This window comes from Lolium rigidum, chromosome 2 (assembly GCF_022539505.1).
Source record: "Lolium rigidum isolate FL_2022 chromosome 2, APGP_CSIRO_Lrig_0.1, whole genome shotgun sequence".
Classification (NCBI taxonomy): domain Eukaryota; kingdom Viridiplantae; phylum Streptophyta; class Magnoliopsida; order Poales; family Poaceae; genus Lolium; species Lolium rigidum.
In genome coordinates this window covers 105,530,184-105,602,272 of record NC_061509.1, presented here as the reverse complement: position 1 = coordinate 105,602,272, position 72,089 = coordinate 105,530,184, and the positions used below count along the sequence as shown (strand labels likewise).

General features: G+C 45.5%; 2 protein-coding genes and 1 long non-coding RNA gene across 7 annotated transcripts; all 3 read left to right on the top strand.

Moving 5' to 3' along the window:
• The first annotated feature begins 19,557 nt into the window (after positions 1–19,557).
• On the top strand, positions 19,558–20,052 carry LOC124690008 (basic blue protein-like). The gene is made up of 2 exons (XM_047223455.1): positions 19,558–19,744; positions 19,853–20,052. The coding sequence occupies exons 1-2, from the start codon at positions 19,558–19,560 to the stop codon at positions 20,050–20,052; spliced, it is 387 nt and encodes a 128-aa protein (XP_047079411.1).
• Positions 20,053–25,556: 5,504 nt separating this feature from the next.
• On the top strand, positions 25,557–31,274 carry LOC124692194. Of its 5 annotated transcripts, none has more exons than XR_006999385.1 (7): positions 25,557–25,720; positions 26,120–26,313; positions 26,671–26,801; positions 28,250–28,382; positions 29,833–30,547; positions 30,699–30,857; positions 31,188–31,274. It is a non-coding gene; the product is annotated as an uncharacterized LOC124692194 (long non-coding RNA). The 5 variants fall into 5 exon arrangements; XR_006999383.1 differs by lacking the exon at positions 31,188–31,274 and having other exon boundaries at positions 29,833–30,024; positions 30,107–30,547; positions 30,699–31,177; XR_006999382.1 differs by lacking the exon at positions 31,188–31,274 and having other exon boundaries at positions 30,699–31,177.
• A 1,423-nt stretch (positions 31,275–32,697) lies between these two features.
• On the top strand, positions 32,698–33,255 carry LOC124687055 (basic blue protein-like). The gene is made up of 2 exons (XM_047220908.1): positions 32,698–32,884; positions 32,976–33,255. The coding sequence occupies exons 1-2, from the start codon at positions 32,698–32,700 to the stop codon at positions 33,173–33,175; spliced, it is 387 nt and encodes a 128-aa protein (XP_047076864.1). The 3' UTR covers positions 33,176–33,255.
• The last annotated feature ends 38,834 nt before the right edge of the window (positions 33,256–72,089 follow it).

Here is a 72,089-nt window from a genome sequence, read left to right as displayed (position 1 = left end):
AAGCATTAGGAGCCCCATTGTCCTCTTCGGGCGCGAAGCTAGGTGCGATGATGTCCTCATTGTACGATCGCCTAATTTGGGTGGCGGTCCTAGAAGGCCTCCCGGTGCTGGTTGTTCGCTTCTTGAACAACTCTCCAAATTTGAACTTCTTGATCTCTTTTCTAAAATTTTCAACAAACAATATAAAACTTGATTTGGTGACATATAATTGGGGGAACTACCATAGGAACTTGCTAGAGTACTAATCATGCATCAAAACTAGTTTCTACCACTTATAACAAGCATGCAAGCTCACTAAACATGTTACCTACAGCAGCAAAATATTCAAGATATACTCAACCAAACAAAATTCTATTTGGATAATCGAAGGAGTCACATACCGGAGAGCGGATGTGCCAAATTTCGGACGTAAATCTGGGCTGAGCAAAGAGATCGAAAAATCCTGAGCTCTTGAGCAAAAACGCGAGTGAGAGAAAGTTGGTTCGAGTTTTTTCGGAGAGAGAAGATGCTGGGAGAAAGAGATGAAGAAGTGGGGCAAGGAGGGGCCCACACCACAGTGGTGCGCGCCCTCCGGCTGGCCGTGCCGGCCTGTGGTGTGGCACCTGTGGTGCCCCACAGGTCATCCTCTCGGTGCTCCCAGGTGCCTCGTCGAAAAATAGGACCAACGGTGTAATTTTCGCGAATTTTTGAAAACTTTGAAAAATGCACATTTCTGGGTATTAAGTTTATTATTACTGGCCAGGAAAATTTTTGAAAACTCTAATCAACTAAGGAACTTTGCAAATTAAAAATGCTACAGCAACTAAAACAAGTGGAGGAAGAAAGAGATGTTGTTTACCTCCTCTATGCATATAAAAGGTATTTGTTAACAAGGTTGATCAAGTCTTGCCACCAAATAAATTTTACATAGCATATGAAGAAATAAACCTCAAATCAATCATGTTACCTTGAATTGTATTGATATGGATCCAATCATAAGAGTTTGATATTCTTCTTTAGGCTCATATATAGGACAATCGATAGTTCCCACTTTGATAGTTCTCACATTAGAAATAGTATTAACTCCACACGTTTCTCAATCCTCTTGGGAAAATAGACAGTGTGTTCCTTATCATCAACATTGAAAGTAACCTTTCCTTTATTGCAATCAATAACAGCCCCTGCGGTGTTAAGAAAAGGTCTCCCAAGAATAATAGACATATTATCATCTTCAGGCATTTCCAACACAACAAAATCAGTTAATATCAAGCAGTTATTAGTAACTTGAACAGGAACATCCTCACATATCCCAACAGGAATAGCAGTAGATTTATCAGCCATTTGTAAAGATATATCAGTAGGTATCAACTTATCTAAGTAAAGTCTCTTATAAAGAGAAAAAGACATAACACTAACACCGGCTCCCAAGTCACATAGAGCAGTTTTAACATAATTATTCTTAATAGAACAAGGAATAGTAGGTATACCTGGGTCGCCCAACTTCTTTGGAACTTCACCATTAAAAGAGCAATTAGCAAGCATAGTGGAAATTTCCTCATTGGGGATTTTCCTTTTGTTAGTAACAATATCTTTCATATACTTTGAATACGGAGGCAATTTAATAGCATCAGTCAAAGGGATTTGCAAGAATAAAGGTTTCATCCAATCACAAAATTTATTATAGTGTTCTTCTTCCTTTGATTTTAGTTTCTTAGCAGGAAAAGGCATTTGCTTTTGCACCCAAGGTTCTCTTTCATTACCATGTTTCTCAACAATAAAATCTTCTTTAGTATACTTTTTATTTTTAGCATGCTTTTCAGGTTCTTTTTCAACCTCTTCTTTATCAGGAGTATCATTCTTATCATTATCTTTATCATGTTCATTACCACTTTCAGTTTCAGCATCAGAAATAGAAATACTATTAGGATCATTAGCAGGTTCAGAGGATTCTACAACATTCTTATGTTTCTTTTTCTTTTTCTTAGATGGAGCACTAGTTTCAATTCGTTGAGAATCTTGTTCAACTCTTTTGGGATGCCCTTCAGGATATAGAGGATCCTGGGTAGAGACACCACCTCTAGTTGTTACTTTATAAGCATGTTTTTCTTTAGAATTATTTCCTAGCAAGTCATTTTGCACTTTAGTGAGTTGATCAATTTGAGTTTGAACCATATGAAAATGTTTAACAAGCATCTTAACATCATTGGAGGTTCTCTCCACAATATCATGCAATTCACTAATAGCTTGAGAATTTTCCATTAGATGATTCTCTACTCTCATATTAAAATTTTCTTGCTTAACAATATAATTATCAAACTCATCTAAGCATTGCGCAGGAGGTTTTGAATACGGAATATCTTCCCTAGTAAAGCGTTGAAGGGAGTTTACCTCAATCATGGATGAAGGGGGAATTATCTCACATATATCTTCTATGGGAGGTAGATTCTTCACATCTTCAGATTTAATACCTTTCTCCTGGAGAGACTTCTTGGCTTCCCTCATATCTTCATCATTCAATTTAATTAAACCCCTCTTCTTCAATATTGGCGTTGGAGTTGGTTCAGGCGTAGTCCAATCATCATGATTCCGGCCTATTTTAGCCAATAATTCTTCAACTTCGTCTGGAGTTCTTTTCCTGAAAACACAACCAGCATAACTATCCAGGTATGCCCTAGACTCAATGGTTAGTCCACTATAAAATATATCAAGTAAATCGTGCTTTTCCAAATCATGATCGAGCGGAGCTCTAATAAGAGAGCAAAATCTCGCCCAAGCCTCGGGCAATTTCTCTCCATCTCCCCGATCAAAATTATAGATTCTCTCGCAAAGCAGCATGTTGAGCACTAGCGGGAAAGTATTTCCGGAAGAAAACATTAAGCAATTCTTTTGGACTTTTAATAGAACTAGGTGGCAAACTATTATACCAAGTTTTAGCGTCATCCTTTAATGAGAATGGAAAGATTTTAGCAACAAAGTAAGTACGCTTCTTAACATCATCAGAAAACAAACTACTCAGAGTAGATAACTCAATCATGTGTTCAACAGCACTTTCTCTTTCAGTACCACAAAAGGGTGTTTTCTCAACAATAGATATATGAGATAGATCAAGAGAAAAATCATAATCCTTATCCTTAATGTTTATAGGAGATGTGGCAAATTTAGGATCAGGAGACAGTTTATATCTAACAGTATGTTCTGCAAGCAACTTTTTAATTTTTCTTGCATCAGTAGTATCATTGCATTTTTCAATAAAATCATCATCAAGTTCCACATATTCTTCATCAAGATCATCACTAGAGTATTCAAGTTCGAGGTGAATTAACAGGTGTAGTAACATCAGGAGTTTCAGTATTTTCAATTTGTCTAGACCTAGCAATTGTAGCATCTAGAAAAGTTCCCAATGAACCACTATCATCAAGCACAGCAGAAATATTATCAATATTATGAGAGTTTTCAGATTCAGCAGAAGTACCAGCATTTGAAGCTTGTGGTGGTGAAACAAGTTTATCAATCACAGATGGTGAATCAAGAGCAGCAGAGGTACTCATAGTTGTACCTTTTCTTGTAGTGGATGGTAATATGGCGACCTTAGTATCGCGAGTTTTACCCATGATGGAGAATTTGCAGCGAACAATATCAATCCAAGTGAACTTCCAAATAAAGCTATGCTCCCCGGCAACATCGCCAGAAAATAGTCTTGATGACCCACAAGTATAGGGGATCGCAACAGTCTTCGAGGGAAGCAAAACCCAATTTATTGATTCGACACAAGGGGAGACAAAGAATACTTGAAAGCCTTAACAGCGGAGTTGTCAATTCAGCTGCACCTGGAAACAGACTTGCTCGCAAGAGTTTATCAGTAGTAACAGTTTTATAGTAGTAGCAGTAGTGAAATAACAGCAGCATTTGTACATATCATTCCATTTTAATACAAAAATTATACCGTAGGGGCTTCCCTTACGGTTTCTTGTCAAAAAAAAATAACAGCAGCAGAGTAACAAAGACAGCAGTAGTGATTTTAGTAAACAGCAGGATTAAAATACTGTAGGCACGGGGACGGATGACGGGCGTTGCATGGATGAGAGAAACTCATGTAACAATCATAGCAGTGCATTTGCAGATAATAATAAAACGGTGTCCAAGTACAAAGCAATCAATAGGCATGTGTTCCAATTATAGTCGTACGTGCTCGCAATGAGAAACTTGCACAACATCTTTTGTCCTACCAGCCGAGTGGCAGCCAGGGCCTCGGGGAAACTATCGGATATTAAGGTACTCCTTTAATAGAGTACCGAGCAAAGCATTAACACTCCGTGAACACATGTGATCCTCACATCACTACCATTCCCTCCGGTTGTCCCGATTTCGTCACTTCGGGGCCATTGGTTCCGGACGAGTGACATGTGTATACAACTTGCGAGTAAGACCATAAACAATGAATATCATGATGAAATAATAACATGTTCAGATCTGAGATCATGGCACTCGGGCCCTAGTGACAAGCATTAAGCATAACAAGTTGCAACAATATCATCAAAGTACCAATTACGGACACTAGGCACTATGCCCTAACAATCTTATGCTATTACATGACTGTCAACATCCGGATTTTTAAGTCCAGATGCCTATTATGCCATACATCGCAATCCCAGGAATATTGTTGTTGCGAGACATAATAGTTGAATATCATAGAGTCATCATTTATTACAACACATAATCGTCTTACAAAGGTAGATCACATGATCCCATAATTACAATAGTAGTTGATCTATCGATCAACGAACATCACAAATAGCGGAAGCGAAGTAGTAGTGGCTATCTAATCCACAGGCCAACGCTTGACGTCAAGAGCGGTCCTAGTTGTCGTAGACGTCCTGCTGTCCATCTTCCTCGTATCTGTTGTTCACCTTCATAGTATGGCCATTTGAATAGCCAGGGACAAAGCCATGAGTACTTTTAAAGTACTCGCAAACTAATACTAGTGTAAGCACTATTAATTCTGGTAAGGGGATACTAAGCTCTAGGTTTATTTGCATAAAGCCAAGTTTATTTCATAAACATTTAGAAAAGACTCTTCATTTGCTAAACTAACTCAAGTGGGAACATTAGTGTCATTCCCACAACTCTATTGTGATTCAATTCAAAGTCATCATTCACCTTTCAAATTCAAGTCCCAAGTCATATGTCACAGTTTTGAAAATGGTCTGATGACGGAACAGTATGGCCTTCCCAACCGTCCATAACCGTGGACACGGCTATTCGAATAGTTCTACACTCTGCAGAGGTCGTACACTTGTGCCACAATATTTGCAATAATCCGTCGGGGTTAATCGGCCCTCGATTTATCATACTCCGTATGCGGACTACCAACCATAACCTTTCACTTACATACTCTAGTATAGGCACCTCTCCCCATGAGCTTGGCCTCCCGGTGAAAACCGCAGTCAACCCGGGAACTGCACAGGGCTTGGGCCGGACATTCACCTCATTCCACGTCATATCGCATCGTTTTGTTTGTTGTGGAGGCAGCTTTTTGGCCTAACCCCGATGACGCTTGTTTAGAGGGACCCATACTAAAGCACATAAATTTCTAGTTAAGCCCTTACCCATATTGGGTATTGTGGGGGTACTTTCAAATTGGAATGGTATCGCATCCGAACCCAACCATCAGTTTTTGTAAAATTCACCAAGTCATTCACCAGTCATATTCACCTTCAAAATCTTTCAATAGAATGAATCATCATTCCAAGGTTTTCAAAGTCATTTCATTTCACATGATCCCATCTAGAGTAGTCAATTCTATTTGTTTAGCACTAGCAACTAGTCATGAGGGGTGCTAACTAGCTTGTCTTTCTCTAGGCTAACTTTGATGCTCTTGTTCTACTCTATATCTAAACCAAGTGAATCATGAATCAAAAAGGTAAACTTTGATAAACAAAATTTAGAAAAGCTTGTAAAGTAAAAACTTGGGATAGGAGCATTAAGCATAAAGTAAAAATATTGGTGCCTTGCTCTTGTAGAGCTTTGCACAAGGGAACCTTGCAAGAGTGTTAGCTTGCCTTGATTGGTGAGGTGATCAAAGTTTTCCGGCTCTTCCTCCTGGTAGAATACCTCCTCCTCTTGATAGTCTCCGGTACTAGCGTCTAAAAACGAATACGAGGATACAATCACCAAACAATACTTAAGTACTCTTAATTAGCCTTAATGGCTCACTCAAATGATCTAGCATCACTACTTAACATTTATTCACGAATTATGCTAGGGTTTCTTTATTTACTATTAGGAAAATAATTTCCTCTCATTGAAAATGTGGGTTAGGGTTTCTATTTAGTTTGGGAGAAATAATTTCCTCTCATTGAATTCTTCTTAATATTTAATCTTCTCAAATAACCAGGGATGATCCCATGTTGACCAAGGTCAACACTTCACACTTAGTATTTGAGAAAAGTGATTTAAATGAGATTCATCATCTCATGTGATTTAAATAACTAATGCAATTTAAATACTATGTTGATTTAAATTCTACAAGTGAGCAAGTATGAACCTATGCAGTAGAGGTCATCATATTACTTCATAATATATGAGACCATGATTTAAATGAGATGCTACACCTCATAGATTTAAATTCTAAAATTTGAAATAGTTTAAATGGGCTAGTATTGACTACATAGCCAATATTTTGATTCTAGCCCATGATCATGTACAGAACATATATCATATTTTTACATAGTAAATTAGAGTTTGTTGAAAGTGAATTATTGCAATTGGATTCACTTCAAAATTCATAATGGTTGATTTTTAAGATTTATTTGAATACTGAAAAGTATCTGTTTTGTTATTTTTACTATTCAAAAACTACACAAGGTATGAGTTTGAATCCAGTGGGGTTAGTTAGGAAATTCATAAGCTTTCCGGAACATTTGGATTTGCTAAATTTGAGTTTGTAGAATTTGAACTATTCAACTTTGAAGTGGGCAGCAGTATTGCATTTGAACTAAAATGGATTAACTCATATTTGAATAACTGGGCCACGCGGGAAAACAGAATGGGCTAAACAGTTTAAACGGACGGGCCGGCCCAACTAACGCTGACCACGCTGCGGGCCGCCCGACAAGCGGGGCCCAGGCGTCAGTGTGTTTAAAATACCGAAACGGTATGGGATGATGCGGTGCGTTGGATTTAAAGACGATCGGACGGCTCTGGGTCGCCACCTTCCTCGACACGGCTCGCCGGAGAGCTAACCCTACCGGCGGCAGCGAGGTAGCGAGGGGAGGCTTACCGGCGTCCAGCGGGGTTGGCGAGGCGGGCGATCGGCGTTGGAGACGACGGCGGTTCGAATGGTGGTCGAGGTTGGTCGGGGGAGGCTCGGAGTCGTCTCCTCCGTCGGGTTGCTGTCGCGGCGGACTCCGGTGCAATTCCGGCGACGGTGAGCTTAATTGGAGAAGGGAAGGACTCGAGGAGGTTCAGAGAAGAGAGGGGAGGCGGGCCGGTGTGCTCGTGATCGTCCAGGAGGGGCCTCCTTTTATAGGGGGTCGAGGTGCTGCGGTGCCCGTGGGAGGTCGTCGACGGCGTGGCGTCTCCGGGGCGCGAAGGGGCAAGCTAGGGGGCGCAGGGCGTAGGCGACGTCTAGGCGGAGCTAGCGCGCGTGAAGGGACGACAGGGGAAGGACGGGAGCGTGCTGGCGACGATCAAGTGCGGGCAGTACATGCGCGGCAGGTCGGTGATCATGGCGACGTCGATAGGGCATACGCGAGCTAGCGAGCATGTCTAGCGTGTAGCTGGGGTCGTGGTGATCATGCGTGCCAAGTGGGAGAGGGAGAGAAGGACGAGGGCGTCCGGGCGAGCGGCGTCATTGCGGCGTCCGGTGTCGTCGCTGGTGCACGCTCGCGGCGCGTCCGTGCGTGGTGATCACGATGCGTTCTCGTGCGTGTCGTGTTCCTTTTGATATTATATCATGTCCAGTATGCTCGGTGCTGAGAGGGGAGCTAGTTTGGCAAGGTTTTGTAGAGAGGAGAGGACCGAGGGTAGGGTGGCATGGTGGTGTCCTTGATCTCGGCATGGTGGAGATGTTGATCATTGCTTCGACTTTAGTAGGGCTGCAGGTTATAGGATGATTGCGAGGAAGGGTACAAGGAAGTTGATGATCACCAAGTAAAAGGGGTGGAGGCTAAGAACCAGAGGGTAATAGCATGTGTTGAAATTCTGAAACTATGCCTGCCATGTGTTTGATGAAATGGCCGCATGAAAATTCTTTTCAAATTTCGAAATTCTTTTTGGTGCAATTCAATTATATAAATAAAGTGATGGAATGGTGGTGGTGGTGTCCATTTTGGTGGTGGTTTGTGAGATTTCCAAAATGGGGGTCATCTTCACATTAATCCAAAGTCTCCACTTGGCACCTCTTTGCTGGTCAACCTGGTCAACATCGGTGATGATGGTCAACATAAAAGTTGTTCACTTTCATAAGGTCTTGGATGACATGGTCATAGTTGACCAAGTTTAGTTTAAGAATTGAGAAAAACAGAGGGGCAAAGTAGTGAAGAAATTATTTTTGGGCCATATGACCATTATCACATGTATGAAGAAATCTTGATTTCCTTGTGTTTGATTCTTGATTCATTGATGCAATTGTGTTAGTTTATCATATTGAAGTATTTTAGAAGCAAGGTAGCAAGCAATTATGGCTTTGGTGAAGGATTTGCATTTTGGCATATGGTGTATGTGAGGGAATTTTGGGGATTTTCTCACTATGTGATTTCTCTCCATTTGATTTGACTTTGGTTGACTCAAATGTGATTCTTATGGGTTTAGAAACATTTTCCAACTATTGAAACCAATTCAAATGGTCTTGTTCAAAGATTTGCAAAAATGGCCATAACACATAAGAGGTGATGTGTCAATTTTTATTAAACTTGTAAATTGTTGATCTTGCTTTACTTGGACATGGGTTAGGGTCAATTTAGTGTTATATTAGGTTGAGAGATGGTTTCACATCAATTGGTCAAGGTTTAGAGTCATAGGGCAAAAATTGATGAAATGGTTATGTGCCACATATGCCTCTATGCATATGTTGCATTTGAATTTTAATTTGACTTGGATTGGCCCAAATGGTGTGGTTGAGTGTTGAAATGTTATATAGGGGTGATCCAACCATTCACCACATATATTAGGGTCAAGATTCTTAAATTCACATATTTGCTATTTTACTCTCATATGCCTCTATGGCATTTTTAGTTTCTTTTTAATCTCTTTGGAAACCACTTGGATTTGGTTTGATAAGCCTTAGTTAAGGTGTGTGAAGGTTTTCCAAATCTCTAAGCAAAGTAGAAAAGCTTAGGGTAAGGTTTTATAAATATAGCCATAGGCACATATGCCTTTTTCTTATTTATTTTCCTTTTATTTTATTTTAGCTAGGGTGGTGAAAAGAGGGGTGAGGTTTAGGGTTTAAGATCACTTCAAATACTAATAACAAGCAATCATAGCAATAACACAAGAATTAAGCAAGATCACTATGTATCATACTCTATTTAATAAAAGTTTTTGTTGGTTCCAAAATTTGGAACTAGTGAAATTCATTTGTTTTATTTTGAAATTCTTGGGATGTTACAAACCCTTCCCCCTTAAACAAATCTCGTCCCGAGATTTTAAGAAAAGTTAGGTTCCTAAGAGAGATTGAGCATTTTATTAACAGGAAGACATACTTGGCATGTTCTGGGGTGCTTCCTGAGCTTCAGTGGCAGTCATGTGGTAGAGGTGGCCGTTGTTGTTGTTCTGGTTCCTTCTACCGGCAAAACGGCGCTGTTGCTGGGCAGGTGCAGCGGTGTTGGCGGCAATCTTGGCAAGCTTCTTGGGGCACTCATTGGAGTAGTGGCCCACAACTCCACATTCATAGCAGTTGATTGTGGACTTGTCCTTGGGGTTGACGGGAACAGTGTTGCTTCAAGTCCTCGGGCCAGTGTTGGTGTTGTTGTTGTTCCCATTGTTGCTGTTGCTGTTGCTGTTGGGGTTGTTGTTGTTGTTGTGGTTGTTGTTGTTGTTGTTGTTGTTGTTGCCTCCGGGCTTCGGGGGTCCTCCGTTGTTGTTGTTGTTGTAGGGGCGATAACTCTGAGCAGGGGGTTTGTTGTATCTTGGGGTGAATCCTCCAGAGGAGTTATTGCGGTACTTCTGGGTATGGTGGGGTCCATTCTGGTTCATCATTCTGCGCTTGCGGTTCTCATTGGCCTGATGCAGCTTTCCTTCCATCTGTATGGCTGAGTCCACGAGGGCTTCGAGGTCAGCGAACGGAATGTTCACTAACACAGTTTGCATCTCGTCATGCAGTCCGTTCAGAAATCTTTCCTTCCTCTTCTCATTGGTGTCGGTCTCATCCGGGGCGTACCTTGACAGAGTGAGAAACCTGCCGCGGTATTCCACCACGGACATCCTTCCTTGCTTGAGTTCACGGAACTCGTCTCTCATTTTCTTGATCAGTCCTTGGGGCACATGGTATTTGCTAAACTTCAGCTTGAAGTCTTCCCATGTCATCATCTGTCCCGCATTCATTGCACGGGCACTTGTCCACCAGGCTCTGGCAGGTCCTGACAGGTAGTGGGTGGCGAACAGTACTTTTTCTGCGGCTTCAACTCCCGCAACTTCAAGGTTGTTCTCCATGGTCTGGAGCCAGTCATCAGCATCGAGGGGCTCTTCAGTCTTGTTGAATACCGGAGGGTTGGTGTGCTGAAATTTCTTCAGCTTTGATCCAGGGTGATCATGATTTCCGTGGCCTTGATTGTTCTGAGCTATCTGTTGCAGTGCGGTAATGTTGGCTTGGCGTTCAGCTCTCTCGACTTCTCGGTCTGCCATCATTGTCTGCAACAGTTGCATCATGGCATCCTGGGTGGTGTTGCGGGTTGGTGGGGCCATCTGAACATTGAGGTAGATGATAAGATAAGGGGGAAATTTCTAGGGTTTGTTTTGTGAAAATTTTATAAAGTTCATAACTTGAAAACTTGAGCAGTGTTGCGGGGGTAAAAACCAACAACACTTTTTCATTCATACCAAACATCACATATTACAAAGCTAACACACCGTTGGTTTGAAGAACCATTCATCGCTCTACGATACAAGGGGATCCTGATACAACTCACACCTACTTAAGTGCTTAGGTGATACTACTCTTCAGGGTGGAATTCTGCGTCTTCACGGGTAATGTGCTTGGCGAGAGGCGAGGGCGTTGTCCAAATCCCTGCGGGTTTTGTACCTCCTGAAGTCCTGGGGTGCTTCATAGGGGTTCATCTCCGTGGGCGGTGGTATGGTCATCGGTCTTCCCATGGAGTCATGTCTTGGGTAGTAGATGAAGCGAGTGTTCTTGATCTTGTTCTCATTTTGTCCGCACAGACGGAAAAGTGCTTCTTGCATAGCTCTGACTAGTCCTTCCTTCCAAGTGTTTCCCGTTACAGAAAACCAGATGGTTTCCCATACCGGGGCTCCAAGCTTTCTTCGTAGGTCAGTAGAAACGTCCCACCGAGGTGGTTCTCCGGAGTGGTTTTTGAGGGGTATTCCGAAGAATTCGGGATACGGGTGGCCTAGGTATTCCACTAGTTGCTTCAAATCTTTTTCGAACGTTAGGTCTCCTCCGCGACCAAGCTGATAGAACTCCCATTGGTACTCCATCTGTGAGCAATGAGGATGAGTAAGTTAATGAGGTGATCAAGTGTGCAAAATTTTATGTACAATTACAAAGAAAAGTAGAGCATGGATTTATTCTTTTGAAAGGATCTTAAGATAAGGGTGAGAATAAGTTTTCAGAAATATTCACTTTCTTTGTTTTGAAATTAAGTTTTTTTTTTCGGACGTCCATTCTAACTAGGGTCTCCTAAGGTCAAACAATGGCTCTGATACCAACTTGTCAACATCCGGATTTTTAAGTCCAGATGCCTATTATGCCATACATCGCAATCCCAGGAATATTGTTGTTGCGAGACATAATAGTTGAATATCATAGAGTCATCATTTATTACAACACATAATCGTCTTACAAAGGTAGATCACATGATCCCATAATTACAATAGTAGTTGATCTATCGATCAACGAACATCACAAATAGCGGAAGCGAAGTAGTAGTGGCTATCTAATCCACAGGCCAACGCTTGACGTCAGGAGCGGTCCTAGTTGTCGTAGACGTCCTGCTGTCCATCTTCCTCGTACTGCTCTTCACCTTCATAGTCTGGCCATTTGAATAGCCAGGGACAAAGCCATGAGTACTTTTAAAGTACTCGCAAACTAATACTAGTGTAAGCACTATTAATTCTAGTAAGGGGATACTAAGCTCTAGGTTTATTTGCATAAAGCCAAGTTTATTTCATAAACATTTAGAAAAGACTCTTCATTTGCTAAACTAACTCAAGTGGGAACATTAGTGTCATTCCCACAACTCTATTGTGATTCAATTCAAAGTCATCATTCACCTTTCAAATTCAAGTCCCAAGTCATATGTCACAGTTTTGAAAATGGTCTGATGACGGAACAAGTATGGCCTTCCCAACCGTCCATAACCGTGGACACGGCTATTCGAATAGTTCTACACTCGCAGAGGTCGTACACTTGTGCCACAATATTTGCAATAATCCGTCGGGTTAATCGGCCCTGATTTATCATACTCCGTATGCGGACTACCAACCATAACCTTTCACTTACATACTCTAGTATAGGCACCTCTCCCCATGAGCTTGGCCTCCCGGTGAAAACCGCAGTCAACCCGGAACCGCACAGGGCTTGGGCCGGACATTCACCTCATTCCACGTCATATCGCATCGTTTTGTTTGTTGTGGAGGCAGCTGTTGGCCTAACCCCGATGACGCTTGTTTAGAGGGAACCCATACTAAAGCACATAAATTTCTAGTTAAGCCCTTACCCATATTGGGTATTGTGGGGGTACTTTCAAATTGGAATGGTATCGCATCCGAACCCAACCATCAGTTTTTGTAAAATTCACCAAGTCATTCACCAGTCATATTCACCTTCAAAATCTTTCAATAGAATGAATCATCATTCCAAGGTTTTCAAAGTCATTTCATTTCACATGATCCCATCTAGAGTAGTCAATTCTATTTGTTTAGCACTAGCAACTAGTCATGAGGGGTGCTAACTAGCTTGTCTTGCTCTAGGCTAACTTTGATGCTCTTGTTCTACTCTATATCTAAACCAAGTGAATCATGAATCAAAAAGGTAAACTTTGATAAACAAAATTTAGAAAAGCTTGTAAAGTAAAAACTTGGGATAGGAGCATTAAGCATAAAGTAAAAATATTGGTGCCTTGCTCTTGTAGAGCTTTGCACAAGGGAACCTTGCAAGAGTGTTAGCTTGCCTTGATTGGTGAGGTGATCAAAGTTTTCCGGCTCTTCCTCCCGGTAGAATACCTCCTCCTCTTGATAGTCTCCGGTACTAGCGTCTAAAAACGAATACGAGGATACAATCACCAAACAATACTTAAGTACTCTTAATTAGCCTTAATGGCTCACTCAAATGATCTAGCATCACTACTTAACATTTATTCACGAATTATGCTAGGGTTTCTTTATTTACTATTAGGAAAATAATTTCCTCTTATTGAAAATGTGGGTTAGGGTTTCTATTTAGTTTGGGAGAAATAATTTCCTCTCATTGAATTCTTCTTAATATTTAATCTTCTCAAATAACCAGGGATGATCCCATGTTGACCAGGGTCAACACTTCACACTTAGTATTTGAGAAAAGTGATTTAAATGAGATTCATCATCTCATGTGATTTAAATAACTAATGCAATTTAAATACTATGTTGATTTAAATTCTACAAGTGAGCAAGTATGAACCTATGCAGTAGAGGTCATCATATTACTTCATAATATATGAGACCATGATTTAAATGAGATGCTACACCTCATAGATTTAAATTCTAAAATTTGAAATAGTTTAAATGGGCTAGTATTGACTACATAGCCAATATTTTGATTCTAGCCCATGATCATGTACAGAACATATATCATATTTTTACATAGTAAATTAGAGTTTGTTGAAAGTGAATTATTGCAATTGGATTCACTTCAAAATTCATAATGGTTGATTTTTAAGATTTATTTGAATACTGAAAAGTATCTGTTTTGTTATTTTTACTATTCAAAAACTACACAAGGTATGAGTTTGAATCCAGTGGGGTTAGTTAGGGAAATTCATAAGCTTTCCAGAACATTTGGATTTGCTAAATTTGAGTTTGTAGAATTTGAACTATTCAACTTTGAAGTGGGCAGCAGTATTGCATTTGAACTAAAATGGATTAACTCATATTTGAATTACTGGGCCACGCGGGAAAACGAAATGGGCTAAACAGTTTAAACGGACTGGGCCGGCCCAACTAACGCTGACCACGCCGCGGGCCGCCTGACAAGCTGGGGCCCAGGCGTCAGTGTGTTTAAAATACCGAAACGGTATGGGATGATGCGGTGCGTTGGATTTAAAGACGATCGGACGGCTCTGGGTCGCCACCTTCCTCGACACGGCTCGCCGGGAGAGCTAACCCTACCGGCGGCAGCGAGGTAGCGAGGGAGGCTTACCGGCGTCCGGCGGGGTTGGCGAGGCGGGCGATCGGCGTTGGAGACGACGGCGGTTCGAATGGTGGTCGAGGTTGGTCTGGGGAGGCTCGGAGTCGTCTCCTCCGTCGGGTTGCTTGTCGCGGCGGACTCCGGTGCAATTCCGGCGACGGTGAGCTTAATTGGAGAAGGGAAGGACTCGAGGAGGTTCAGAGAAGAGAGGGGAGGCGGCTGGTGTGCTGTGATCGTCCAGGAGGGGCCTCCTTTTATAGGGGGTCGAGGTGCTGCGGTGCCCGTGGGAGGTCGTCGACGGCGTGGCATCTCCGGGGCGCGAAGGGGCAAGCTAGGGGGCGCAGGGCGTAGGCGACGTCTAGGCGGAGCTAGCGCGCGTGAAGGGACGACAGGGGAAGGACGGGAGCGTGCTGGCGACGATCAAGTGCGGGCAGTACATGCGCGGCAGGTCGGTGATCATGGCGACGTCGATAGGGCGTACGCGAGCTAGCGAGCATGTCTAGCGTGTAGCCGGGGTCGTGGTGATCATGCGTGCCAAGTGGGAGAGGGAGAGAAGGACGAGGGCGTCCAGGCGAGCGGCGTACTGCGGCGTCCAGTGTCGTGCTGGTGCACGCTCTGGCGCGTCCGTGCGTGGTGATCACGATGCGTTCTCGTGCGTGTCGTGTTCCTTTTGATATTATATCATGTCCAGTATGCTCAGTGCTGAGAGGGGAGCTAGTTTGGCAAGGTTTTGTAGAGAGGAGAGGACCAGGGTAGGGTGGCATGGTGGTGTCCTTGATCTCGGCATGGTGGAGATGTTGATCATTGCTTCGACTTTAGTAGGGCTGCAGGTTATAGGATGATTGCAGGAAGGGTACAAGGAAGTTGATGATCACCAAGTAAAAGGGGTGGAGGCTAAGAACCAGAGGGTAATAGCATGTGTTGAAATTCTGAAACTATGCCTGCCATGTGTTTGATGAAATGGCCGCATGAAAATTCTTTTCAAATTTCGAAATTCTTTTTGGTGCAATTCAATTATATAAATAAAGTGATGGAATGGTGGTGGTGGTGTCCATTTTGGTGGTGGTTTGTGAGATTTCCAAAATGGGGGTCATCTTCACATTAATCCAAAGTCTCCACTTGGCACCTCTTTGCTGGTCAACCTGGTCAACATCAGTGATGATGGTCAACATAAAAGTTGTTCACTTTCATAAGGTCTTGGATGACATGGTCATAGTTGACCAAGTTTAGTTTAAGAATTGAGAAAAACAGAGGGGCAAAGTAGTGAAGAAATTATTTTTGGGCCATATGACCATTATCACATGTATGAAGAAATCTTGATTTCCTTGTGTTTTATTCTTGATTCATTGATTCAATTGTGTTAGTTTATCATATTGAAGTATTTTAGAAGCAAGGGAGCAAGCAATTATGGCTTTGGTGAAGGATTTGCATTTTGGCATATGGTGTATGTGAGGGAATTTTGGGGATTTTCTCACTATGTGATTTCTCTCCATTTGATTTGACTTTGGTTGACTCAAATGTGATTCTTATGGGTTTAGAAACATTTTCCAACTATTGAAACCAATTCAAATGGTCTTGTTCAAAGATTTGCAAAAATGGCCATAACACATAAGAGGTGATGTGTCAATTTTTATTAAACTTGTAAATTGTTGATCTTGCTTTACTTGGACATGGGTTAGGGTCAATTTAGTGTTATATTAGGTTGAGAGATGGTTTCACATCAATTGGTCAAGGTTTAGAGTCATAGGGCAAAAATTGATGAAATGGCTATGTGCCACATATGCCTCTATGCATATGTTGCATTTGAATTTTAATTTGACTTGGATTGGCCCAAATGGTGTGGTTGAGTGTTGAAATGTTATATAGGGGTGATCCAACCATTCACCACATATATTAGGGTCAAGATTCTTAAATTCACATATTTGCTATTTTACTCTCATATGCCTCTATGGCATTTTTAGTTTCTTTTTAATCTCTTTGGAAACCACTTGGATTTGGTTTGATAAGCCTTAGTTAAGGTGTGTGAAGGTTTTCCAAATCTCTAAGCAAAGTAGAAAAGCTTAGGGTAAGGTTTTATAAATATAGCCATAGGCACATATGCCTTTTTCTTATTTATTTTCCTTTTATTTTATTTTAGCTAGGGTGGTGAAAAGAGGGGTGAGGTTTAGGGTTTAAGATCACTTCAAATACAATAACAAGCAATCATAGCAATAACACAAGAATTAAGCAAGATCACTATGTATCATACTCTATTTAATAAAAGTTTTTGTTGGTTCCAAAATTTGGAACTAGTGAAATTCATTTGTTTTATTTTGAAATTCTTGGGATGTTACAATGACCAATCTCATCCAATCCCTACCATCCCCTTCGGCCTACAGCGGGGGAATTACTCACACATGGATGGGGGAAACATGGCTGGTTGATGGAGAGGCGTCGGCGGTGATGGCGGCGATGATCTCCTCCAATTCCCCGTCCCGGGGGAGTGCCAGAACGGAGACTTCTGGCTCCCGAGACGGAGTTTCGCGATGTGGCGGCGTTACGGGAGGGTTTCGGCGACTTCGACTTCCCCCGTGCGTTTTTAGGTCGAGGCCGATATATAGTCCGAAGGAGGGTGTCGGAGGCCAGCCGAGGGGCCACACCATAGGGCCGCGCGGGCCCCCTAGGCCGCGCCGCCTTATGGTGTGGGGCCCTCGGGCCTCCACTTGATTTGTCCTTCGGCTCCGTCGCATTCGGGAAAATAGGGCCTTCCGTCAAAATCCCGAGGTTTTTCCTGAAAGTTGGATTTCTGCACAAAAACGAGACACCAGAACAGTTCTGCTGAAAACAACGTTAGTCCGTGTTAGTTGCATCCAAAATACACAAATTAGAGGTAAAACAATAGCAAAAGTGTTCGGGGAAGTAGATACGTTTTGGACGTATCAGTGCTACGAGGGATGTGCGGTGGTGCTACAAAGGAATCCCGACGATACTACAAGGGTTTGTGATGGCGCTACAAAGCAACCCCAATGTTTCTACAAGGGGTACGCCGTGGTGCTATGAGAGGAACCTGGAAGCTTCGTGAGGAGTGCGCTGCAATGCTGCAAAGGAAACGTCGGTGGCGCCGTTGATGGAGCTAGTGCAAGCTCTCTATGTGGTGACAACAAAGCTACCAGGGTACATGGGAGACAGACTTTCCCCTTTTTCTAGAAACCGTGTGTTGTTGTAGGATCTACCTACACGTGGAGGGAAATGGAGGTATGAACATGATCGATGAACACATCAATGGACCCGATCCCACGATTCAGTGGCGCAAGAGGCAAGGGATCAGGTTTTTCGATCACCCTTACAACTCTCAGGAATTGTTAGTCAGAAAACTACAACATAGGATTACACCCTACAAATCTTATCGAGGTATAAATATGGTATCTTAGTTATTTAGAATCTTTAGTTCTCATGCCAACCAACTCCTTTTCAGCTTCTAGTTTTGTTCGACACTTTGGCAAATGGTGAATCCATTCCTCCTAGATGGCCATTTTGGTGTATGTGTTTACCGATCCATCCTTTTTTACGTCTTCTCATGTTGAACGAATAAAGAGCATTCCCTATGACCCACTATCTGACATTAAAAGGTTATAAATTGCTTGGTTTTTCCAAGTGATTCTCCACTCCTCCACCCCGCAAGACCTAAAAAATGCTACTCCCTTCGATCCATAGTAAATCACTGAAAAGGCTCCTTTCCGGGTGACCGTGGGCACAGTCACCACACGAGGCATGTCGTTGTGGGGCCCATGACCACGCTCGATCCCTTATCCCCTCCATTTCTTCATTTTGTTCCATCTACCGAACCCGACATCCTTCTTCCCCATGAAGCCGTTTCCCCTACACCACCAACCCAACAACGCAACCTCGTCGAAGATCGATAGAAGCAGGAGAGGGAAAGATGGTCTCGCTGGAGGCAGTGATGCCATGGCTGGCCACGGCAGAGGAGGCAACGACAAGCCATGGTAGAGCCAGAGACGGAGCTGGTGCAGATCGCCGCGGCGGTGCCGACGGAGGATCGCCAGAGAAAACTTAGGGTGGTGGGAGTGCAAGGTCACCAGACCTAGGGTTTAGGGGGTGTGAGTGGTCGGTGCCGGTGCTGGAGAAGGATACGGAGGTGGTGGGGGCTTAGAGGGATGTTCTAGGGGGATGGACCGGTGGAGGAGGTGCTTTGGGCAGGGAGGGGTGGCAAGGCGGCGCGAGAGCGATGCCAGCCACGGGTGGCGGTGGCGGGGTCCGGGGGAGTTGAAGGTGGTGGTCCTTTTCATCGAGATGTTGTGGTGCTTTCCTTCCCCTTCCTCTCTGGCGGTGCGGCGACGGTGTTCCTTTCCCTTCCTCTTCGGTTGCCACATGCTCCTCTCATCCCTCTGTTCCAACAAGGAAATCATCCTCGAAAATTTAACCGTGCCCATGGGTGACCATAACCTAGCAGCCCCGTAATTCACATCGATTACCGGCGCATCAGGTTGCGCATGATCTATTTATTTAGGTATCTTGTAGCCAAATCGTATTTATTTATTGGCCTAAACATTTATTATTTATTTACTTATTTAGGTACGTATCTTGTAGCCAAACCGTGCCCATGGGTGACCATAACCTAGTACAGTACTTGTTTCCTTTGCTATTGATGATCGCTACCACACCCCCACTAAGATCATCAAATGAATGACAAGACTACCAATTAATAGAAAGCGTGCAAAACAAAAGGCGATCAACTGACATGTAGTGTGTCCTTCGGTCCTCAAATATGTATTGTTTGGAAGGAAGTAATATTTGGAAGGAAGAAGTAATGCTTATTAGTAATAAATACATAACATTTGCGAGAATCTTGCGCAATAACTAAGAAAGATCGCGCGATATCCTTGACCCTTTAGGCGCCTATTAAAGGAGGGGTTAAGCTCCTTCCTATCGCAAACCATCGCAAGATCGACCGAGCAGTCATTAGCTGATTCTTGGTGTTTTGTGAGCTTCAGTAGTGGTAAACAGACACCTGTCTGAGTGCAATGGCTGTGCGAAGAAGCATGAGCGGCAGCATCGGCGTCGTTGTTCTCCGGCTGATGCTGGCCCTGTGCTTTGCGACGACCCTCGTCTGCGGGCAGAGGGACTGGACCGTCGGCGAGGGCGGCGGTTGGACCTTCGGCGTGGCCGGCTGGGAGAACGGCAAGCCATTCTCGGCCGGCGATGCGCTCGGTGAGTAGCATGTCGATATATATGTATAACTGGTAACTATCAGGAGTACTATGGTAATTGATTGATGGTCTCATAACACGATCTTTCTGTGATCGATCGATCCTGCAGTGTTCAAGTATAATCCGGGCATGCACAACGTGGTTGAGGTGGACGAAGCTGGGTACAACTCGTGCACGGCCGGCGCCGGTGCCAGGACCTACACCTCCGGCAACGACAATATCAGGCTCTCCGGTGGCAAGACCTTTTACATCTGCAGCTTTCCTGGCCACTGCCAGGGAGGGATGAAAATCGCCGTCGCGACCCAGTAGATGGTCTATGTGCAAAAGCACTAAGAAATGTCAATAATTGTCGTGTTATAAAGAATTCATATCATTTGCTCTCCATTTCGGTTCGGTGAACTTTACGTCTAAATCAAACTGCAATTTGGATGCTTAATTTGGTCATGTGTACTGCGAATAAAGGATCTGGTTCCAACGTTCGCAGCGCGACAAAATCTGATTCAAAGTGAATTTCAGACCTAATTTCACCGGGTTTGCTATTTTCAGCCAACTGCGAAATAAATAGTTGTTTCAAACTTGACCAAGATGCATACTGTGACACCTAAGGTTGTAACAAAAAAACATTATAAATTTGAGTCATAGCTCTCATTTTCTAAAAGCAAAATTTCACATGATAAAAAATGGGTACTAATTTCTTTTTTTTTTCAAGAACACGCAACCAAATTGGTTACCTGTCATTTCATTAAGGTTTAAGAGAGTCTGTACAAGAGCTTCTTACAATCCTTTCCTGAACACCACACCCCCACTAAGATCATCAAATGAATGACAAGACTACCAGTTAATAGAAAGCGTGCAAAACAAAAGGCGGTCAACTGACATCTAGTGTGGCCTTCGGTCCTCAAATATGTATTGTGAATATTTACCAATATTTTAACTTTACAATATAATGACTCCGGCCGTGGTGCCACAGTCTTTAGTCTTCTTCTGGGTACATTTAAACATAATGCACGTGCAACCCATGTCTCTTAAATAAATATAACACATGTAATTTGAATTCTATTTACTTTAACTGGGTTGATTTCATGTTTGTTTTTGGTCCACTTAATATGTATCACTGCCTAACGGTCTAACAATGCCGAATGCAATGTACGATTGTCATCCATGACACCGACTAAAATGGATGAGGCATGATTTTTTTTTTTACAATTAGCTTCTAGATAAATACAAGTTAATTCTAGTTTTTGATAAAGGGCTAACTCATTATATGGATCAATAATGTGTTTTTCTATCTATCGTTGAACTATTCGAAGAGTTCATTTTGATGATACAATCTTTAATTTCTACAAACCACGGGATGACCTGCATGATTATAGAATTTGATTTTACAATATTAATACTACCTTTGCGTAGAAAAGAATTTCTTCAAAATTTGACTAAGCTGAGACGTCTTTTTATATGGGGTGCGCTAGTCGTGGGGCGACCGATTTTGAGCAGAAAATCGGTCCCCACGTCCACCGTCCGATGGGACTACACGTCTGGGTCAGAAAACACATGCAAGCAAGAACCGCGTCGCTCACGCGTGTAATCAACGACCTGTCGGCATCACATGCTATTGGGGACCATACGCTTCCGCATGCAAACATGATGCTCCTCTCCCTGTGAATGGCCCCAGAAAAAAACTTCTTTTGTTACCTCTTTTAAAACAAAGTCTTAGCAGCAAAACTTGCACAAGTTTACAATGGAAGAGGTGCTGCCGGGGTGGTCCTGAGAGATGACCGAGGTGATGCTATCGCCGGGTTTGCATGCCCATTATCGCATGTACATGATACTACGACGGCGGCAGAAGCTCTAGCTTTATACAAAGGACTGGTTTTCCTCCTTGACATTGGTGTTACAAGAGTAACAATTGAATCTGACTCCCTGGAGGTTATCCAAGCATGCAACGCCGAGGTGGAAATTTGGAGTCCTTATTCCGCCATCATTTATGATTGCTTCTCAAAGGCTCAAGATTTTGATTATATTGCTTTTACCCATTGTATTAGAGAGGCTAATCAGGTGGCACATGAGCTAGCTAGATATGCTTTTACGGCAAATTCTGTAATTAGATGGGATGAGTCCCCTCCTAGCTTCATTCTGCCTTTTGTTCTTAAGGATGTAACAATGTACTGATCAGGAGCAGCAGGTATCAGACGCACTCTTTTCCTTCCAGGGTACCTAAGGGGGCTGGAAGGTTTTTAATGAGGCGGCCTGCTGACTCAGTTTAATATATATGATGTTCAAAAAAAAAGTTTACAATAAAATATAAAACACTAACGTAATATTGCAGTCACCAAGTTATTAGCAACAATAATCAACATCAAATCTAACAATAATACTAGTTATTTACAACGTTAACAACAAATATAACAGAAAATAGCTATTTACAACAATTATGAACAACAATTCCAATAAAAAATGTTAGCTATTTACAACAATAGTCAACAATCATTTCAATAAATGTGATTGGTCGCATGATATTACTCCCTCCGTCCCGGTTCACAAGACCTAATCTGAAAAAATATTTGTCCCATAATACCTTCCTACTAAGGCCTGCATGCATTTAATTAGAAGTAGTAACCCCCTCTAATTACTGTTCATCTTTTCTTTCTTCTTTTTTTAGCTGACTAAAACAAGCTAGTGCATGCGGGTGGGGTGGAAAATCAAAGCAAAAAACAAAACTGGCCTATGCATGCTCGCACAGCTCGGGTGAGATTGGATTCCACGCAACGTGGTAGGTCTATTGCGATTTAGCACAAGACTGTTTAGCATTCCTATTTAATAGAGAGTATACCAATCAAATTCTGTCTTGGTCGTGATGCAAAATCATGTGAGCCCTGTAAACCGAGACAGAGGGTATTTTCCACAATTCCAAAGTGTGGTTCACCACAAAAATCAAAAACAAAATCAACAAAAATGCTGGTTGTTTACAGCAATACACAATAAAAAAATTCAGCTCCGTCAAGTAACAATTTCAACATTAATAACTGCAAATGCATTTAAAACAAAAATCTACATGGTTCACCAAAAAATTCAGTAGCAAAAACTACAAAAATCTTTGTGCAGAACACAAAAAGGACCTAGAGCAAAACCGGCAGGTCGAAGCAGTCGCCGTCAACTCGCCGGGGAAGAGTACTTGCCGAAATTGCGGCCGGCCCTTTATGTGGCGGTCGGCGACCGGAGCATCGGCGTCGTAGCTCGAGCAGATGATGGCAGCGGGGGAAAGACGAGGGAGACTTGGAGCGCCGCCGCGGCGGAGACGGCCCACGGCTTGCAGCAGCAGCTTGTAGCACAGACTGTCCCAGTTTAGACGGTCAACGCCCGACAAATTAAAGCAGCGCGAGCGCAGAGATGTGGGAGGGCGGGGGAGCGGCGCCGGAGAGCTCTTCCAGCAGCATGATCGCGTGAGGGGATAAGGGGGAAAATGGCGACATCGGCGGGGGATCAGGTGGTCAGCGGTGTTCACGCGAGAGAGAAGAAAAAAGATAAGATAAGTATAAAGAAGAACGAAAAAATTGGGAGCAACGTGGATGGCCCCATGCGGCGCTGGGTTCTTGGCTACGTCATGGACGTCTCCAGCGAAGCGACCGATCTTTCACGGTGGATTGGTGGACTGATACCAAGCGTTATAAACGGTGAGAATATGTTATATAAAACCAATTATAGAAACGGTTTTACACTAAAATGTAAAAGCAATTGGATCTTTAAAATCTGAACATTGTCCTATCAGAACCTCAAATAGCAACTCGTGCTATCCACACATACTACAGTACCTGTTTTTTTTTTGTTAAAAAACTAGGAAAAAATACCCGTGCGTTGCACTGGGTTATCGACATTGTGACAAGTTGATTTTTGTTGGCATAATTTCTTTCACCTCATACTGTACATGTTCATTCACTTGTACATTACAACATATAAGTTTTCTTTGTTGCTAACTATGATCTTCAAGAAAACTTTGTGGTTAAAGAAAAAAACATATGACCTATTTGTTGTTACCATCAAAGAGGAACCTAAGCCCTAAGTTGAGATCAAAGGAAGAATTGCATGAACTTAAAAGACTTAATGAGAACTCTTAATAGAACAAGAAGTTTAGTGCATCTCAAAAGTAGAGTACAATTTAAGCCGAGGATGTTTATTTCTTTAGTTGATGTATAAAACCAATTGCATATGCACCTAGACTGATTTTATTTTTTTGCTTTAGAAGCACCAATTTTTTGTAACATAGGCTCACAAGGTTGTATTTTTCGACAAATTTTTAGATGTTTTCATTTAACATGGATATAAGGTTGTACTTTTTTTCAGATTTTTATGAAAAGCATAACATAATTTTTAGGTTGTGTTTTTTTCAGGTGAATCTGCACCCAGGTTCAACTTCTATCAGAATAAATTGGTATACATCGATAACACACGGATGCAGGCGACAAGTAAAATTAACACCACATGGCGTTATATCCAAACAAAAGTGTGGTCTCCAAAAAAAAAAATATAGTAACACTACGCGAGCACAGACTCAACTTTAATGCTGTCATTTGCTATCTGCTTTTACCACGTGTTCTCTAGAGTCGTCTTCCCCGTTCTCCAAAATTCTTACCAATCTCACGAGTTATCATCTCCATGGATTGAAATAAGATCGCGATGTAGCTACCTGCAGTGCCCACGGTGGATTGTCGGTGGTCTTCGGGATCCCGCCGTGTCCCACGGTCCTTCTCTGTGCCGGTTGCCCGGTTCCCTGCCGACCAGCCGAGCCGCGCCGGCGCAGACGGCGAGGCGGCCGAGCCCCAACGAAGTAGTGAACCCGGCCGCCGCGGCGATAATCCCTCCATGAGAACCCACTGAATCGATCCCAAAGTCTTGTTCCAGTCCCGACCACAATGGCGGCAAGTCGAAAATCCAGAACGCAAGGTTGTTACTCTATTTCTTCCTCTCCCGTCTGCCAGCCCATGTTAGGTCTATGCCCGGAGTTGAAGGGGAGCAGTCGATCTTGCTGCTATTTGACGGAGGAAAACCGGCGTTGGCTTGACGATCTGGAGGGCGGTTAAATTATCCGTTCTATTTTTTCCAATTGCTCCTCCGTGGCGGCGGACGCCCTCACGCTCCTGGAAGAAATTTTCCGCAGTTTCGAATTTGGATTCGCCCCTCTGCCGTTGTTCTATGCGCGACCTTCTTCGCCACGAGGAACGACCGATGCGGGAACGACCGATGCGGGAACGACGGCCGTGGGGCGGGGCTGGGGCTGGGGCCGGGCGTGTATTGTTTCCTCCTAGCGGTGGCGGAGCTAGCACTACCTAGCCAGCTGAAGGCCCCTCTCACTCGGCATCCTCCCGGCCATGCACCAGGCCAGAGGACAAAGGATTGGGCGGCGGCGCGTTGCGATCGATTCGATTCGGCGTTCCGCTATTCTCGATTAGATTCAGCGTTTCGCGATTCTCGATTAGATTCAGCGTTTCGCGATGCTATGCAAAGAAAGAAACAGGTGCCATCTTATGGAGGATTCGATTCGATTCGATTTTGTATCCTTGTCGATCGGAGGAGGTCAGGAAACACGCGATGAACCAAGCGGGCCAGGCCCAGGTGGGGCGACGGAGAGAAACAGCTGACGGACCGTTTTGTTTTGACTAAGCGGTGGCAGTGCTGTAATTTAGATGAAAATCAGGGGCAATAAAAAACGGACCAACAAGAAGCTCTTTTGCTTATATTATTAGGTATAGATGACTTGTGCGAGTTGCATATTCCCACGCACCGTCCGTTCACTCTCACTCTCATCTTCTTCTCTCACACAGTACAAGCAGCGCCTCCGTCCTATCCCCATTCCCTGTTGCAGCGACGGCCGCCCTTCCCCTGCATGCCCATAGATGGAGGCGGAGGCGCAGACCTCGGTACGGCATGCTCCCGGAGTTGATAGTCGACGCCCCTCCCTACCTTGCCCGCGACTGGTATTTCGGTGTGCCCCCACCCCACTACTCGATTCCGTTCTGTCCGATGTCGCTATCCCGCGCCTTCACGCTGCCGACGTAGCCACAGTTCCACGCCTCGCGCCGCCGCCGCCACCGCCACAGTCCTACGCCTCGAGCTATTGCGCATAAGCTTGACTCTAATAACACAAATGTTTTTATCTAATCAATTGTTCCTGCTCTGTAGCCCACTATTTTGCATATTGCTATACTAATAAAGTATACTTGATTAGTATTAACTCTGCACCTTTTTATATCACCATTCTGATTAATCTTGCCCGGTCTCAACATGCTTACATATAAAATTCTGGATGCTTTAGCTAATTTGCATTCTCGTTTATGATAAAAATGCATTGTTGTCTATCTGAACAACATGTTTCATGGCCCAGACGCATCAGCTGAATAGAAATGACTGGACCAGATTCTTTTTTGCTGCTGAATAATCATGGAGGGAAGATCAAGCAGCCAATCGGGTGAGAAACTGAGGATATAAAAGAGGAGGCAGAAGAAAAACTAAAATTAAAAGAAGTACGGGGACTGGAGCAGATTTTCAAAATTGGTCAACATGAAGCAAAATCGGAGGGTAATCTTCCATTTACTCCAATATATACTGTAATTTGATGCATGATTTGCATGAATTGGTACCTACTTTGTTAGCCGGAGATTTACGAACAGAAATTTAGTTCGTAAACTGAACCTCAATGGTAGCCGCCGCACATGACTTACTTGAACAGAAATTAGTTCTACAATTTTTAGCATCGACATCTGCTGAAGTGTTTTTGAAATGTCAGATATCGGCAATGTGCAAATTGTGTTAGAAAATGAGTGTATGTGGCTCTAAGACACCCTGAGATATGCTAATCTCTGCTTCCAGAGGAGTATGACATCTTTCAGCTATGCTAATCTAGGCTTATCTCTTCTCGTGTTGGTTTCTTTTCAGAGAAATACCAACTGTGAATGGTGATTGCACTCAATATTTCATGTTGGTGAAGGATTTGAGGTGGTCCGTGAATGTTGGAACAGATTGGCCAAATGACTGAACAGAAGGAACAAGTGACCTGATATTAAAAGGTAAGCCCATCACGCCTTCTCTTATTTATCTCTTCTCTATTTTGTGAATACCTCTCTCTAGCCCTATGTCGCTTTAGTTCATTTTCTCCTGCATATATGACACAATAAAAGTAGTTAACAATCTCAGAATGCATATGACACCTTTGCTGAGCCATTCTTGGTAGAGTAACAAATTATGTCTGACCTAGCAAGGCGAAGCATCTTGCCCTCCTCTAGTACAGCACATGCATAATCAGTTGGCATATGAGTATCCAATGTGAGAATGAATCTGTTGATGTCAACTTTAATTAGCTGAAATTCATAGTCGAGATGGAGGTATGATGAGAGAAAAGCTCTGAATTGATCAACCAAGAAATCAATTCCATTCTCTATCACGAACATGTAATTTTCCAGGTTCTTCTTTACTCTTCTAGTTTTACGGCCCTGTCTAGTGAGAAAACAGACATGTTCAACTGTATGTTTAACATCACAGTTATCCGCCTCCAACCATTCAGCGAAAAAAAAGCATCTGCAAATAGAAGGATGGAATCGATAGATCAGAACAACATGTAGCAGGCCATAATATTTGGATAAACAGAAGTGGAAATCAAGCAGGTGAATAGAACAGGTCCTACCGGATGGTATGCTGGACCCTACATCCATGACGCGGTGAAGATCTAGGTGAGCGCAGCTGAGACCAAAGCTTCATATACCTAGAACATGTCACCAGCGAAATAATTCAGGGCTTCTCTCCTGGATTCGAAAGTTCAGTCCAAAATTTACACTTGAGTTGTGTAGTTTTACTTCCTGTCAATTTTCTATTCATGGAATAGTGAGACTGGAATCATCTCTGACCAAGAACCCTAGATTCAAGATGGAAAAGGATGAGAAGTAGAAGCCTATAAGAGACATACCAGGGTGACCAAAGTTGATGGCGGAAGGGAGAGCCGTGGATGGAGGGGAAGCACCGCGTCGCCGGCACCGTCTTCACCTGATATCTCGGTTTGACTCCCCTTATATTAGTGTCTTCGCTGGGCACAAGAAAGGAAAGTTCTAAAGAAAAGGGAAAAATGGAAACTACTATTGCTAGGCCGGAAACCGACCCAGCTTGCCAACTTCCCTACATCCGTAGCCACTCACCCATGCAGACACAGGCAAAATGGCCATAAGGCATTCATCGTGAAATTTGTCTAAGCATTCGTATTTAGCATTGTCACAACACTGTGGTGCACTCTGTAGATAGTAGTTGCACTGCACTATTCTTCTAAAAAAATATTTCCCTAAATTTGCTGAATAGGCATACTGTGTCTCTCTACGATAAATTCTTCTTGTAATAACTGACTTCCATTTAGAGTATTTTTCTGGAATTTATCCTTACTCCAGTAGTGATAGGTAGCCTGATGCCATGCTATTCTGCTATAACTTGTTCAGGAGATAATGCTGATGTTGCCTTGGTATGGACATTGCAGGAATAACATAGGTGTTGGTGGAAGGCACTTTAGTTGTAGGAGGCGGGGTTGCACTCTCAGTCGTACAAAATGGCTTGTAATAAAGTTCAAAAAGGTCGACGCCTCTTCTTAGATGCTAGATGGGCCTATACTGGTGAGTTTCCATATTTTAACTTTATTTTAATGTTGCTTGCCTTTCTTCACTGTTGCGCTCCATGATGAACATTGAATATTTAAACTTGATTTGTTAGTTTAGTTTGGCCTTGGGGATCAAACTGTATACATGGATGTTTGGTACCATAATGAACTTTGCTACCGAGATATAAGATGAGAGATTCAGCATAAACATGAAATTTTTCAAGTTTTCGGCTGCACCAAATGGAGCTGATAGCACACAGAACCGGCTTCTGAAGATAGCCGGAGAGCCTCACACTATTTTTAGCTTTTAGAAATGACAAATAACAATTACACATGCTTTATGTTTATCATCAGCAGCACCAAAACTGTTGAGCACCATGCACTGAGTGTTAAACAGGACAAGAACTTCCTGAACATGACATTTTTATTCATTTTTGGACAGTCGATATGTCAACACTTCCCAAATAAATCACACTGATAAACGACACTGATATACAGAGTCAAGCTCACATCAACATCATTTTTTTTAGTGCTTACAAATAGTCTGAACCTGACTAAAGCCTGAAAATATAATCGAATAATTTAGACCTACAAATGTAGCTATACAGATACAGTAGGAAAGGTGGAAGAAAAACATGGAAGCATCCAAAGCAAGACAGTCCAGTTATTACTGACAAAAGAAAACCAGTCCAAGTTGCTATAAAATAGTTGGCTGCACACCAAATGAAGCTGATAGCACACGGTGCCAACGTCTGAAGATAGCAGGAGTCACTCGCAATATTTTTAGCTTCACAAAAATGACAAATAACAATCACACATGCTTTATGTTTATCACCAGCGACACCAAAACTATTTAGCACGATGCACTATAAATGGAAAAAATGGAAAAAAAAACTTCCTGAACATGTCCTTTGTTGTGCATAAAATACAAAAACCAGTGTATAGTCACTGATGAATAGCAAATTGTCCCATGCTTTATTACAGAGTGGGGATATTGTAAGAAGGCGTTTATATCCAGCATCGACATCCGTCCTCTTTTTTTTGCGAATGACATCCGTCCTTTTTCATGCAAATTTTCCCATGATTTATTACAGAGTGGGGATATTGTAAGAAGGCGTTTATATCCAGCATCGACATCCATCCTCTTTCATGCTTATATTATATATAGTTTCGTCTGAACAAAAATATGGTTAGCATCAAAAGTAGTTATCTAGATAGAACAACATAGATGCAAATAAACTATAGATGATTACCACAATGGAGGTGATTACTATATATATAAGTACAAGTGCGAAGTATCTGACCTACGATGTAAAGATCTCCTTCCAGACGATGTTCTTCATGTAGGTATTGACAGGATGCCGCTTCTTTTTGCTTTCATTAGTTTTTTTTCTTATCATGAGCATCTGGGATCACCAGAATCTTGGGATGACAATTGACAAGAATCTTGACGTTCTTTCTAGCAGTAGATTCAGATAGCGACATATAAATGCCCGTGAAAGAACACCGGCTCAAGCAAGTAAATACCGACTCAGGCAAAAGTCAACATCAACTACTTCGGGTCAAGGGAGATGCAGGAGCTGCAAAAGATTAGGCTAGACGCATTATGATCGGATACACAAGGCCTCCTAGCGAATCTGATATGATTATGAGGCAAGGTAAATAGATCTCAAAGCATGAAACCTCAAGTATCCTATCAAATTGGTATTAGTGAACTATTAAAACATTATGATCTGACAGATTGGTATTTGTTCAAACCATGATTACTGCAAATTCTCACATGATGGGGAAGTTCTTCAGACAAAGTGCATACAGCTGGTGATCCGCATGAGAGTAAACTACATACAACTTGATACCTTTTTCAGGTGATCCGTGTTTCCCAAATGGGGAAGTTCTTCAAACAAAGTGCACCTCAAGTTTCCCTGTTGATCCGCATGATAATCAAATACATACAAATTACAAATCAGGAAAGGTACGAAACAGCAAGTTTCCTCAGCAATTTGAAAACTGCATACAACCAAGAGGTGTGGTTATGTACCTTTACTCTCCCTGATGGTTATGTACGAAACTGCATAACAATGGTTCAAGGTACCCTTTATATGCACGCACCAGAAAGCATGGCTGGGGGATTAGGATTCTACCAATATTGTTGATCCGCAATGATGGAGTTTCCTTTAAAATGTGAGACATCTCTGAAATGCTGCAGTTTTCTTTGAAATGGCTGGGCGGTTTCCTTTTCTGTAGCCCTGACATAATGGTGTGTTGATGAGTCTGTGTGTACTTTCCTTTCCTGTAGCCATGAATTATAATGCTGCATTTTGGTTGTCTATAGAGATGATTTGCCGCGGTGATTATGCGCTGGACTTTCCTGGAATGATGTTGCCGTGCTGAAATGATTATAGGGAGGTGGGAGGGCAAATTGGTCAAGTGATTATGCGGTTTCTTATTCTGTTGCATTGAAATGATGTTGCCGTGCTGAATTTGTTTTGAGGTAAGGTGGGAGGGCAAATTGGTCAAGTTGAAAATATGTGTGACGAAACCTCTGACCGGAGGTTCTTCCTTTTTAGATGGTAGAGATAGAGATAGAGATAGAGATAGAGATAGAGATAGAGATAGAGACTCAATGAAGGAAACATGATAATCTGATGATGCTGTGTAGGCGCCATTTATAGTTAGGCGCCAAATGAAGCTGTGTTCTTCTCTTCTTCTGAAGATAAGGGCTCCAGCGCCTGAATTTGAGCGAAGAGCTCGATGAACTCAGCTATTGCTTGTATGGATAATGGATAGTGTACATCTCAAGTCTGAAACCCAGCAAGTGCAGGGCTTTGACCATTCAGCCTTCTGTCCAACCAGAAGTTCATATGCTCCTTGCCTTAGCTGATAATCTCGCCTGCCCATGGAATGTGTGGGAACAAATAATGTTAATGATATTAATTCCCCAATATATGTGTTTCGTGGTTTCGCATGTCAATGCTCCTTTTGTGCGGCGTATCGTGTTGATTTGCGAGTCATAAAGTTCGATACCTAAGGGCATCTTCAACGGGACGACGCAAACAGATGTTGAGCGACCATTTGCGTCCGTCGCCGAAAAATGTGTCTGGTACCATCTCCAGCGGGGTGACGCAAAGTGACCGGGCTGTCCGCGGCGATGTAAATCTGACCTAAATATGTGCCTCGGATGCGTCTCTGCGGATGCTGCGTGGACGCGCAAAGTATCCGCCAGCGTCATGCGTCTTCTTAGCGGCGCTAGTACTGGAGCCAAGGCGTTGCTTCGGCAGTCTGCGACCGCGTAAATGGCGATGCCTTGCGTGGCGCGCGGCCGTCGCCTACCCCTACACACGAAGTAATGGCGATGCCACGCGTGCCGCAGCCATCTCCGTGCCTCCGACCTATATAAACAGGGGCGCGAGCATCTCATCCCCCACACTAAACCTAGCCACCGCACAACCTCCACCGTAGCGCCGCTGCCGCTCAGCCTCCACCGGAACCACCATGAGCAGCGCCGGCCGCGGCCAGGCTGCCGCGCCTTCACCTCCACCTCCACCTCCCACTCCACCTCCCACTCCACCTCCCCCGGCCTCGAGCTCCAACGAGGAGTTCGACGACGACGACAGCGTCGATGACCTCCTCGACCCGGTCAGGGACGCCAAGGCCTTGGCTGAAGCGGAAAAGGAAGCAGATGAGGAGCGGGTGGTCCACGCGGCGTTCGACGCCGAGATGGAACGCTGCAGGGTGGCGGCCGCCGCAGCCGCAGAGGACGACGACTCCGACATCTCATGGTCTTCCGATGACCCTGATGCATCTACCCCGGAGGAGAAGGCGGCGGAGCAGAGGGCGTTAGTCGAGCCCTTCGAGATGCTCAAGGACAACGCCGCGAACGCGAGGCTGCGACAGTGTCTGCTAGAGGACGCGGCGGTGCACCGAGCCCTAGCGGCCGCACGGCAGGCAGTGGAGAAGCAGACGACGGAGGGACGCAACTATGGGGCCGAGCCGTCAGGCAGCTAGTCTAGGCTTCTACAATTACTTTGTATAGTTTCTATGTAGTAGTTTCTATGTTTTTTAAATATGTTGCAAATCTAAAAATGGATCGCTCCGCAGGGAGCACACCCAGATGCAAACGAACGCGCGGACAAAATATATCCACGGGGCGACGCAAACTGACGCTGATCACTTTTAGGCGTTCGATATGCGTCACCTAAATCCTAACGGAAGATACCATATGTCGGAGATACACGGCCTCGCATCCACGCGCCTACAAAAGGGAGACATCTCGGTCGACGATCATGTTCTCGTGAGTGTAATCTGCCATCCGAGGAAGCAGATCAGTGTCGATGGCACGACCAATCATCGGCAGCTTGAGCTCTATCGTTCTCGTGCTGATTCTGGCATGGTCCATCGGGACAATCGCCGTCCGTGGCTACAACACAACGGAGTGGACCGTCGGCGGCGACAAGGGGTGGAGCTTCGGCGTCGCCGGCTGGGAGAACGACAAGCCAATCCAGGCCGGCGACATGCTAGGTGAGTGATACCGATCGTGCTTAAACAGGAACGGCAAAATGGATCGATCGTTTTATTAATATTTGATTGATTTGATTGTCATCTCTGGAAGTGTTCAAGTACAAACCGGGAGCACACAACGTGGTGGAGGTGGATGTGGTTGGGTACATGGAGTGCAAGGCCCCCGACGGCGCCAAGGTTCACTCCACCGGCAACGACCGCTTCGAGATGCCCGGCGGCAAGGCCTACTACATCTGCTCCATTCCTGGCCACTGCGAGAAAGGCATGAGGATAGGCATACCGCCTAGATAGATAGATTGATGAATAGTCTCCATATTAGACACCGACTACCCTATTCTCTCGCTGGCTGAGTTCCGCAAGAAATAAATTTATATACTGTATTGTGTTACATGCTACAAACTTTGTTTTTGTACGAACTCAATTTAGAGTGAGCATCTCTAAGACTGTAACTAAAGTGAAGTCTAATCCTTTCTAGCGGTGTCTTCATTTTCACTACCATTAAGTTTTATCCCGTAACACAGACCCCGTAGGTCTAGCATTTTCGATCATTTATCCGTGAAACTCAATACGACTATTCCTTTCTTGCGATGTCTTCATCTCCAGTAATCTAAGCATTTCTCTCTTAGATTCAATAAGAGTTTTCCTTTCTAGAGGTGTCTTCATCTCCACTAACTTCAATATTTCTCTGTTGAGAGTTTTCACTCGAATGACCTTGACACTCATTCAAGGTTCCTCATGCGGCATGTCTCCGGTCAAACTATATAATTTTTTTTTTCCATAAAGGGATATTAATATCAGGAGATACCATCATACCAAATACACCTAGCCACTGCAACAACACAATACCTTAATGGCAGTACGGATGCACACATCCAACAAAGAGAAAAAACTAAGAAATAAAAGTCAAATAACATCATTCTAGCCCTAGCAACAACAATACATCCACCACGAAGACAACAACTGAACTTCAGACTCTCCAAAAGCAACGCCTCCAAGATGGAAACGGTGCACAAGGGCGGCTGTCGCTTGATCAAAGATCTTATGTTTTCCCGCTCTCAAAACAATGTCTTCAGTAAGATCATTGCCAGGCACAACCAATTAAGGCATGATCTTGGATTTTCACCTTGAAAGGTAAGACTCTGAACTTCACATGTGTTGCCGCACCCACATACATAATGCAACTGCGAAGCCTGGAAACACCAAGCAAGTCCCTCAATAGAGCAGTGATAAGGGGTGGCCCGATCTTCTCAGTAAGCAACGGTGGTGATGATGATCACAGGGTGATAGCAGCGGAGAAACACGACGATGAAGTGGATGATAACTTGTATGACGAAACGAGATCTCTCTATTGGTCCCTGTCGCCAATGCAACAGCTCTCAACCCTGCAAGATATTCGCAACTCCACACACTTGCGCACGTAGCCGCCGACCACGAAGCGGTAAGTTGCAATCGTCTAATTCCCAATGGAACAGAAGATCACACAAGACTTTTTCAGGATCTACACAATATCAAGCAATATGGTGTAGGGATTCAATAGTTTTGCTAGAGCAAACAACTAAGAACTAGGGTTTATCTTAATCGAGGTCTAAAGCAGCTAGGGGGGCGTCCTGGGCACTTATATAGGTGTCCGGGACGAGTTCTGGTCGAAAAGATACAAGAATAACCGACCCAGAATAGATCTGGCCGAGACAGACAGACTCGGACGAATCCGGTCTGGAATCCGGTCAACCGGGCCAGGGACCGGGTCGGCCGGTCTGGCGTCCGGTCGACCGGGCGGCAACCGGAAACTTCGCAACTTTCCGGTTGTTGCCCGGTACGATGCATCATTTCCGGTTGGCGGCCGGTTGGCGACCGGTCAACCGGGCTGGGGACCGGGCTGGCCGGTCTGGGGCCCGGTCGGACCGGGTTCTGGACCGGCCTGGACGTCGTCTTCTCCTCTCGCGCATGCCTCCCGCTCCTCCCTCGCGCGACCATGAGATATCTTCATGTCCAGCTCCATGTCCAGCTTCACGTCCATCTTGACGTCCGTCTTCATGTCCAGCTGCTCCTCTACTCCTCGTGCGACGCTCGTCTCCTCTTGATACCTCATGATACATAAGTAATAGGATTTAGGCAGTATAAAGTTCTCATCAATCAAAGTACCGTTTAGAAACAAGTTCACATGTTGTTTAAGTAGCTTCGCACGAGCCCTTGTAATTGGTCCAATCCGAACTTCATTGGACTTGAGCTTCACAACGAGGTTCATCTTCATTTATTAATGACGGAGGTAGTGGTGTAGTAGGGATGTCCTCATCATCTCCCCCTTCAAAAGGCGTCGACCCCGACGCTCCAAGGTCTTCTCCGTCATATGGTGTCAAATCAGCAACATTGAAAGAATTACCGACACCAAACTCATCAACTCGGAAGATCTATCGAGTATGCATTATCATTGATCTTGGCAAGCACTTTGTAAGGACCAGCACCACGAGGCTTCAACTTAGACTTCCGCAGCTTCGGGAACCTATCCTTGCGAAAATGTACCCAGACCATATCACCAGGCTTGAACAACATCTCTTTGCGCTTCTTGTTCATCCTTGCAGCATTGCTCTTGCCTTTCTTCTCGATCAACTCTCTAGTCTTCACATGGATCTTATGCACAAAATCTGCCCTCTTGGATGCCTCCATATTAACTCTCTCATGTATGGGCAAAGGCAACAAGTCAAGTGGAGTAATGGGTTTAAAACCATACACCACCTCAAAAGGACACAGCTCCGTGGTAGAATGTACCGCCCTGTTGTAAGCAAACTCTACATGCGGCAAACACTCTTCCAACTCCTTCAGGTTCTTCTTGATCATGGATCTCAACAGTTGTGACAAGGTTCGATTCACCACCTCAGTTTGACCATCAGTTTAGGGATGACAAGTAGTACTGAACAGTAGCTTCTTCCCTAGCTTTCCCCAAAGTGTCTTCCAGAAGTAGCTCATGAACTTCACATCATGATCAGAAACAATAGTCTTCGGGACTCCATGTAGTCGAACAATCTCCCTGAAAAACAGGTTAGCAATATGCGACGCATCGTCGCTTTTGTGGCAGGCAATAAAGTGTGACATTTTAGAAAATCTATCCACTACCACAAATATAGAATCATGGCCTCGTTTAGTACGTGGCAAACCCAACACAAAATCCATACTAATATCTTCCCAAGGTGTAGTAGGTGCCGGTAACGGAGTATACAAACCATGAGGCTTCAGCTTGGACTTGGACTTGTTGCAAGTAATGTACCTCTTCACATACCTGTCCACATCCCGCCTCATCTTTGGCCAATAAAAATGATCAGCGAGCATGAGTAGCGTCTTCTCACGCCCAAAGTGACCCATCAAACCTCCAGCATGTGATTCCTGCAATAAGAGCAAACGCACAGACGATTCGGGAACACATAGTTTGTTAGCTCTAAACAAGAACCCATCGTGTATGTGATACTTTTCCCATGCTTTACCCATAACACACAAGCGGTACGGTTCAGCAAAATCATGATCAATCGCATATAAATCACATAACACCTCTAATCCAGGAATTTTAACATCAAGATGGGTTAATAGCATAGTCTTCCTAGATAGAGCATTAGCAACAATATTATCTTTTCCCTTCTTATGCTTAATAATATATGGAAAAGACTCAATGAACTCAACCCACTTAGCAAGACGCCTATGCAAAGTAGATTGGGCTTTCAGATATTTCAAAGCTTCATGATCGGAATGTATGATAAATTCTTTTGGCCACAAATAATGTTGCCAAACCTCAAGAACTCTAATTAAAGCATACAATTCTTTATCATATATTGGATAGTTCAACTTAGCACCAGAAAGTTTCTCATAAAAATATGCAATTGGGCGACCCTCTTGCATCAACACACCACCAATTCCAATACCACTAGCATCACATTCAATCTCAAATTGTTTATTGAAATCAGGAAGTGCAAGCAACGGTGCAGAAGTTAACAATCGTTTCAGTTCATCAAAAGCATGATCTTGGGCAACGCCCCATTCAAATGCAACACCCTTTTTAGTCAATTCATTGAAAGGTGCAGCAATAGTAGAAAAATTGGGCACAAAACGGCGATAAAACCCAGCTTGACCATGAAAACTTCTTACTTGACTCACATTCATGGGAGTAGGCCAATTTTGAATAGCTTCAATTTTAGACACATCTACTTCTACTCCATGCTTAGAGACAACATAACCCGGAAATATGACCTTATCTTTGCAAAATGTGCACTTCTCAAGATTACCATAGAGTTTACTATCACGCAACACTTGCAAAACATGTCGAATATGTATAATATGATCAGATTCATTGCGGCTGTAGATTAATATGTCATCAAAATACACAACCACAAACTTGCCAATAAAATCACGCAAAACATGGTTCATCAGTCTCATGAAAGTGCTAGCTACATTAGTTAAACCAAAAGGCATTACTAACCACTCATATAAACCAAATTTTGTTTTAAAGGCGGTTTTCCACTCATCCCCTTCTTTCATCCTAATTTGATGATAACCACTACGCAAATCAATTTTAGTGAAAACAGCGAAGCACCACTCAATTCATCGAGCATATCCTCTAAGCGGGGAATAGGATGACGATATCGAATAGTAATGTTGTTTATCGCTCTACAATCTACGCACATACGCCATGTACCATCTTTCTTAGGAACAAGAATAACAGGAACAGCATAAGGACTAAGGCTTATGCGGATATAACCTTTGTCGAGTAGCGCTTGTACTTGCTTCTGTATCTCCTTCGTCTCTTCGGGGTTCGTTCTATATGGTGCCCGATTGGGTAGCGAAGCTCCGGAATCAAGTCGATTTGGTGCTCAATACCTCGCAATGGTGGAAGTCCTGCGGGTACCTCGTCCGGAAACACGTCGCCAAATTCCTGCAAAACATTAGAAACACCAATAGAAAGAGGGGTCATGTCGTTAGAAACCAAAACCGTACCCCTGTACAAGAGCACAAGAGGCATGGCTGTAGGATCCTCACTAAATTCTCCCATGTCTTCTTTGGTGGCTAATGAGACTAAGGAATTCACTCTCTCACTTTTCGTTATATCACTCACAACATTACAATTCTCTCGCCTATCTAATGAAGCATCCTCCAAGTTGACTTCAACTTTCTGGCGAGACTCATTGACAATTTGCTGTGGTGTCATAGGCTGTAAATTAATTTTCTTGCCCTTGAACTCCAAGTGATATGTATTAGCACGGCCATTGTGTTGCACGTAACGGTCATAGAGCCAAGGCCGTCCCAATAGTAGGTGACACACCGTCATAGGAACAACATCAAAATCAATGCAATCCTTATACGGTCCAATAGCAAACTCAACACGCACCATGTGGTTTACCTTCATCTCACCATTGTCGCTCAACCACTGAATATAGTATGGATGCGGGTGCGGTAGATACTTCAACTTCAGCTTGGTACATAACTCCTTGCTTGCTAAATTGCGGCAACTCCCGCCATCAATAATGACCTTGCAAGCCTTGGCAGGACCAACTAAAGCCTTTGTTTGGAACAAATTGCAGCGCTGAGTAGATGCACTAGGCAACACATTAAGAGCACGCTGCGACACAACAATGGTGCGAGCATCAGACGGATATGCATCTTCACCATCAGTGTCATAGTCATCATCTTCCGGAGCATTAGGATCAACATCATCTCCAGTCTCGTATTCATTGTCCTCATTGATAATCATGACTTTGCGGTTAGGACAATCTCTCTTGAAGTGACCCTTGCCACCACATGTATGACAAACCATATCACGGTTACACGCAGTAGACACATTAGAACCACTCGTACTTGCAGCAGATTCGGACTTCTTTGTGTTAGACACATTGGAGACCGGCTTACTAGGCGGAGTAGAGTAAGGTGCGGAGCGCGTCGAAGGCGCCGGCGCCGAAGATGGTGCCGCGCGGGGTGTGAAACGCCCACCTCCTGTAGCTCGACCTTTGATCTTTGCTTCGTCAGCCAACTGTGATTCATCTTCTCTTGCATGATGTAACAATTGATTCATATTGGTGTAGTTGTAGTGACGAACAATGCCTTTGATATCATACTTCAAACCGTTGAGTAAACGCTGCATTGTCATCTCAAGAGACTCACGGACACGGCCACGCTGCATAAGCATCTCCATCTCCATGTAGTATTCATCCACAGTCTTCACACCTTGTCTCAATAGAGTCAGCTTATCATATATATTCCGCAAGTAATTTGTAGGCACAAAGCGAGAAGTCATTGCCTCCTTCATGGCACACCATGTGCGTATAGGCTGCTCACCATCCTCATCATCTCTGTTACGAACAAAAGCATCCCACCAACGCAAAGCGTAGCCATCAAACTCGGAAGAAGCAAGCTTGATCTTCCGGTCTTCAGTATAATGTGGATGTAAGCTCCACAACTTCTCAATCTTGAGCTCCCAAGTGAGGTATTCTTCAACATCAGCTCCTCCTTCAAACTTGGGGATAGAAAACTTGGGCTTACCCAAACCATCTTCCTCATCTTGTCCACGACCATTGCGGCCAAGTGGAACCCAACCACGAGGACGATGACCACGTGGCGCATCACGAGCATTGTGTGCGTCATCTTGAAGCTCAGGATCTTCGTCATCTTCTTGTTGTTGTTGCGCGGTCAAATTCTCAACAGCTAAGCGCAAATCAGCAAGATTACGTTGTACATCCGTCATTTGATCTTGCATGGTAGTGACGGTCACATGAGTAGCATCCAGCTTTTGGGAAATCTCATCAATCTTCCCATTAAGCACCTCGTTCTGAGCGTGGAATTCACGTCGCATCTCATTACGAAGAGCCTCATACTCCCTCCATGTGATGATATCTGCAGCACTCTTGTTTTCCTGGTTAACAATTTTATGATCACTAGCAGACATCGTTAGTATATTAGTGCACTAAATCAAAAATATATTATGGTACTCTCACAACTCACTCAAAATTGATAAGAAAAGGAAATCTTACCGTTCCAAAGTAAATTAGTGTTGCTTACCACTTGTAGTAACAACTAGTGCACGGATGTAGCGAAGCGAATATCAAGGGTATAAAAACAAATCACACGACAAAGCAGGGTATATGTAGGGCTGTAGGTAGGCTACATATTTGCACCAATAACAAGCTCTAGCGCTGACCGTAGACAACCAAAGATACTCACACAAGGCGATATAATGGGGCAATGCAACTATATGTGGGAAAGGTTGCAATGCACAAGAGAGACGCTAGCAAAGCTCAACGAAACAGGCACAAGATTGCTCAACTACGGGTGCAGAAAAGTAAACTTAGGCCTTCACTTGACTCAACTAGCACGACACTTTTCTTGTTGGATTTTCTTTTTGTAGAACACACGCAGCTATATTGCTCTTTTTGCTTATTTTCAATTTTCTCTTTTGTTTTTTTTTTGATTTTCTGACACAACTCCTAGATAACACGGCCAACAGAAAAATGCAAAGCACCGATAACCTAACGAGCAGCCTGTCGAGCGGTAAAACTAGACTCTTCTGGGGAAGTTCCTAGTCACTTTATATCGAAAGGCTGTGTCTATGGTTGGGAACAAGCACACTGTACGCTATGTGGACTCGGAGTAACAAAACTGACACACTATGATAAACTAGAGGATAGAGAAAACACAAACCCTAACAATACTAGATGGAAAGAAAAAGATACGCAAAAACAACTACGAAAAGCAACTAAAACTCGAAATTAGTGCAATCTAAGGCTATGGCAAACCCTAACCCTAATTTTTTTATGGCTTTTTCTGTAAAGGAAAAACACTCACAACTCAACTATGGGGTGGATTGTGGATGGCTTACCGAGGAAAACTGGAACTCTGATACCAAGATGATAAGGGGTGGCCCGATCTTCTCAGTAAGCAACGGTGGTGATGATGATCACGGGGTGATAGCAGCGGAGAAACACGACGATGAAGTGGATGATAACTTGTATGACGCAACGAGATCTCTCGATTGGTCCCTGTCGCCAATGCAACAGCTCTCAACCCTGCAAGATATTCGCAACTCCACACACTTGCGCACGTAGCCGCCGACCACGAAGCGGTAAGTTGCAACCGTCTAATTCCCAATGGAATAGCAGATCACACAAGACTTTTTCAGGATCTACACAATATCAAGCAATATGGTGTAGGGATTCAATAGTTTTGCTAGAGCAAACAACTAAGAACTAGGGTTTATCTTAAACGAGGTCTAAAGCAGCTAGGGGGCGTCCTGGGCACTTATATAGGTGTCCGGGACGAGTTCTGGTCGAAAAGATACAAGAATAACCGACCCAGAATAGATCTGGTCGAGACAGACTCGGACGAATCCGGTCTGGAATCCGGTCAACCGGGCCAGGGACCGGGTAGGCCGGTCTGGCGTCCGGTCGACCGGGCGGCAACCGGAAACTTCGCAACTTTCCGGTTGTTGCCCGGTATGATGCATCATTTCCGGTTGGCGGCCGGTTGGTGACCGGTCAACCGGGCTGGGGACCGGGCTGGCCGGTCTGGGGCCCGGTCGGACCGGGTTCTGGACCGGCCTGGACGTCGTCTTCTCCTCTCGCGCATGCCTCCCGCTCCTCCCTCGCGCGACCATGAGATATCTTCATGTCCAGCTCCATGTCCAGCTTCACGTCCATCTTGACGTCCGTCTTCATGTCCAGTTGCTCCTCTACTCCTCGTGCGACGCTCGTCTCCTCTTGATACCTGATGATACATAAGTAATAGGATTTAGGCAGTATAAAGTTCTCATCAATCAAAGTACCGTTTAGAAACAAGTTCACCTGTTGTTTAAGTAGCTTCGCACGAGCCCTTATAATTGGTCCAATCCGAACTTCATTGGACTTGAGCTTCACAGCAGGTTCATCTTCATTTATTAATGACGGAGGTAGTGGTGTAGTAGGGATGTCCTCATCAAGCAGAGACTTAAACCTCCATTGCCTGTTCTCCAATCCAGCCATCATGATATCCTCCGTCTTTGACTTCACTATGGATCAAAATGTCACCAGCTGGCAAGAAAGAACATAGCTTCGCGCCGCTCCCTCAATACCAAACGGTCGGAATAAAAACATGGGTGCGCGTGATCGAATACCTTATGATCCAGCAAACTCCAGACAATAGATGCATCGTTACATTCACCGACGGAGCCTTCCGAAACTCACCACTCCAGCCAAATCAAGATAAACAGGCTTGAAGAAGGTCTTCATCTTCGAACAAGAGAAACCCTAGGACCACCACATATTATTCAGGTCGGGCCCCAACGCCGCCAATCATCCGAGGCCAGCCGAGGCAATGCGGAGCCTAGGAAACGCCCGGCAGCCAGCCATCCCTCCACTGGCAACAGCCACGATCGCGGAGAGGGCAAGGAGAAGACCAACCTAGGGTTTTCACGCAATTCGGCCTGTCCCACCCCACACCTTCCCTGCCAGCATGACCCGCCACCGGAGGCCACCATCACCACCAGGAGGATGCCGCGCAAAACACAGTCAACCGCTGCTCCAGGCGCGCCGCCGCATGTGGTATAGCCACTAGGCCGTGGTGCCCAGCGACCGCACCACGCCCACACCATGGAAGATCCGTCCTGCGGCATTCCTCCACGGAAGGGGGCGAACAGACCTCGTCACCGCTGGTAGCAGCCAATCTTTGCTTGGTCGCTCCCTCTGGCGGAGGCGGGAGGAGGAAGGAGGGGAGGATGGAGGGCTGCTGGCGGCAGTAGGAATTTTAGGGTTCCCCCGTCGCCACGCGGGGCGAGAGGGGAACGGAGGGTAACGAGGGGGTCAAACTACATGTACATACATCAGTATAACAATCAAACTATAAGAATTATGTTTAGCGTCTCTCTCTTGTAGGGCACCGTGTGCAGTGTAGTAGCCCCTCGAGTAGGATACATGAGCCGTTGTGTCAGCAAACGGACCAGTCCAGTGTATGGAGTATCCACCTCCACCGCAATCTTCGACCCCATCCCCGTTTATCGACTACAAATACCCGCCATCGGCTTCCGTCTCCGTCAGGCTCATTCCGGCCGAACCATATTTCACACCATGGCTCGCCTGGCAGCCACCGCAGTGCTCCTGCTCTCCCTGCTAGCCCTCGCCAACTGCCGCGTCCTTGAGGCGGAGCCCGAAACCGTCGTCGCAATCTCCGACGAGCAGCAGGGCCAGGCCGATCCCGCCGTCCTACAGGAGACGGACGCTGCTGAGGCGATTCCGAGTGTCACTACTGCATAATAGGCCTTTAGTGACAGGCACAAAAGGCATGTTAGTGACAGGCAAAGCGCCTGTCACTAATGACTAGTCACTGGTATTAGGTTACTAGTGACTGGCAATGTGCCTGTCACTAGTGTGCATACTAATGACAGATAAAAAGAGATGCATGTCACTAGTTGCGATGGAAGGCCACGGCCATGAGGTTGTTTTAGCGACTGGCTCATTAGCCTGCCTGTCACTGGTTTGAATTTTCATAATAATAAAAAATAAATGTTTTTTGCACGAATATTCCAGATAGCACAATAAGATGTTATAAAAAATAAAATGCATTTTCCGCGACTATTTGAGATTTCACAATAAGGGATATCCAATGATACGTTCACATCACCCAATATGGCATAACATTTGCACAGAAGTTGCAATCTATCTCATCAAACTATTCACATACATGCTCCATGAACTTAATCTTATCAAGTTCTGCATCCGCTGCTATCCAAGGAAGAACTAGGGTTTAGAGGCTTGTCTCAGTGTTGATATCTTTTATTCCATGTTCACTTGATACATATGGTTTGTTCAATATGGTAGGAGCTGGTCGAGCATGGCCTCGCACTCCTCCACAAGCTGGTATAGGAGGTCAGTGTTGAAGAAAGGCTGGAGCAACACATTTTGAATGAAGGGGAGACGGATAAAGGCCCCAGTTCTCTTGTCATATTTCTTGAGAATCTTGACCAGACCTGTAATGGCAAAAGGGAACATAAGCATCATAGATAATGGAAAATAAAAGGAATTAATTAGGACTCCGTAATAGGTTAGACAGGGTATATCGATGCATGAGCGTAGCCAGAACAGTAGAAGGAATTAACTGGGGCTCCGTAATATATGCAACAATGCACCTTTTTCGATAAAATGCAGCAATGCACTTACAAACAAAGGAACCCCACAAAAGTTTTGAAGTTACCAAACAGTACACACTTTGGCCTATAAATTCAGAGATGTGCATCTAATTAAGTCTACTTTGCTAAAATGACATCAACTTGGTCATATGGTTCTGACTCGAGTTATTTACATAACACCAAAGGGGTCTTCAGTAGATATAATAATGCAAACAAATGATATGTACAGAGAAAGGTAACTACTCTAGGCTACTACAGTAGAATAATTCAATCATTTTCAAAAGATGTGCAGATATGAAGCAGCAGGTCAAGGAACATAATCAATCACCTTCCCAAACTTCTCCATGTGCTTGGCCTGCTGCGAGATGGCCACCGACAGGCTACATAGAAGCAGGTAATATGCATCATCAGTAAAAGAAATTCAAACTCTTGTAGCACAGATATAGAACCAGAAAAAAAAGCCTAACCAACAGCAGTTAAGAACAGCCGCCTCCATCGACTATTTCAGTGCTAGTCTAAACTACTTATAAAAGCAAGACTTTGGCAGAAACAATTGATCTCAGCTGTTAATTCTTGTGCATCGAACAGTCCGCATCGCTACAATGACGAGCGCCTCAGCCTAACCACAATAATTAGAGCCCTGCGACTGCCCACCGCTTCCCGACGCAATTGCACAGCCCATCCAGAATCCTCGCCGTCGCCTAGGACGACTATCCTGGTTGCTTCCCGGATCAGGAACCGCGGCTACCGAGTTGGTGGCTCGGTGGCAGGCGTCTTAATTCGAAGTGTCGCGCCACAAGCCTGGCAAGTGCCCTCTGAATGTTGAGAAGACAAAATGTATGCAGGAGATCCCGTGTGGTTGCTCGGTGAGTACAGTAGGTATTTTTCGTGGAGATGGAACAGTAGGATATTTTCTTACATGGACTAATAAGATGAGTAAATTACCAGGGAAAGTTGGAGCAATGATTGCTGTGTGCGATGTGACAAGGAGTTTCAAGGTAAAAGCCTGTTGTGGTGTACGGCAATACTCTGAAAAAAGATTAAAAAAATGTACATGACGCTTTAACTCATTTTTTGTGCGGACCATTGCAGTGGGCTACTTGAAAAATGAGCAGCAGCAAATTTTGTATACCATGATAGCGACATACCCATTTTACTGGACATGGATGAGGTATAAAACTAGTATCAACATTAACACAAACTAATTACTGCATGCTTTTTGTATATTAAATAGTAGTGTGCTTGTGTAAAAAAGTTTTATACTAAAATCTGATTAAGTTGTAGTGTGCAGACTAAAATAGTATGAATTAGCTCGCAGTACAAAACAATGAGTAGTCAGTTAATCTTAATGGTGCCCATACAGTGAATGCACTGTGTCTGAATGTGGTTACATTACAATCTGTAGTGTATAAATTAATTGCATTGCTTGCAGTATTGCATAATTTACAGGATAGAAGTAAACAAAAAATAAAGGCCTGCATTTATCCTCGGCATTTACTAACATAGAGAAGTGTTTGCTTACATGTAAATTCAAACTAGACCACAAGTTTGCATCAGTGTCACCTGTTAACTAGATAACAAGTTGAGGTGACTCGGGAGTTCCGAGGGGAGGCTTGTGAGACAACGGCTTTGGTGATGAGCAAGGTTTCGTAGCGCAAGGTCTTGTTAGTCGGCTCCGGCATGTCTGAGTGCCTTCGTGTTGGTCTTCTCTTGATGTGAAGTCAAAGCTGCCTTGAGCGGTGTACGATGATCTTCGAGGGGTGGTCCGGCGGTGAAGGTCCTATTCGGCGCAGATCTTGCGCATCTCCTCTCTAGGGCTCGTCTTCAGTATCGGAGCTGCCGGCCTCTTCTCGCGGGGCCATCTGTTTGGCATAAGCCGACTTGAGCTTCGCGTTTGTGTAGCTTCTGTGGGTAGCCCCCACGCAGTGGTGTGTGGGTGTGGGCATGGCCCGTTGTTGTAGTTTTTCGCCCGGTTTTCTCCTAAAAACTGGACACCTTGTGCTTAATGAATAGATGAGGCAAAGCTTTTGTCTCTGTTTCAAAAAAAATTCTAGTTTTATTTTTATCAGATATGACTAGTAAAATTGCCCGTGCGTTGGACCGGGTCTAAAATAAATCACACATGTTAGATTTAAAGTATACACGGATTTTAGTTGTATGATTGTTTTAGGTATGAATTTTGCGTTGTTTAAAAGAATTATAAGACGAGTCCATCTAAGTAAATGGATCCGATGATGGTTTGGAAGGACCAGCTTGGGGATGATAACAGCTCTCAGCTTTGCGACTATGTTGCCTCGGCTTGAACGATGATATCATTAGATTGCATGTAAATGACGCGCGAGGACAAAGGCATGCTACATAGCAAAGAACGCCGGTAGGACGAAGGTTGACGCCCAAACCAACCACGAGGTTGTTGGTTCGCTGTGGGGAAGGGGGCACGTGAGTCCACCCTTTGTCCGCAAACATGTCCGTTTGTTCAATTTTTCAAAAAAAAAAAATAATACCAACGAAATCCTTTAACTAAAAAAAGAGATTGGAGTGAAAAAAATTTAGCCGGCTATTCAAATTTTCATTTGAAATACTCCCTCTAGATCGGTTTAATAGGCACGCATGTAGTTTAACACATTGCTTTGGCCATTATTTTTGTCCAATAAATATGAAATATATGTCACAAAAATTATATCGTTAAAATCTTTTTTAATATAAATCTAATGATATAGATTGTCTAGACATGTAATATATAAATGAATGGTCAAACTTTATCATAAATTGGTTGTGCACATACTCCCGCGATTTATAATAAGTGTCATGATTTAAGTTATGGATTAGTAGGAGTAGTTTTTAAATCCAAATCTGATTTTGTATGTACATATGGTATACAAATATATTGAGAACCAACCTGAGGTTGGGTGGTTAGGTGGATGGTTGTACCCCTAGCCCATCAGAGTTCAAACCCCAGGTCTGACATCTGTGTGTCTCATAAAGGTGGAATATTCATTCAGTGGGAGGCGACGTTCCCGTCGACAGCGAGGCGTCTATGGTGACTTCGTCAATTTCAAGATCCAATCCGCCGGCTCAATCTTCGGAGGTGCTCATAGGGATAGGTGTGCGTGTGTGCGTTCATAGGGGTAAGTGTATGCGCGTATATGTGAGCGTCTGCGTTTGTACTGTGTTTCTCAAAAAAAAAATGTACACAAATATCTCCTATACAAATGCACCAAAAAGTACACAAATTTCTTATGGAAAGCACAAAAAGTACACACATCTTGTATACACTCACCTAGAACAACATCAGGAACTAAATATGCACATCTTCTGCCATTCATTGCCATCGCCTATCCACCGAACACAACAATCACCTCTCTGTCCAGTTCACATTAGCTAGGTCCGCCCCATCTCGCTTTCAATACGTTCTCATTAGCACTGAACTAAACTGCAGGGCTGTACTGAACTGTCCTGCGCTAGCTACCCAGAGCAGAGCTCATCGGTGTTGGCCGCGCCAACGACGAAAGCACGCGATATCACGGCCTAGATCGACAGCAAGAGACATGCGCGTGCAGGAGCAGCAGCAGCCGCTTAGTCGCCTAGAGCGCTCCTGGAGAACCATCAGCAGCGCCCGTGAGAACGTCAGCCCAGATCGGGGAGAAGGGCCGCCGCCGCCATAGTCGGCCCTGCCGATGAGCCCTGTATGCGGGTGTTGACCTGAGGTGCGCTAGCAGTTGGAAGCCGCCTCCACCGTGCCTAGATGGCTGCGCCCCGCTGCGCCACCAGTGTCCCGTGAGGAGAAGCTCCGGGGATGGGGTCGATTCTGTGCCACGGGATGGGGGCGGAGGGGCAGGAGATCGGGTCAGGGGTGGGCACGGGATGCAGGCCTGGGCTGAGCGATGCGATGCAATGGTTCCACGGTGGGGAAGAGATTGTGCGAGCCGTTTTTTTTACTTGGCGGTGGCAGTGTCTGTAATTTAGGCAAAAATTAGGGGCAACAAAAAACGGACCAACAAGAAGCCTTATTTTCTTTATTATTAGGTATAGAATGGGCTTCCAATTCTACAAGTCAAAAGTTGGTTACAATTAAATTAGAACTAAAAGGAAGCGTATGTTCTATGATCACCTAGAGATGGCTTAATTGTTTGGTAGCTTAGTTCATAGCGTCCAAACCTGATCAGCCTTGTTGATGTACAATTGGTTGTGAAAACATGCACATCAAATAAATTTCATAGAAGAAAACGTGGCCCTGTTTAGGCCCAAAATTAGCACTTTGACATAGAAAAGATAGAGACAACTTTTTTTAAAACTGTAGAAGAGGAAAGAGTTTTTGCGTTTCAGCCTGGTATTTAGGGGTGGGCATAAAAAACCGAGCACTGAACACCGAACCGAACTAACCGGAACCGAAACCGAATACACCGAAACCTAATTAACCGAAAACAATTTCGGTGCTTAAATATGAAAAACCGAATTTATATTAGCAAATTCGGTTTTGACCATCTATTAACCGAAATAACCTTAAAACCGAGATATCGTTAACTGATAGCGTAACTATCTCATACATAGCTCAACTTTCATTCGTTGTAACTAATTTCGCCCCCAAACAAGCAAACTCCAAGCAGATCAAACTTCCAAGCATCTGTTTAATTTTATTTTGCTACATCTAGCTATGTACGAGTAGTTTACTACTACTATGTCATATGGTTCCTGGAGTTAGGAGCACTGGTAGTGTATACGTCCTTGTGTATGTGGGTCTAGCTTCTAGTCACGACAACTGCCAAGCTACTGCATGCCATCATACGTGCTTGACTTTTTATTTCCCATCACAATTATGCTAAATCGGTTAAAAACCGAACACCGAACCGAATTACCGGCTAACCGAATTACAAATAAATTAGAAAACCGATATAATTTCGGTTCTCATTTCTTATTACCCGAATTATATAAAAAAACGAAAAACCGAACCGAATTTTCGGTTAAAACCGAATGCCCAGGCCTACTGGTATTAGACATTAGTATTCTGCAGGGACCTCAGTTTTTGCGTTTCCCCGTGTTGTTCTGAATTCAGTGAACATGTTTAGTACGTACTAGGCCAGAACCAACTCAGTACTAGCTAGTTGATACGAAGAATAGTTCTTTGTAGCTTCATAAGACAAGAAGTTTTATACTGATTCCAAGAAACACTTGTTAGAATTATAGATCTGCTTCAGTTTTTACAGGTATAGCAGTATAATAATTGAAGTCTCAAACAATTGCAATTCCTCACTTTGACCATACAAACAATATTTAGCATTCTACTTCAATATCAAATATGTGTTCCGAACAGAGAAAGTTTCGCAACGGCGTGAGATACCTTTAGAGGTAGTCCGGCTTGGAGGAGCAGTGGTGCAGGCGCCGGTGTCCTCGCTTCAGGCAGAGGCGTCCTCGGACGGCGGCGTCCTCGCGTCGGGTGAACGGGCGGCGGCGCGGCGTTGGGGGTGCAGGGCGGCGTCCTAGGGTGGCGGCGTTGGGGATGAAGGGGAATGGCGCGGCGTTGGGGATGCAGGGCCGCGCGTGGCTTAGGGCGTCGGTCGCGTAGGGGGAGGGCGTCCACGCGTCGGGCGGCGGCGTTGGAGTGGGCTGGCGACTGGCGGCGCGGCGGAGTTGGAGTGGGCTGGCGGCGCGGCAGCGTTGGAGGGGTTGGCGGCGCTGCGCTTCGGACGGATCGCAGGGCGGCCGGCGCGGTGTGTCGAACGGGGCGCAGGGCGACCGGAGACCGGCGCGCGGAGAAGGGCGGCTGCAGTTGCGGATTGGGAGGGCGCTCGAGGTAATGGGGTAACGGGGGTACTCGGAATTTAATTAGGTGCCAATATTCCAAATACCTACGTCGTCCAATAGATCCGGCTCTATTTTTTTTTACTGCAAATGGGGATCGTCGTCGTTCTTTTATTGGCGGCTGATTTTGGCTGGACGCGCGCGACTCCAGGACGAATACAAGGCGACGATTCGCTGCAGTAAGTTTTTGGCCGGACTGTTCGCGCTTCGCGGCAGCTGGCTCACGAGCCACGAAGTTACAACTTACACAATCGAGTGGTTTGGCTGAACTGGTACGCCTACCGTGCGGGCGCCTGTGGCCGGCTCATGTAACAAGCGCCGGCCAGCCCAGGAAGATAGCGCCCGGGAAATACTGGCCCATGTCTAGTGACAGGCTCTTTTATCAGCCCATCACTAGTTAATTTTCCGTCCCGGCCGACCTATGAAACAAGGACCAGTGACATCCCTTTTTATGCACCTGTCACTGGTATTTTCTACTAGTGACAGGCTTATAGATGCCCGTCACTGACTATAGTTACTAGTGACAGGCATAACTTTGCCTGTCACTAATCACCCGGCGGCTATAAGCTTTTCTGTACTAGTGTGTTCCGACCGTCACGGTGGCCGAGGGCGTTCTCCGGCTCCCCTCCCACCGCCGCCCCTGCAGCCACGGGTACCTCCACCGTCTCATCCGTTGGGTGCGCCATCACGGCGGCCTGTCCCACCGCCGCAGCGCGTTCGCCGGCGCTGGCGAGGCCCGTGTCGTCCCTGCCTTCTTGGCCGAGGAGCCCAGGCAGGCGGAGCTGGAGGCTGTCGCGGAGCCTGACCCCGACACTCGCCCAGACACCGACGGCGAGCAGAAGCCGGTCCATGGCGAGGAGGAGGTGGATGGAGAGGAGAACGAGTCGGTGAAGGCGTGGAAGCGGGAGATGCTGAGGAGGTCCCGCGGCCACGGCCTCCGCTTCCACCACCTTCACCACCACCAGGAGCATGACGCCGGGGAGAAGGACGACAGCGACGTCCAGGAGCAGCAGAACAAGGCAGAAGGCGTAGCAGCCATGTACGCCAATCTGTTGAGCCGCCAGTTCCACCGTTACCACCACGGCGACCACCAGGAGCAGGAGAACAAGGAAGAAGGCGCGGGGGATATTCAGCTGCAGCACGTCAAGCTGTTCAGCCGCCACTTCCACCACCACCACGGCGAAGAGGAGCAGGAGCAGAAGGACAAGGAACAAGGCGCGGAGCGCGTACCCGTCGAGCTGCTGAGCCGCCCCTTCCACCACCACAACCACGGCGACGAGGAGCAGGAGGAGGAGACGGCGAGGAAATACTTCTTCCACCACCACCACCACAAGGACAGCGACAACGAGGTTGACGAAGTCGAAGAACTGGCAAGGAAGCTGAGCAAGGCGATCATGAGGAGGAGCTTCAGCCGCGGCGGCATGCACCACCACCACCACGGCCACTCCGAGGAGGGCGGCGTGAAGAAGTGGTTCAAGGGCGTCATGAACATGAACAGGTTCTAGCTAGGCGGGATGTGCATCTCGCCCCCGCGCGGCTGGTTGACTTGTCGTTTGATTACTTTAGTCGATTTGTGCACTGCGCCGTTTGCAGTGGAGAACTCTACCATTTCGTTTCCTGTTATATTCCACATCCCACTACGTAATAACTTCGGTTTATGTACTGGTGTGCTACTTCCTTGCTTGCGAGGCTTGTGAGATTGTACGAGTAGCCATGTGATTTGCTTCCCTCCAGATTAACTTTGTGTTGTTAATTTACATGTGCATTATTAGTTTATTACTATGTTATGGATTCTTTTTAAAATCTAGCAATCTCATCTATTTTCTCACGTGTACTGGTATGCTCATCGTGACTTTTATTCTTAGTGATAATCTGAGTGAAGTTAATCTTGTTCTGTACAAGCAAGCCATTTGATTTTGGATCCTCTCGTATGTCCGTCAGTCCCTCTGTTAAATAGTATCGATGGCATCAGGTTGGACAAGAAATGCATCATCGCTAGCTCAGGTTACAAAGCTATTGCCAATGAATGTATATGAGCAGGTAGCACTAATCGCTTTGGCGCTAACTCAGACTTTCCCTTTGTTATCTCAAGACGAATTCGGAAGTGTTTCAAGTGGAGAAGGTAACAACCAAATCTGCAAATTTCTGCATAAAAAGGAAGAGGAAAATGCGTGCAACACTCGATGAATTCCGTTTTCTTCGTGCTCGCACTTCAGGTGCGCCAGCGTTTTTGTATACGCTCTCCAGTTTGCTGACACTAGTGGAAAACGGGGCAATAGGCCCGGTCCATTTGGGCCTTTAGACCCGGTTCCCGAACCGGGACCAACTAGGCGGGACTAGTGGGGTACCTTTAGTCCCGGCTCAAAGATAAACCGGGCCTAAAGGCCTCAACACGTGGTGCGACCAGGGAGCTCCCGCTGGAAGGGCTTGGTCCCGGCTCGTGGTACGAACCGGGCCTATAGCTTCCGCCGCGGCAGAGAATTGCTATTTCTCTGCCGCGGCACAGATTTGGGCTGTACTCAGCAGCTCGCCGCGGCAGAGAAACAGCCTGTTTCCCTTGCCGCGGCAGAGTTTCAGCAATGCATATCTATATCATTCAAGAAACCACAAAAAATCGTCATGAATATATATAGACATCGTCAACAGTAGACGACATAGTCAACACAAGACACGTAATGCATGCATATTTACAATACAACTTTTCCCGAACGAATATCCTCCGCCGTCACGATCTTCCGATAGTGCTCTCCACCTGGGGTAAGGACCTCGGTAATAAAGAATCCCGCGATTTCCTCTTGAATTGCTTTTATTTGATCCGCTGTTATGAGAGTGTCCCGCAGGCGTGTCATCTATATTTAAAAAAGGAGATCAATATATGAATGGAACTCAATACAATAGATGGTACTAATTAAGATTAATTGTGAAAATTTGTTATCGTACACGAGTGTGGTGTATTTGGGGATCCCCACCCTTGGGACAGGCCATGTCACGCATGAAGGTGCAGACGTAGTATCCACATAAGTTATTCCCTTGTTCCCGCCTCATACACTTTACGAAAAAATAGTTCGATCAAACTAATAATCAAGCATCGTATTGAAAGTAAATATCATATATAAAGTTTCACGGACATAGCTATATATATAGTACTACTTACAGTGGTAATCTCTAAATGTAAGCTCCGGTTTCCACCATTCACCCGGAACAGTATTGATGAACCGTTTCCAAGCCCTGCCCGGCAAAAAATAATGAGTAAATGAGTAATTGATTAGTTGATGATATCTTCGAATTAGAGCAGATGAAGATGCCAATACGAAATTGATTGAAACTACCTCTCGGAGGATGGCAGCCATGTCCGCCCATTCCGCATATTCTCGTACGTTTCGAGTCCATGACGTTTACGACTCCAAGGTGAAGATCAATGATTAGGAGAATAAAATGGAAACTGCACAAGCATAGCTCAATGATTACGAGAATAAAGTGGAAGATGCACAAGCATAATGTATGTTATATATAACACTCACTTGAAGTTGTAGGGAAAGAATATATCCTCTTTGTCTCGCTTGCTTCTCTAAAAACATTACGATGTTGTCCTCTCGTGTCCTTGGCGAAGTCTCGAACCGTAACTTCATGAACTCGTGTTTGGGTCTATGAACCCCAGCGGTAGGAGCTTGCCTCTTTTGTATTCCAGACTTCTTCATTCTCGCATAATTAAATGTATAGCGTACACAAAGAATATAATGAGGATAATTGTTAGTGCAAATGAATGAGCTACAAACTTAATTACACAAATAAATCACTTACAGTGCAGTAGCAACCGATGACAGACTTTGTCGAGGGCGTCTTGATTGAATAATCGAAATCAGCTCGCATAACTCAAGGTTTATCTCGTCTTCCCCCGAAGTAATGCTCATCTCTAAGATACACCGTGAGGTAGGTTTCACATCTTCGACAAGCTTTCAGTACCAGCCATGCAACCTTCGCATCCGAGTCCCTAGACGCGCGAGCTCGCCAGGTTTGACGAGATCTTTTCCGTATCTATACGTGTTTACCACTTGAGCCGTTGGATAGTAATCTTCGTACTCAACCGATGCTCCCCGAGCTCTAGCCGCCCGTTCGATCATCGATGCCGTCTCCGGATCATGATATGGCTCCACGATGAAGTGGGGTACGGCCCGAATGTCCCGCTGTCCAAGCCGGGCGACTTTTTTTGCTTCTTTGCTCGCTCTAGAGGACCGTCCAAGAGAGCGGTCATAATCAGCTCTCAGCTCAGGTCTCTTCATTCTCGTCTCCGAGCAAAGTGCTTCACCGTCCGCGGTCGAATAAACACCTTCTTCGGCGCAAGAAACGCCTTTTGCTCTTCGCCCGCTTCATGTGGTAACAACTCCGGAGTCTCAGTGCCCTCATTGGAGTTGATGATCTCTTCGGAGCCGTAGGAGGTGCCGCGGACAGCCTTCCTCTTTGCTTAAGTGGAGGCGGCGGAGTCTCCCGACGAGGAGGAGGAGGAGGCGGCGGAGTATTTTCACGCGGAGCAGACCGGTCATGGATAGGGGAATCATCATCGCGCACAGGAGAATCATCACGCGGAGGAGACTCGTGTGGCGGAGGAGGCGGAGGTGGCATGCTTGTTGGCTTCTCACCCGGAAACACAATGTTCTCCTTCCGCCATTGCACGGTGGTTCTACGGGCTTCTCCCAGCTCTTTGATTTCCCCATCTTCACCCGCAGGGTGCTCAAGCACCAACCCCTCATAAGCGCTCATCACTTCATCCACCATCACAACAAAGAAAGTCGTCTTGGACCGAACGGCAATGGTAAGACCTTGTAGGTAAGAGGATGCCGACCGCCGCCTTGAAGGATAGGTTGAAAACTTTAACATGCAGCTCACAAGGACGGCTCTCGCGTGAGATCATCCACGGGGGGTAGCGAGGAGGCTCGACCACCCGGTCATCATCATCATCATTATCCACCTCGCCGAGAGGAAGCCACGCCGCTTTTCCGGTGTGGTTGAGATTGCGAACTGGGCGATGGCATTGAGCAAGTGCAGATCTACAGCCTGCCCCCGAGCCATCCGAGATGTAAGTACTTGGGTTACCATGCTTAATTGGGCTTGCATGGTGCTCATACCCTCCTCTAAGTTAGCCAGCGGTCTCGTTTCCTTGCCTTCCTCCTCTCATGGCTTTTATCAGTAAATCTCTTCCTTTCCGCAGAAAGCCATACTTCCACGGAACGGAGCCTCGCCGTGCCTCGTGTTCGTCCGCCGTGTTCTTTGTTCCCAAGGGCGCGTGTCAGCTCATCGTTCTCTCTTTCGGGCTGGAACAACCCCGCCTCCACGTCCCTATGTGCTTTTTCCAGTGGCATCAATGGGAACCTTCGGATGAGCTTTCTTATAGATGCACTTCCCCGTTTCCGGATCCAACGTTCCCCCAATCCCGTAGAACCACTCCTTGCACCGTTCGATCCAACCGTGTGTCCCTAATCTGATCCCTTTATCGGTCGGCCTCCGCCTCAGCTGCCCGCCACTTAGGACGGTTAGCCCCGTATCCACTCGGACCTGAATTTGGTGATATAGCTTCAACGCAGCATTTGCCTTATTTATTTCCGACCTTCTCTTAAATTCTTCTGACTCCGTGCCGTACTTCACGAATTCTTCCCAGTGAGTTTTTACCTTCTCATTGTCCGGAGTCTTCTTTATCTTGATAAGGCGGCGCAATCTTTTCTTGTGGCTCTTGAATAGTTCGGCCATCTTCTTCTTGCCAAACTCGCGGAGGGCCCGCTCCATCTTGGCCTTTTCAGCGTCACCCCCTCTTCGGGTACTATGTTGAAATGTGACATGAGCTTGTCCATAATGCTGTTTTTGGCTACATCATCGATATAAAGACCTTGACCTTCTTCCTCTCGCAGACAGCACTAGTCCCTTCGGCTTGTGCCATTCTCGAACGGTGATCGGGACGTGGTCCCTAACAAGCACTCCGCATTGAGCTATAAATGCCTTTGCACCTTTCTCTCGGAGCAATCGGTTTACCATCATTTTCGATGTGGGTGATGTCGTGCCTAACACCGTCATCCAACTTTTTGGCCGGGCCTCGCTTCCTCGACTTTACGTAACAAGTGCTCGATCCGGAGGGCTAAAAAAGAAATAATTCATAGTCAGTACAATTTAATTAGTTAATGCATCTAGTCGATCAACAGCGGCTTAATTAGTTTATATACCTCGGTGATAACTACAGTTCGGGAGCCATTATGATGATCTTGTTCCTCACCGGCGCCACTAGGATCTTCTTCCTCAATATTCTCCGCTCCCTCACCGGAGTCATTCAAATAAGTTGCGGTGACATCGTCACCGCCATCATCCGGAATAACGTCGTCGTCGCGATCATCCAGAGTACCGTTTGCTATGAGTTCCTCCATGAAATTTTCTTGAATTTCATCTCTCTCCATGCTTTCTACAACGACCTGCAAGCTATACATAGGAACCATCATATGATCAAATTAAGGATAATGCGTAAAACTGAAAAAATGGAGTTACATATGTGTAGTTCTTAACTAAGGATCGATAATATAGTGCTAAAAGCAGTATAGTGCAGTTACATGCATACATAGATCGGGTTCATGTTTATTTAACCCTAATACATATCAATCACTACTACAACCACTCAACCGCGCAGACCGGGTCCTAGAGGGCGCCGACCGGGTCCCGAGCCGCGCCGGGTGTGCCCCCAAAGCCACGGAACAACAACGGGAGCATAGCTAACATGAGATCCCCGCATAACGCTCCATCCGGTCCTATACATGTTGTCTAACGCGTACATGTAACGGCGAACGTGCTCGCCCTCCGCCGCAATGCGCTGAGCTACCTCCTCCGGCGGGGCCGGCTCCTCTCGAAACGACCGTGGCCCATAAGACCTCCACCATAGAATATCCGGGTCGACGACGGGACCCGGATTCCGCACCAAGGTGCGCGACCCGGAAGCTAAGACCTCCCAAGGCCACCCCGGCGGAGCCCGGTCCCGGACCTCCCCCATCTCGCTCCATCTCCTCGGTGAGAGTCGGACCACGGCCCGCCGGCCGCCGCCGTCGCGGCATCGTAGCTACGAAAACAAATCATATATGTATACTAATATAAATAAAAAACATGATATTGTGCTAAATAAAAAACTTCACTACTTTTGTACTAACGCCGCGTTCCACGACCCCGGATCGATCGATCCGGATCGGGGGTCGGGAACGACAGCGGGAGCGGTAGAGGGAATTGAACGACCGTATTTTGGGGGCGCCGGCACTACCGGCATCGCCACGGACTCGGCGCTCCTCCTCTCGCTCTTCTCTCTATTTCTCGACCCTAACTCTATGTCACGGCGGCGCCACCACGGACTCGGCACCGCCAGGGGCGCCGGCAGGGGCACCGCCACGGACTCGGCACCGGCAGGGGCGCCGACACTACCGGCGCGCGCGAAGAGGTTGTCCGCGCGGGGGTGGCGTCGACACAAATTGTAACTTTTTTTTCTAACTATACTAATTTAAATCTAACTAAATATTTCTAACTTTTCTAACTAAACTAACTAATCTAACAATCTAACAATCTAACAAAACTAACAAAACTAACTAATATAATAAATCTAACAATCTAACAAAAAATACAAAAAAATTAAAGAAGAACTTGGCCGGCCGCCGGTCGGCCGGCCGGAGGAGGGAGAGGGAGAGGGGAGCACCATACCTGCGCGCGCGGTGGCGTCGACGGCGGCGGAGGTCGACGGTGAGGAGGAGGCGCGCGACAAGGCGGCGGCCGGCGGTCGAGGCGGTGGGCGGCGCGGCAGAGGAGGAGGCGCGGGCGCGGCGAGGCGGAGGCGCGCGACAAGGTGGAGGCGGAGGCGAGAGTGGCGGCGGCCGGCGGTGGGCGGCGCGGTGGGCGGCAGAGGAGGAGGCGCGGGCGCGGTGGGCGGCAGAGGAGGAGGCGCGGGCGCGGCGGGCGGCGGAGGAGGAGGCGCGGGCGCGGCGAGGAGGAGGCGCGCGCGCGGCGGCGCGCGAGGCGGTGGGCGGCGCACGAGGCGGTGGGCGGCGCACGCGCGCGGTGGGCGGCGCGCGCGAGGCGGCGCGGTGTGCGCGCGTCGCGCTTGGCGCGGCGCGGTGAGCAAACGGGCAGCTCTGGCGGCGCGTTTACTACCTCCTCGGACGCGATTGATTTGAGCGAGTGAAGGCAGATGAGCAGATATACGCTCTTTTAGTCCCGGTTTGTAATACAAACCGGGTCCAAAGGCCAAATTTTTTTAAAAATTTTCATTCCCGCCTTATTTCAAATGAAAAAAGCCACCGCACTGCCCACCACCGCCACCGCCACACGTGTCCCTTCCCCGTGCCCCGCCGTCACCGCCATGTACGGGCCACCGCCGTGTACTGCCCACCACCGCCACCGCCGTGTACTGGCCACCGTCGGCACCGCCGTGTACTGCCCACCACCGCCACCGCCACACGTGTCCCTTCCCCGTGCCACGTGTCGCCGCCGCTTCCACGTGCCTCGCCCCGCCGCCACCGCCGTGCGACGTGTAGATCCCGCTTCCACGTGCCACGCCCGCCGCTTCCCCGCGCCACCTGCCGCCGCCGCTTCCACGTGCCACGCCCGCCGCTTCCCGCGCCACCTGTCGCCAAACTTGCCGCGTCGCTGTGCTATAAAGCGCCGCGTGCGCGCGGAACCACACGCCGCCGTCGCCTCCGTTCATTCGTCGCCGGGATGCCGCCGCGCCGTCGCGGCTCGTCCGGTTTCCGTGGCGTCCGAGCGCGGCCGAACGGTAGGTTCTACGCCGAGATGCGTGCCGGTGGCTTCCGGCTCACCCTCGGCACGTACAACACCCCGGAGCTGGCGGCGCGCGCTACGACGCGGCCGCATGGCGATTTCGGCGGCCACGGTGCGACATGAACTTCCCGCACGTCGAATCGCTAGAGGAGGCGGAGTTCCTCGCGCCGACGCCGTGCCTCGTCGACGACGAGGACCGTCGCCGCCACCGCCAGGTGCAGCGCCGGATCGCAATCGCCGAGCACGACGAGGAGTTGATGCGCCGTGGAGGGCGCAGCTTCCCCAACGACGTCGACAACACCGCCGCGTTCTTCGCTGACCTCCGGGCACAACGCAGGTCCAACAGCGCCATCGTCGGGCCGTCGCCGTGTTCGAGCTCGATAACCCGAATACAACTTGGGCCGACAACGACCCTCGGTGGGACGACATTTGGACCGAGACAACCTCCGACGACGAGTAGATCGACTAGACTAGTTGTTTATCTATATTATTGTATTTTCAATAAAGTCGTTGTGGCGTACGCCGATGATGAGAAAAGTTTCCCGCCGTATTACATGTGGAATTAAAGTACATAACTCAACTGAAAATTAATTAAGATACATGGCCGGATAGTACTCGTGCCTAGCCCTATAGTACTCGTGCCTAGCTCAACCGAAAATTAATTAAGATACATGGCCAGATAGTACTCGTGCCTAGCCCTATAGTACTCGTGCCTAGCTCAACTGAAAATTAATTAAGATACATGGCCGGATTCGACCGTTCGAGTCATTCAGCCATACTCGTGCCTCGGCCCTATAGTACTCGCCACCGTAGTCGTCGTAGTCGCCGTCATCATCGTCGCCGGCATCGGGGTCGCGGTAGTCAAACCTCGGCGGGAGAGCACGCGTGGGCCGGGACCGAGGGTAGCGCAGGCGGGGGCCACGGTGGGCCATGACGCCCGGGAGAGTTCTGGTCGCGCCACCACAGCCGACGGCCGGCCTCGTTGAAGTTCGAAGGAGGCGGGCCGCCGTCCTCGTGCCCGGCGAGCGCCCTCTCACGCCGATTGATGAAGAAGCTCTCCCAAGTCGGGCTGTAGCTCGGGATGCCACCGGGGATTCCTCCGCCGCTCTGGCGTGAGCTCGAAGTAGTAGTGGTTCGTGATGGCCATCTCGCGCGCCACACCTAGAGGGACAGGAGGGACCGGTACCCCTCCGACGCTCAGCAACCAGCCGGTAGGGACGCGGTAGCCCGGCGGGCAGGGGTAGTTCGACGCGCAAGCGCCTCCGCCTCCCGGAGGGTTAGAGATACGATGGAAGCCATGTGACCTGGTGATGAGGTTTGCAGATATGAGTCTAGATGTGATATGTAAATGGAGGCCAAGCCAACATATATATAGTGAAAAAATGGCGGGAGGACGGAGGCGGGAAGCAAGTGGAAAGCGCGGGAAGAAAAATAGGCGGGAACGCAAAGGGCGCCAAAACCGGTCGGTGGGATAAGGACGTGTGGGTAACCTTTAGTCCCGGCTGGTGGGTACAACCGGGAGTAAAGATCATTTTTTTGTCATATCTAACAAAAGTGTCGGTGGGATAAAGACGTGTGGGTAACCTTTAGTCCCGGCTGGTGGGTACAACCGGGACGAAAGATCCTTTTTTTGTCATCTAACAAAACCTGTCGGTGGGATAAAGACGTGTGGGTAACCTTTAGTCCCGGCTGGTGGGTACAACCGGGACTAAAGATCCTTTTTTGTCATCTAACAAAACTGTCGGTGGGATAAGGACGTGTGGGTAACCTTTAGTCCCGGCTGGTGGGTACAACCGGGACTAAAGATGTCGGCAGGATAAGAACGCATGGGTGGACGCACCGCTCGATGAGATAAAGCATGTAGCGCACGACGCCCGTCGAGTAGAAGCGGTGCTGTGCCTATAAAAGGAGCATCGATACGGCTTGCCAAGCAGATCAACAAGCCAAGCGGAGATTCATTCCCATGGATTGGAAAATCTCCCGTGGCGCAGCTTCTCGAAGATGTTGTTGGTGCACACGCCCTACGGCATCTTCGGAAGCCGCGCCTGGAATTTTTTCCCCGCAAGCCCGTGAACGACTACATCTCCTCTAACGAGTGTTGGGGAAAGGGTTGGGAAATCTCCCGTGGCGCAACTTCTCGAAGATGTCGTTGGTGCACAAGCCTTACGGCATCTTCGGAAGTTGCTCCTCGGAATTTTTTCCTGCAAGCCCCCGAACGACTACATCTCCTCTAATAGTGTTGGGGAAAGGGTTGGGAAATCTCCCGTGGCGCAGTTTCTCGAAGATGTTGTTGGTGCACATGCCCTACGGCATCTTCGGAAACTGCGCCTCGAATTTTTCCCCCGCAAACCCGTGAACGACTACATCTCCTCTATATATATGGTACAAAAAGCCAACCACATCTCCACTTTTCATATCTTACATACAGTTAAATGATTACACAAAAATAAATGGGAAATTGATTGCCATGTTGAGATACTCATTTGTGCCATGGAGCATCTTCATCATTTAATCTTCTTCGGCCTTAACCATGGAGCATCTTCATCATTTAACTTGATGCTTGGATCAATGTTCACTCGAAGGGTGGAATTTCATCAAACTTATTATAATCTTCTGACATGTCCGTCTTGTCCTCCACTCCCACGATGTTTCTTTTTCCAGTAAAGAACTATGTGGCGCTTTGGCTCATCGTTTGATGTATTTGTTTCCTTATGTTTCCTTTTTCTTGGTTTGCTAGACATATCCTTCACATAGAAAACCTGGGCCACATCCTTGGCTAGGACGAATGGTTCGTCTCTATACCCAAGATTGTTGAGATCCACCGTTGTCATTCCATACAACTTGTCTACCCGAACCCCGCCTCCTGTTTTGTTGACCCATTTGCACCTAAACAAAGGGACCTTAAAAGAAGGTCCATACTCAAGTTCCCGGATATCCTCTATGTAACCATAATATGTGTCATTTGGGCCTTCATTCATTATTGCATCAAAGCGGACACCACTGTTTTGGTTGGTGCTCTTTTTATCTTGGGCGATCGTGTAAAATGTATTCCCATTTATCTCGTACCCTTGGAAAGTCACTACAGGTCGAAGATGGTGTCTGGGCCAGCAAGTACAGCTGATCTTCAATATCTTCGTTATTCAGGAGATGTTTTTGCAACCAACCGCCGAAAGTCGACATGTGTTCACGTCTAATCCAATCGTTCGACCGCCCGGGTTCCGGGAGCGTAGAAAGTTCTTGTGGTCACCGATATACGGAGCCACCATGGTGGAACTTTGTAGAACCGTGTAGTGTGCTTGAGTCAAAGAAATCCCGTCCCTACATATCATTGATTTCCTTCCTAGCGTGCCTTTTCCACTTAGTCTCCCTTCATGCCGCGATTCAGGAACACCAATCGGCTTAAGGTCGGGAATAAAGTCAACACGTGAATTCAATGACCTCCTCTCGTTCCATAGCCCTTGGAGATGCTTCCTTCTCGGCCTAGCACGGTTATGAACATATTTCTTCAAGACTCCCATGAACCTCTCGAAGGGGAACATATTGTGTAGAAACACAGGACCGAGAATGGAAATCTCATCGACCAGGTGAACGAGGAGATGTGTCATAATATTGAAGAAGGATGGTGGGAACACCAGCTCAAAACTAACGAGACATTGGACCACATCATTCCGCAACCTCGGTAGAATTTCTGGGTTTATTACCTTTTGAGAAATTGCATTGAGGAATGCACATAGCTTCACAATGGGCAGTCGAACATTTTCCGGTAGAAGCCCCTCAATGCAATCGGAAGCAACCGTGTCATTATCACGTGACAGTCATGAGACTTCGTGTTCCGGAATGTTTTCTTCTCCATATTTATTATTCCCTTTATATTGGAGGAGAAGCCGGACGGGACCTTGATACTGCTAAGACATTCAAAAAATATCTCCTTCTCTCGCTTTTGTAAGAGCGTAGCTGGATAAATGACGTCCTTTAACTCTCTCATGCAGATTTTTGGGGTCTTTCCAACGTTGCTCGGTCCTCCCGTGCTTCCGGTGTATCTTTTGTCTTCCCGTACACGCCCGTAAAGCCTAGCGAGGTTCACGCAAAGATTCTTCGTCACGTGCATCACATCGATTGAAGAGCGGACTTCTAAGACTTTCCAATATTCTAGCTCCCAAAAAATAGATTTCTTCTTCCACATGGGCGCGTGTCCGGCAGCCGTCATTCGGAACGGACCGTCCGCCAGGACCCTTTCCAAATATTACATCTAGATCCTTGACCATACCAAATATATCAACACCATCACGATGGGGAGGCTTCCTCCGGTGATCAGCCTCACCGTCGTAATGCTTTCCTTTCTTTCTTACGGGATGGGTAATCCTAAGAAATCGACGATGCCCTGTGTACACGACCTTCCGACCTTTTTCCAAATAATCACCTTCGAGCTCATGTAAACAAGTGTGTGCATGCATTGTATCCCTTGTTTGACTGTCCCGAAATGTTACCAAGAGCAGGCCAGTCATTGATGGTTACGAAAAGCATCGCTCTTAGGTCAAATTCCTCCCGCTTGTGCTCGTCCCACACACGTACACCTGCTAGGGACCACAGCTGTAGAAGTTCTTCGACTAATGGCTTCAGGTACACATCAATGTCGTTCCCGGGTTGCTTCGGGCCTTGTATGAGCACTGGCATCATAATGAACTTCCGCTTCATGCACAACCAAGGAGGAAGGTTATATATACAAAGAGTCACAAGCCAGGTGCTATGGCTGCAGCTCTGCTCTCCAAAAGGATTCATGCCATCTGTACTTAGACCAAACCTTAAGTTCCTTGCATCCTCGTGCAAAGTTTGGGAACTCTCTATCGATTTTTCTCCATTGGGATCCATCAGCAGGGTGCCTCAACATCACGTCTTTCTTACGGTCTTCTTTGTGCCATCGCAACAACCTAGCGTGCTCTTTATTCCCGAACAAGCGTTTCAGCCGTGGTATTATAGGAGCATACCACATAACCTTGGCAGGAACCCTCTTCTTGGGGCGCTCGCCCTCAACATCACCAGGGTCATCTCGTCTCGATCTTATACCGCAATGCAGTGCACACCGGACATGCATCCAAATTCTCGTACTCACCGCGGTAGAGGATGCAGTCATTAATGCATGCATGTATCTTTTGCACATCTAATCCTAGAGGGCAGACAATCTTCTTCGCTTCGTACGTACTGGCGGGCAATTCGTTACCCCTTGGAAGCTTCCTCTTAATTATTGTCGACAACTTTCCAAATCCCGAGTCGGTGACACCGTTCTCCGCCTTCCATTGCAACAATTCCAGTGTGCTGCCTAGCTTTTTATGGCCATCTTCGCAAGTTGGGTATAACAATTTGTTGTGATCTTCTATCATCTTGTCGAAGGCCAACCTTTCCTTTTCAGTTTCACATTCTCTCCTTGCATCAGCAATGGCCCGGCCAAGATCATCATCGCTGGGCTCATCCGGTGCCTCTTGATCTTCTACTTCATTGTCTTCATTGCCTTCCGCAGTATCATCGTATTCGGGGAAATTGGGATAACCGTCATCATCCTCTTCCTCTTCTTCATTGTCTTCCATCATAACCCCTCTTTCTCCGTGCTTGGTCCAACAATAGTAACTCGGGCATGAAACCGGATCGCAGAAGGTGGCTGTGAATGAGACTCGAGCGAGCGTAATTTACGGTATTCTTGCAGTCCACACATGGACAATACATGAAGCCACCATGTTTGTTTGCCTCCGCCACGGCCATAAAATTATCCAGGCCCGCAGTGAACTCGTCAAACCGTCGGTCAATGTACATCCATTGCCGATTCATCTGCATGATATAATTAAGCTGGTCAAAACCATTACGTAACATCACGATGTATATATACACATGCATTTTATCAATTGCAGATGAAAAGGATAAAGTTGTTAACCTCGATGAAGAAGAAAAAAGCAAGTTAAGTGTGGCTTGATTTGTGTAAACTCAAGTGGCAAATCCTCTTAAGCATTTCATCGAACACCTCTTGTGCATGTGAAGAAGAGAGGAGAGCAATACACCCTCTTGTGAAGATAGTGAAAAAATGGCTAAGTGTGGCTCACACTTGGGCAGGGCAAGGTTATATAGCCGGAGGGGGCTTTGGACCCGGTTTGTCATACAAACCGGGACTAAAGGGTTCCCCAGGCTGACACGGCCTGCCGCGGCCTGCGGGTGGATCCTTTGGACCCGGTTTATATGACAAACCGGGTCCAAAGGCCGCTACGAGACAGGCGCCAGCGGGTGGGGTCGTCCTGGGCAGAAACGAACCGGGTCCAATGGGGGCATTGGACCCGGTTTGGTTCAGCAGTGGGTCATTTGCTTGGGACCAAAGGCCTCTTCTCCACTAGTGTGATGTGCGTTGGTGAAGAATCAACTTTAATTAGCATCAATAAGCTGTAATCAGCGACAAAAAGTCGGTGCAGGTGCAAGTACGCAAATGCGTGTCGACCGATGATAGAGTCGTAACCTCTCGCTACACCTACTCTGCCAAGTTAACCTTGACATAGGTACTGTAGCATTTTATTAGTACACGCGTTACTATATTCTTGTAGCTTGTGACGCGTCCATGTACTCTATTAGTCGAATTAATGGCGTCATTGCATACGCACTTGAATCCGAGGAACCAGCCACAGTTGCCAGTTGGAAGAAAAAAAAAGCTAGCCTCCATCTTTCACCACCAAAGAAAAAAAATGTAGGAAGATAGGGGGCTGGCTGTATATATATAGGTCTAGACCTTTTATCCCGGTTTTAGCCAAAAAATCGGCACAAAAGGGCTGCCAGTAGACCGCAGAAGGCCTCAGATCCTTTTATCCGGCCCGATCCACCACCCCGCAACAAAAGATCCCTAATGAACCGGGACAATAGACCCCGTGCCCCCCAGCTGGTTTCAGGGCGACGTGGCCTGGCCATTTATCCCGGCTCTAGACTGAGCCGGACAAAAGGCCTAGACGGAAGGTCAGTTTTTTACTAGTGAAAGTACTCCTGCGAATTAGTCTATCTTCACTTCTCATGCATGTCAGACCGACGAGTGTGATCAACTCCTCAGTGCATATGCTTCATGCATACAGTTGTCATCAGCCGTTTCACGCTTTACCGGCCGTTTCTTATATACATTTATTCTATTGATTCTGGTAAATCTTTTTTCGATAAGGGGCGCTTAATTATTTAAAAAGTTTTAAGCATTACACCCAGCCTCTGCATAACCAGGATACACACAGCCGTTCAGAAGTTTTGGATCCATCGATATGTGATACAAAAAAAGATAAAAGCCAGATACTCCGTTGGCTTCAATCCTCCAACTATGCAGCCACTCATGTTGGGAAATAAACTCCCTGGCCGTATTCTTCAATCGTGAAATTCTGGTAAATCTTAGAAGATTAAGATTTTTCTCTCTTACCAACGGAACATGATGCCGGTCTCTGCATCAACCGATGTCCACATCATTTTATTAAAATTTCAGATTCATAGTCTACAGCCTGTGGATCACGAAGTGTGTTCATAGAAATGAGCCGGCAAAAAAAATGCAAACGCTACTAGGCATCATGTAAACGCTACTAAACTGCCAGCCACCCAGATTGTAGGACCCGTGCCGCCATCTCCCGATGGCTACATCCAAAAATCATAGGCGCTCGTTACGCCGAGTAGTGATGGCGTGTATTTCACACGTTCGTTGGACAACCCCAAGAGGAAGGTATGATGCGCACAGTAGCAAGTTTTCCCTCAGAAAGAAACCAAGGTTTATCGAACCAGGAGGAGCCAAGAAGCACGTTGAAGGTTGATGGCGGCGGGATGTAGTGCGGCGCAACACCAGAGATTCCGGCGCCAACGTGGAACCTGCACAACACAACCAAAGTACTTTGCCCCAACGAAACAGTGAGGTTGTCAATCTCACCGGCTTGCTGTAACAAAGGATTAACCGTATTGTGTGGAAGATGATTGTTTGCAGAGAAAATAGTAAAACAAGTATTGCGAGCAGATTTGTATTTCAGTATTAAAGAATGGACCGGGGTCCACGAGTTCACTAGAGGTGTCTCTCCCATAAGATAAAAGCATGTTGGGTGAACAAATTACAGTCGGGCAATTGACAAATAGAGAGGGCATAACAATGCACATACATGACATGATAAGTATAGTGAGATTTAATTGGGCATTACGACAAAGTACATAGACCGCCATCCAACCGCATCTATGCCTAAAAAGTCCACCTTCAGAGTTATCATCCGAACCCCCTCCGGTATTAAGTTGCAAAGCAACAGACAATTGCATTAAGTATGGTGCGTAATGTAATCAACAACTACATCCTCGGACATAGCGCCAATGTTTTATCCCTAGTGGCAACGAGCACAACACAACCTTAGAACTTTCGTCACATCTGTCCCGGTGTCAATGCGGGCATGAACCCACTATCGAGCATAAGTACTCCCTCTTGGAGTTAAAAGTAAAAACTTGGCCAGAGCCTCTACTAGAAACGGAGAGCATGCAAGATCATAAACAACACATGTGTAATAACTTGATAATTAACATGACATGGTATTCTCTATCCATCGGATCCCGACAAACACAACATATAGAATTACGAGATAGATGATCTTGATCATGTTAGGCAGCTCACAAGATCCAACAATGAAGCACAATGAGGAGAAGACAACCATCTAGCTACTGCTATGGACCCATAGTCCAGGGGTGAACTACTCACTCATCACTCCGGAGGCGACCATGGCGGTGTAGAGTCCTCCGGGAGATGAATCCCCTCTCCGGCGGGGTGCCGGAGGAGATCTCCGAGAATCCCCCGAGATGGGATCGGCGGCGGCGGCGTCTCGGTAAGGTTTTCCGTATCGTGGTTTTTTCGCATCGGGGGTTTCGCGACGGAGGCTTTAAGTAGGCGGAAGGGGCGAGTCGGGGGCCGGACGAGGGGCCACACCATAGGGCGGCGCGGGCCCCCCGGGCCGCGCCGGCCTATGGTGTCGCCACCTCGTGGCCCCACTTCGTGTGTTCTTCGGTCTTCGGAAGCTCCGTGGAAAAATAGGCCCCTGGGTCTTCGTTTCGTCCAATTCCGAGAATATTTCGTTACTAGGATTTCCGAAACCAAAAACAGCAGAAAACGAGAACCGGCACTTCGGCATCTTGTTAATAGGTTAGTTCCGGAAAATGCACGAATATGACATAAAGTGTGCATAAAACATGTAGGTATCATCAATAATATGGCATAGAACATAAGAAATTATCGATACGTCGGAGACGTATCAAGCATCCCCAAGCTTAGTTACGCTCGTCCCGAGCGGGTAAAACGATAACAAAGATAATTTCTGAAGTGATATGCCATCATAACCTTGATCATACTATTTGTAAACATATGTAGTGGATGCAGCGATCAAAACAATGGTAATGACATGAGAAAACAAGTGAATCATAAAGCAAAGACTTTTCATGAATAGTACTTCAAGACAAGTATTAATAAGTCTTGCACAAGAGTTAACTCATAAAGCAATAAATCAAAGTAAAGGCATTGAAGCAACACAAAGGAAGATTAAGTTTCAGCGGTTGCTTTCAACTTGTAACATGTATATCTCATGGATAATTGTCAACATAGAGTAATATAATAAGTACAATATGCAAGTATGTAGGAATCAATGCACAATTCACACAAGTGTTTGCTTCTTGAGGTGGAGAGAAATAGGTGAACTGACTCAACATAAAAGTAAAGAGAATGGTCCTTCAAAGAGGAAAGCATCGATTGCTATATTTGTGCTAGAGCTTTTATTTTGAAAACATGAAACAATTTTGTCAACGGTAGTAATAAAGCATATGAGTTATGTACATTATATCTTTAAGCATAGTATACTAATAGTGCCCGCACCTTGTCCTAATTAACTTGGACTACCGGATCTTTGCAATGCACATGTTTTGACCAAGTGTCACAATGGGGTACCTCCATGCCGCCTGTACAAAGGTCTAAGGAGAAAGCTCGCATTTTGGATTTCTCGCTTTTGATTATTCTCAACTTAGACATCCATACCGGGACAACATGGACAACAGATAATGGACTCCTCTTTAATGCATAAGCATGTGGCAACAATTATTATTCTCTTATGAGATTGAGGATATATGTCCAAACTGAAACTTCCACCATGAATCATGGCTTTAGTTGGCGGCCCAAAGTTCTTCTCTAACAATATGCATGCTCCAACCATGAAGGTGGTTGATCTCTCTTGCTTCAGACAAGACGGACATGCATAGCAACTCACATGATATCCAACAAAGAATAGTTGATGGCGTCCCCAGAAACATGGTTATCGCTCAACAAGCAACTTAATAAGAGATAAGGTGCATAAGTACATATTCAATACCACAATAGTTTTTAAGCTATTTGTCCCATGAGCTATATATTGCAAAGGTGAATGATGGAATTTTAAAGGTAGCACTCAAGCAATTTACTTTGGAATGGCGGTTAAATACAATGTAGTAGGTAGGTATGGTGGACACAAATGGCATAGTGGTTGGCTCAAGGATTTTGGATGCATGAGAAGTATTCCCTCTCGATACAAGGTTTAGGCTAGCAAGGTTATTTGAAACAAACACAAGGATGAACGGTACAGACAAAACTCACATAAAAGACATATGGTAAATATTATAAGACTCCATACCGTCTTCCTTGTTGTTCAAAACTCAATACTAGATGTTATCTAGACTCTAGAGAAACCAAATATGCAAACCAAATTAGCAAGCTCTAAGTATTTCTTCATTAATGGGTGCAAAGTATATGATGCAAGAGCTTAAACATGAGCACAACAATTGCCAAGTATCAAATTATCCAAGACATTATAGCAATTTACTACATGTATCATTTTCCAATTCCAACCATATAACAATTTAACGAAGATGAAACTTCGCCATGAATACTATGAGTAGAGCCTAAGGACATATTTTTCCATATGCTACAGCGGAGCGTGTCTCTCTCCCATAAAGTGAATGCTAGGATCCATTTTATTCAAACAAAACAAAAACAAAAACAAACCGACGCTCCAAGCAAAGTGCATAAGATGTGACGGAATAAAAATATAGTTTCAGGGGAGGAACCCGATAATGTTGTCGATGAAGAAGGGGATGCCTTGGGCATCCCCAAGCTTAGACGCTTGAGTCTTCTTATAATATGCAGGGGTGAACCACCGGGCATCCCCAAGCTTAGAGCTTTCACTCTCCTTGATCATATTGCATCATACTCCTCTCTTGATCCTTGAAAACTTCCTCCACACCAAACTCGAAACAACTCATTAGAGGGTTAGTGCATAATAAAAATTCACATGTTCAGAGGTGACACAATCATTCTTAACACTTCTGGACATTGCATAAAGCTACTGGACATTAGTGGATCAAAGAAATTCATCCAACATAGCAAAAGAGGCAATGCGAAATAAAAGATAGAATCTGTCAAAACAGAACAGTCCGTAAAGATGGATTTTATTAGGCCACCAGACTTGCTCAAACGAAAATGCTCAAATTGAATGAAAGTTGCGTACATATCTGAGGATCATGCTCGTAAATTGGCGTAATTTTCTGAGCTACCTACAGGGAGATAGACCCAGATTCGTGACAGCAAAGAAATCTAGAACTGCGCAGTAATCCAAATCTAGTACTTACTTTTCTGTCAAAGACTTTACTTGGCACAACAAAACTCAAAACTAAGATAAGGAGAGGTTGCTACAGTAGTAAACAACTTCCAAGACACAAATATAAAACAAAAATACTGTAGTAAAAACATGGGTTGTCTCCCATAAGCGCTTTTCTTTAACGCCTTTCAGCTAGGCGCAGAAAGTGTAACTCAAGTAACATCGAAAGATGAAGCATCAACATCATAATTTGTTCTAATAATAGAATCATAAGGTAACTTCATTCTCTTTCTAGGGAAGTGTTCCATACCTTTCTTGAGAGGAAATTGATATTTAATATTACCTTCCTTCATATCAATAGTAGCACCAACGGTTCGGAGAAAAGGTCTTCCCAATATAATGGGGCAAGATGCATTGCATTCAATATCCAAGACAACAAAATCAACGGGGACAAGGTTATTGTTAACCATAATATGAACATTATCAACTTTCCCCAAAGGTTTCTTTTTAGCATTATCGGCGAGATTAACATCCAAATAACAATTCTTCAATGGTGGCAAGTCAAGCATATCATAGACTTTTTTAGGCATAACGGAAATACTTGCACCAAGATCACATAAAGCATTACAATCAAAATCTTTGATTCTCATTTTAATGATGGGCTCCCAACCATCCTCTAGCTTTCTAGGAATAGAAGTTTCAAGTTTTAGTTTCTCTTCTCTAGCTTTTATGAGAGCATTTGTAATATGTTTTGTGAAAGCCAAATTTATAGCGCTAGCATTGGGACTCTTAGCAAGTTTTTGCAAGAACTTTATAACTTCAGAGATGTGGCAATCATCAAAATCTAAATCATTACAATCTAAAGCAATGGGATTATCATCCCCAAGGTTGGAAAAAATTTCAGCAGCTTTATCACAGGCAGTTTCAGCAGTTTTAGCAGCTTCAGGTAATTTTGCGCGCTTTGCACTAGGAGTAGAAACATTGCTAACACCAATTATTTTACCATTGATAGTAGGAGGTGCATCAACATATGAATCATTAGCATTACTAGTGGTGGTAATAGTCCAAACTTTAGCTACATTCTCCTTTTAAGCTAGTTTTTCATTTTCTTCTCTATCCCACCTAGCACGCAGTTCAGCCATTAATCTTATATTCTCATTAATTCTAACTTGGATGGCATTTGCTGTAGTAACAATTTTATTTTCAATATCCCTATTAGGCATAACTTTCGATTTCAAAAGATCAACATCGGAGGCAAGACTATCAACTCTAGAAACAAGAATATCAATTTTATTGAGCTTTTCCTCAACAGATTTGTTAAAGGCAGCTTTGTGTACTAATAAATTCTTTAAGCATGGCTTCAAGTCCAGGGGGTGTATTCCTATTATTGTTGTAAGAATTCCCATAAGAATTAGCATAACCGTTACCATTATTATAAGGATATGGCCTATAGTTATTACTAGAATTGTTCCGATAAGCATTGTTGTTGAAATTATTATTTTTAATGAAGTTTACATCAACATGTTCTTCTTGGGAAACCAATGAAGCTAATGGAACATTATTAGGATCAACATTAGTCCTATCATTCGCAAGCATAGACATAATAGCATCAACTTTATCATTCAAGGAAGAGGATTCTTCAACGGAATTTACCTTCTTACCTTGTGGAGCTCTTTCCGTGTGCCATTCAGAGTAATTAACCATCATATTATCAAGAAGCTTTGTTGCTTCACCAAGAGTGATGGACATAAAGGTACCTCCAGCAGCTGAATCCAATAAATTCCGCGAAGAAAAATTTAGTCCTGCATAGAAGGTTTGGATGATCATCCAAGTAGTCGATCCATGGGTTGGGCAATTTTTA

Bases quoted from the DNA above. Each gene is read 5' to 3' on its own strand.
- LOC124687055 (XM_047220908.1), top strand. From the start codon at position 32,698: ATGGCACGACCAATCATCGGCAGCTTGAGCTCTATCGTTCTCGTGCTG. The intron at 32,885-32,975 runs GTGAGTGATACC...CATCTCTGGAAG, and splicing joins CCAGGCCGGCGACATGCTAG to TGTTCAAGTACAAACCGGGA.
- LOC124690008 (XM_047223455.1), top strand. From the start codon at position 19,558: ATGGCTGTGCGAAGAAGCATGAGCGGCAGCATCGGCGTCGTTGTTCTC. The intron at 19,745-19,852 runs GTGAGTAGCATG...TCGATCCTGCAG, and splicing joins CTCGGCCGGCGATGCGCTCG to TGTTCAAGTATAATCCGGGC.